The sequence below is a fragment of the Ambystoma mexicanum genome, chromosome 13 (assembly GCF_040938575.1).
Source record: "Ambystoma mexicanum isolate Mex_15411 chromosome 13, UKY_AmexF1_1, whole genome shotgun sequence".
NCBI lineage: Eukaryota > Metazoa > Chordata > Amphibia > Caudata > Ambystomatidae > Ambystoma > Ambystoma mexicanum.
In genome coordinates this window covers 407402512-407474600 of record NC_090938.1, presented here as the reverse complement: position 1 = coordinate 407474600, position 72089 = coordinate 407402512, and the positions used below count along the sequence as shown (strand labels likewise).

General features: G+C 46.9%; 1 protein-coding gene across 2 annotated transcripts; it reads left to right on the top strand.

The window, feature by feature from the left end:
* The first annotated feature begins 29918 nt into the window (after window positions 1-29918).
* On the top strand, window positions 29919-62600 carry PCK2 (phosphoenolpyruvate carboxykinase 2, mitochondrial). Of its 2 annotated transcripts, none has more exons than XM_069634010.1 (10): window positions 29919-30290; window positions 41924-42178; window positions 50060-50244; window positions 51135-51338; window positions 52007-52194; window positions 52429-52591; window positions 52805-53023; window positions 53954-54091; window positions 60896-60991; window positions 61810-62600. In XM_069634010.1, exons 1-10 carry the CDS (start codon window positions 30262-30264, stop codon window positions 62262-62264), a joined length of 1932 nt encoding a protein of 643 aa, XP_069490111.1. In that variant the 5' UTR covers window positions 29919-30261; the 3' UTR covers window positions 62265-62600. The 2 variants fall into 2 exon arrangements, with proteins under 2 accessions (XP_069490111.1, XP_069490113.1); XM_069634012.1 differs by lacking the exon at window positions 29919-30290 and adding an exon at window positions 36747-36985.
* The last annotated feature ends 9489 nt before the right edge of the window (window positions 62601-72089 follow it).

The following is a 72089-nucleotide window of genomic DNA, read 5'->3' as shown; positions in this document are numbered from 1 at the left end:
GTGGCTCGTGCTATCATCATTCTTTCATGGGTACGTGCCACCTCTATGTCCATGATTGTTTCAGTTTTGGATGCCATATGCTTGGCTTCCGTGTCCGCTTCATGATTTTCACGTGACACAAAATCTGCCCCCTTGGTATGAGCGGCGCATTTTACGACCGCTATGCCCACTGGGAGCTGTAGTGCTTTTATCAGCCTGTCCAATAAGGCTGCGAGCTGCACTGGCGTGTCATCTGCTCAGAGGTAGCCCCTCCTTTTCCAGCACACTAGTCCTGCGTGCACTGTAGACGTCACATAGGCGGAGTCACTGTACACTGTTACTTCCTGGTCTGCATGATTCTCAATGGGGAGTGTTAGGAAAGATTTCTTAATTGTGGGTAATTTTCCTTCCATGTGGCAACCCCTAAACTTTTTGTTGTTGTTTTCACCATGATCTAGACTTTGCCAGAGAAGTGCAGCCTTCTGCCGCACTCCTCCGGGCTTTCGCTCCATTCTTACGGGGACACTGACATGCCCTTAAGACAGTCAGTACCGGGAAACGTTGTTTTCTGTAGTTTCTTTATCATGTTGCAGCTTTCGCGCAACATGCCACAAGAGGGCACTGTAAGCTAAGTTACTGCTCTCTTGGGTCTCTAGTCTTCTACAGGCCCTAGATACTCTCTTTGGATTGTAAATGAACGGTGCAAGTGAATCACGGACGGGATTGGTGGCAGCGATCATTTCTTGTGTTTTTGAGCTCCTTTTGGCGTTTTAAGCGCGTTTCTCGCGCTTAGCCCAAAATGGTGGCCTGGCTCCCAAAATGGTCAGACCACGAGGCTCTTTGTCCTGTCCGCTGACCGTCTTGCCCCCTTCACCTCCCCCAGGTCGAGCCGACCCGGGGCCTTCCTTATTTGGGCATGTACTTTCCCGCAAAACACAGATGCTTTCGCGGGCTTCTACAGGCCTGGTGTGTGCCACCAGGATGGGGGCTGGGATGTCTGGTCCCAATACACATCCTGGGCGCCAGAGAGTCTAGGGTGGTGTGAATGCCTGGGACCCCCCTGGTGCGTGATAAGGTCCACAGATGGTGTGAGTGGTTTATGAGCGGATCTCCCATTGAGTCCCCTCCGTTTTGGCGCGACGGGAACCGTGGATAAGAGGGGGCTGGAAACACCACTACGATGTCGATCTCTTGAGTTCTCACAAACAAAGGAATACAGGAGCCAAGTATCCTGCAACCATGAAGCTGAACCGAGGAAACGCTGGTGACCCGCTGAAGGACTGCTCCTCTGCACTGCTGTCGCTTTGTGAAACCCTTTCTACCTCTGATCGAACGAGAAGGCCTGTACTGGTACTTCGACCCCTGGAATAGTGGGAACAACTATTCTCGGCATCTTCACCATCTCCTGCGCATAAGCCTTCGGAAGTGTCTCTGGGCCATCCAGCAGACTGACCAGCCTACCCAGGAGTCTTGCTCTGTAACCGCCGTCAGGTTGTGTTGTATTACGAGTCCTTGTCACTCTCACACGATTCGTACACTTGGCATTCCCAGGTCTGAAGTGAGTAGTGTACATTTGGCTGAAATACACACGGCCGCTCCGTTGCCCTGCTGTGGTAACAAACTGTGCAGGTTCACTGCGTTTGGGACGCCCTCAACTCAACTTCTGTTGCTGTGGAATCTACACGACGGCGAGACGTCCCCTGCTCCTATCTGAACCTGCCAGCACTGAAACTGATGCAGAGAAGCCTGGGTCTGCTTGCATCGGAGACTGGTGAGTAGCATCGCTAGGAACTGGTCGCCCTCCTGCAGGAGCCCATAGCTTTTCCCCACTGTGTCTAACAGCACGCCTTTCCGTACTCGCGCTCTGCTTCTGCCCACAGTGGAGGCTGCGCCTGAGTCGCGGAGCTCTGTTCATCTTCATTTGTTCACCGAACTAAACTGCCTGATTCCCTCGAAGAGACTCCCCTTTTTGCCCGTTAGCACCAGCGTGTGCAGGTACTTTTGAGCACAAGGCTCCACTCTTCGTAGGGCTTGGACTTCCTTTTAGTTAGGTGCCTCTGAAGGTGGACTGGGTCTAATTATTACTCGCACTACCTGTTTTCCTCCCCATCTAGGTGGTCTACACATTTCGTGCGTCTAACTCGTTAGACTCGTTTGTATTTGTATATATATTGTATTGTTTGGTATGTGTTGGTTTACTTGAGTTTTATTGTGATTTCTCGCTACGGTCAATGTTACAAAGGCCTTGTAATAAATGTGTATATATTTTTAATATAACACCTGCTTGGAGTAATTTGTAAGTGTCCTTGCTTTGTGTGCTCATTGCGGGCTTTCAGTCACCCTAACCCCTCTTGAGACCTAGTCTTGACCACCGCAATCGCTACCCTGATTGGTCTGGCTTGTCCAGAGGCTACCCTGTTCCAAGAAACTAGGCTGGCCTTCTGAACCTCTGCCCCTCCAGGACAGAGTTCAGAAATCCGTCTTAACAGGGAGTATCAATGCCACTAGCTCTGCAGCCTATGCCGAATAATGAGATGGGATTTGTGCACTGACAAGTACTTGGAACTCTCCATTCGTTATGTGTTTGATCACGGCCACGCCTGTATACCTTTGTCCGTCTTCTTGGTCAATTCCTGAAGACCCGTCAATAAAGACGATCTCTCCACATGCCAGGGCATTTTCTTTTATCCTGGGGATCTCATCATAGAATTCCTCATAGTTCGCACAGTCGTGCACAGGTTCGTCCTCGGTGACTGGCTCAGCTATGAACGTAGCAGGGTTCACAGTTTTGCACCGCACTATTTTGATCGATGGATTACAGATAATCACCTCATAGGCCGATGCTCTCTGAGAAGTCAGCGCGCCCTTTGGCTTCTCTAGTATGGCGAACAGTGAGTGCTCAACATATAATGTCAATATATAATATCATGGAGCACCCCATCACAATGGATGACGCCTTCTCGATGGCGAACGCGGCAGTAGCTAGATTTTGCTCGCAAGGGAAGTGGCCCTTCATGACTGGGTCCAGACTCCCGCTGTAATATGCTAGGGGCTTGTACCCCAACGAGGTTCGTTGTGCGAGCACTGCCGTCATAAAATTACCATCAGTATGAGAGAACAGATAGAATTCCTCCGCATAATTAGGAATCCTGAGAACTGGGGCCTTACAAATTGCCCCCTTAGTTCGGTAAACCCCTTCTCCATTTCTTCATTCCACTCAATTTCTTCTTGTGTTGCCTGGGCCTTTCTAAGGGCCTGTATCAAGGGCTTGGTATACGAGCTGTAGTCAAAGACACATGCTCGGACAAAATTGCACAGGCCTAAGAAGCTTTGCATTTGTTTTATCGCGCGCGGCTTGGCCGTGTTCATGATAGCTTCTGCCCTTTCTGGGGTTACCTTCTTCCCCTCATGTGAGATCGGTTACCCTATGTACAACACCTCCTGTTGGCAGTACTGCAACTTTTCCTTGTCAACGTTGTATCCCTTCTCAGCCAGTATAGTCAATAGCTGGACAGAATCGCGCCTGCATTGCTCTTCAGTGGTGCTGCAGATCAGAATGTCATCTACATACTGCAAAACAACACTGTCCACCACGATATTGCTTAGGTCCATTTGCAGGACCCTGTTGAAGATTAATGGGGACTCACAGTACCCCTGTGGCAACCTTGTACTTTTCAGGCGCATTTGTCTGAAAGTAAATGACGTCAGGTCTTGTGAGTCACGGTGCAATGGAATCGAGAAAAAAAGCATTTTTCAAATCGATCACCGTGAAATATTTTGCTTCAGTTGGTATATTGCATAGTATTGTGGATGGATTAGGAACTAGAGGGAACTCAGCTTCGACTATATCATTTAATGCTCGTAAATCCTGGATTAAACACCAGGACCCTCCCTTTGATTTCTTGACAGGATAAATTACTGGGTTGCAAGGTGATTCTGACGTCACTAAGATGCCCTGTTCCATCATGGCGGAAATTGTCTTTGCGATTCCTTCATCCTCTTCTTCATGGGGTATTGTCGTGCTCCCGGCAAAATAGCTCCTGGCTTCAGCTTAATCTTTACTTCACCTGCCCCTTTCAGGAGACCTACGTCATAGGGTGCTGTAGTCCAAACTGCAGCAGGCACCTGGGCCATATCGTTATCAAAGTACTCTGGGCGTATTGGTGCCAACATCATTTTCTGAGGCACCTCCCGTTTGATCATTTTGACCCAAAATATGAGACTCACTTCCACCCTTGTCTCTTCTAGGTCGTAGTGTTCTTCGAACATATCGTCATCGGTGACATCAGTCACTCGATACCCTTCTTCAATGGCAACGATTGCACACCATTGTCTGCCTTCATCGACATATCCTTCAACCAATACCACTCTCCCTCGCACTGCGGCAGATTGTATCATTAGGGGGAATACTTGTCCCTCCTCTTCGTGCATGGGTATTCTTGGTCTGAATAGAAATTCATCAGGGCTTCTCATAGTTCTGTCTGCAGGGCCCGGCAATCCCGCCATAAGCACTTGCATGCCATATGCGAAGACTTCTGGCTCCAGCGGTATAGCCCTCATGGCTGCACGTCCAGAATATGCTCTGATCATTTTGCACACGTTTGTGTAGTGCATTCCTGGGGTGGCGCACACTATACCATTCTCGGGAAACGAGATGGTCATGTTTAGTTTAGTCACCAGGTCCCGACCCAGAATATTTACTGGGGTCTGACGTGAATACAATAGAGGTACATTCATTTCACGCTCTCCCACTGAGACTGGGAGTGCATCTGTAAAGGGAACTCTACTATGAGCCGCAGTGAAACTCTGGGTATCTATGGCCTCGCCGGACAAGGAAAATGTGCCTTCTCGTATGCACGAACGCGTTGCACCCGTGTCAACTAGGAAGGAATATTCTTTACCCTCTATGGTGACATTCACCCTAGGTTCCCTATTAGGGTCTGGTGTCACTGATAGGATAGAACGCATCAGGGTCTCCCGTGAGCTGTCCTATTTTATATATAGGTTCGGTCCACTGTACACTTGTAGGTTCCCCCATTTCTAGGGTTAATTCCCCCTCCGGGATTATTGCCCTGAGCCATCTGCGGCAGTGCCTGCTGGGGTTGTCCTTGTGGCATACTCCCCATGTTCGGTGGTTGAACCACTTGCTGTGCACCTTGCTGCAAGCCTGCCGCCTGCTGCGCACTGTGTAATTTTGGGCACCGCCCTGTTGCGGAATGGCAGGTTGATTCGCCATGCCTGCCCCCATCCCTTGGTTATTTTGCCACATGACATGGCTTCTGCACATGCATGCCACATGTCCAGTCATTCCACACAGCCAACATACTGGCGGTGGTCGGGCCATCTGTCCATCTGGCATAGTTGGATTGCCCCTCTGTGTGTTCTGGATGCCACCTTGAACATTCTGAAACCCTCCTTGGTTACCTCGAAACCCTCCCTAATTACTCTGCCATCCTCTATTTACAAACCCTCTTGCCCTCGGGTAAAATCCCGTGCTACCTTGATTATTTTGCGAGGGGTTAGTCGCTTGCTGTATGCTTGGTTCGGCCCGGCTGGTGAGCATTGCTCCCTCGAGAGCATACTTCGAGAGCTTCCTTTGCACCAGCTTTGCTTCCTCCCCCCTTTGCGTTGCCTCCTTTTTGCGATTCTTTTCTTGCAGCAATCTGCAATAATGTGCAATTGTCAACTGGATTTCAGCGCATGGTTTAGCTTCTATTCCTACCAATTTCTTGAGCTGTTTTTGCACCGGTTCTGGTAACCCTTGGCACAATATATGATAGAATACAGGGATGGCTTTTGTCCAAGATTCATGCGTTTCGAGCACCCACGCGTCTTGAAAATTCTGGATATAAAGGAACGGATCCTCTGACTCTTTCATTTTTCTAGTCATTATCGCTCCCATATCAGACGTGTCTGGTTATAGCGTACGCAGCGCTTTCCACACTGCTGCTCTACAGTTATTAAATGGCACTCCATCATGGGAGGTGTCAGTTAGGGTTACCCTAGGGTAGCCTTCCATTTCCATACATCATCTGCTCTTTCACCCAGTATGGCAATTAGGAGGCCCTTAATGTCCCCTATAGCTCAGGTGACACCCCCGTCATTTTCTCGAACTCATGTATCCACTTTCCGGCTCCCGATGTCAGCATTGGAAGCTTATTTTTAAGGTTCTCTCGGTCCATGTGTGGCCATGGAATATATTGTGGTCTTGCTCCCCCCTTTTCTAGCAACGGGAATTGGAAAGCACAGTCCTCCTTCTCTTTCCTCATAGTTCTCCGGTCTACCGCCGGTGATATGTTCCCACCTTGCCGTCTGCCTGGCAATGCCCTTAACCTGTCTGCATAGGCAGGCGCCAACGCCCCCCTTTGACCGCGGGGCGTTTCTTCATGTCGGCTGGATTGTCCAGCGGACTTCGGTGTCCTACTTGCGGACCCACTAGCATCTGACCATCGTACCTCTCGGTCCCTTGGGAGCCGTATTTCGCACCGTCTCTCTTCGTCATATGCCACTTCCTGGACCGTTTCCCCACCGGAGTCAGACCCTGAATGCTCCCAGTTTACGCAACTTCTTGTATCTTCTTCGTTCTGCCCAATCGCTAGCCTTTCTAGGGACAGTCCCCTGCTCCCACTACTTCGAGTGACATCCTCATTGTCATGTAGAAGAGTGCTCTCTAAGCGCTCATCCTGCCTTCCCCCTTGGGAAATTAGTTCCAGCCCCATCTCATCATAAATTTTATCAATCGTTTCCCCGATGCTTCTGGTGTCGAAGTCATCTTCAATATTTGTCCCGCTTGTACTTGGTACTGCATCGCTTGCAGGAAAGAATTCTTCTATGTCTTCCCATTCTACAACAGGATTGGTTTTTTTAACTTCCCGTTGTAAATATTCTAAATCTCGTGCCCTCTATCTGTACTTACATTCCGCTTCCTCATCTCTTTCCTTTCGCTTCTTTGCTTCTTCTCTAGCCTTATCTACTTCCCTCATCCATTCATTTCTACGTTCTTTTGCCCTTCTACTTTCCTCGTCTTCCCGCTTCTTTACCTTCCTTTCTTGCACTCTCCTTTCTTCCTCTAACTTTAGCATATTCTGCCTGTACTTCTCATAGGCTGCGCATTCTGTGCGACTGAGTGGTATTCCTTGCTCTTTGCGATATAGTTGTTCTCGCATCAACCTATTCTTCTTTATTATCCTCTCGTCTCTCATATCCTTTTCTTTCTCCTTTTCCTTTCTCAGCACCTCATCAGACAATTCCCTCGGTCTTATGTCATCACTCCCTTTACCATCAAGTCTTAGCAATATCTGACCTCCCATCCACTCGTCCTTTTCGAATGCTAACTCGCTACTACCTTTCAGCTTCTTTCCCTCTCTCTCAAGAGATGTACTACTCTGTACCTGATCCTTCCCTTCATCAATGCATCTCTCCCTGTCCCTCGGGACTACGGAGGCAAGATTACTTTCCTGCCCTTTTTCTTTGATGTCGTCACCAGTGCATGCAGGCGACTCATATGCCGGGTTGCTGTATCCCGTGGCTGCCTTAAATTCTCTTAGTGGGTAAAGACCCTCTGACTTACTCCCTTCAATTACTGGTTCAGGTGGGGCAGGTGGCGAGGTAGGCGTCTCACCCCCCTCTGTACATACATTTAATATCCAATCTGCGGGTTGTTCTTCCACCTTCGTTTCTTCACACATTTTTCACAGTTCCAGCACAGCAAGACGTTTCTCTAGCTTTTTGCCGGAATATGTGGCATGTAGGAAGGTGGTCATGTGCTGTTAAACAGCCTTAGAGAGTGACCCGTTCTGGGGCCACAGCATAAACATCTTATTTGCGGTGCCCTTAACCCACTCCTGGCTATATTTCTCCAGCTTTGTTGCATGCTTGGGCAGTTGCTTGCATAAATGCGCAAGCGGGGTAAATTCCTCCATTCTTAATTCCGTCACCAATCAATAAATATACAGTTCTTTTACTCTTTTAATAGTATGAGCAAGCATCAAATATGCAAGCTCCAATCCAATCTTTTCCTGCCAAATTTTATACCAACAATTTACTCAAAACTCATCAATTCAGTGGCGATTCCCTCTCAGTTACAGAATCGCGTAAATCCAAAATGCATTTTAAACAATCACCAATACAATTATTTTACATTCGTCATACAACAGAACATATATGACAGACATTTGACAGACTAGACAGACACCAGCTGGTCATACGTATACCTGCCTTCTAATTAATACCCCGTCATGGGATTTGAACGAACCCCCTTTATGACGTCTTTAAACGTCATCTTAGCCTAAATTGTCCCCCCACTGTGGGTTCTGGGTTCACGTTCCTTCTGACCACTCTTGGAACAAGGCGAATCTTTACGTTTTTACTTCAGGTGCCCCCCTGATTTACGTTTCATTTCTTATGCTCGAGTCATTAACCCCTATATATATGTACAGTCTTCTCTACTTCTAACAATTTTATTGTTTCTCCACCACCCTCCGTTACCTTTCCCTTGCTGGCTCTAATGCCTACACGACATTTGCCAAAGTAACGAGTTTACTGTTTCACTCACCGATCTGTCATGCGCCGCCTCCCGTGGACGTTATGGTCCAGGGTGCGGCTTGGGGGCCGCCATTGCAGCGATCCCACCACTTTTCCGGACGTCGCTGTAGCGGTCTAGCGTTTCCTTCACTGTGAGCCGGGAAGCTTATCAGCCACGCCCCCCCGGCTCACAGTGCGCTGCAACCCGCTTGGTCAGCTCCCTGACTGCTTTCTTTCGGTTGCGGTTACGCTAGTTTCTTTCCTTTCTCCTCTCTCTCCTCTGCTGCCCCTCGGGCCGCTTCCAGTCTCCCCGTTTTACCGGTCCTCTTGTTTTCTTTTCCCTCTTCCTCCTGCTCCCTTGGTTCTCTCCGTTGTTGCTTCCCTATCTCCGGCTCCCTTTCTGTTCTTTCTCCGTGCTGTTGACTTCCACTGGCCGTCATTATCGGCTACCTTACGGTTCCTTCGGAGCCCACATTCCACCCGGAATCCTTACGACGGACCTCCGCCGCTGCTGTTCTGCCTCTGGGGTTTTTTGTGCCGACAGGCTTTTTTCCCAGATTGTCCCTCTTGGAAGAGGGGCCGCAGGTAGTGCTATTCACAGCAGTACACTGTGGCTTCCTTTCATGAGAAAGACACTTTCCCAGAAAAAAAAGAAAGGAGAAAGAAGGAGAAGGATTATTGCGCTAGAAGACCACAGATATCATCCATTCAAGACCAATCTTCAGGTGAGGAGGAGGAAAGGCGAGAAAGGTTAAGGGTGGAGATTGAACAGTCTCAGAGGGCTGACAGTTTGCAACGCCCAGTGGTCAGGATGGCGACCCCTGAACAATTGCAAGAGATGGTGGCCTCTGTTCAAAACCTCTCAGCAGAGGTTCGAATTTATCTATGCAAGTGCAAACCTTAAGGACTGAAAATAACATGTTAAAACAACTGGTTTCTAATCGTGAACCCAAACCAGTGGACTTGCCTCCCATGGCACTCCCATCAGGGAAATATGACTGGGCTTCAAAGAAGCTCAAGGAATTCTTGGAAGCTTGTAGCATCCATTTCGCCTTTATACCTCATACATTTCCCACCGGTCATACCCGGGTGGGATTCATGATTTCCAACATGTCGGGTAATGCCCTGGCCTGGGCCACTCCGATAGTGTTGGGAACTGATCCCATACTGCAAGACTACAAGGCTTTTGTAGGCCGACTGAAACAAGAGTTCGAGAGGCCTGAAATTTCGTTTTCTGCAGGCGAAGACCTGTTAGACATACGTCAAGGCCAGATGGATGTGCACACCTATCTTACCACATTCAAACGCTTAGCCACAGAAGCTGGTTGGCAGGAGCAGACCCAATATGTCATCTTCAGAAGAGGATTGCGGGAAGATATTAAAGATGAGTTAGCCCGATCACCCCGGCCTACATCCTTTCCGGAATTGACAACCTCAGCTTTACAAATTGAACATCGACTCTACGAACGCCGAATAGAAAGGCGACGGAATTGGAATCCTACCTTTCCCGCTCATATTCCTCCTCCTCCAGTTTCAGCATCGGCACGATCAGAAGAACCAATGCAGATCAGAACCACACATTCGTCTTTAACTCCAGAGGAAAGAAAGCGAAGAAGAGACTTGGGGTCATGAGCCTATTGTGGATCCGACCAACATCAAATAAAGTATTGCTCTGAGATTCCTTCACGACGAGCGGGAAACGAGAACCCTCGGTCCTAGGAGGGACGGGAATCCGAGGGGAAGTAACCAGTCCCTATGTGTCGTTATCAGTGGGTCCAGTGAATCCACAGGAAGATTCGAGGCTAATGGTACTTAAGGTACTATTGTTTATAGACCACCGCAAGATTGAAGCATTGGCCCTACTGGATTGTGGGGCCGCCGGCAACTTTGTGGACACCATCTGGGCCGATTCCGTCGGCTTACGACGCATGGACTGCAAGGAGGACCAGAAGGTCGAGGGGGTGGATGGTAGTCACCTCAGTTCAGGCCTTATTACGCAGACTACTGAGTTTCTTCAACTGTTCATACAACAACATTCAGAAACCATTCAGTTCGATATCATCCGTGCGGCCCATTTTCCACTCAATTTGGGCATTACCTGGCTGCACAAACACAATCCGCAGATTAATTGGTCCACCAACAGTATTACCTTTGAATCAGGGTTTTGTCGACAGACCTGTCTAAAGGACCTACGGTTTATGGAAGCCAAGGCCCATACCGTTCCTCAAGCCAGTACCGTGGGTGTCCACTCCTTTCCCATGGACTTCTCGGCTTTTGAAGATATCTTTGCAGAAAAAAACCCTTTGGAACTACCTCCTCACAGGCCAGAGGACTGCGCCATTGATCTTCTTCCTAATGCCCTAGTTCCTTTTGGTCAAATGTTCTCCCTATCACAGACAGAAAAGAAGGCCCTCAGGACTTATTTGGACGACAACTTGCAGAATGGTCTAATCCGGCCCTCCAAGTCCCCAGCAGGAGCTCCCTTGTTTTTCATACCAAAAAGGGATTCTCCTGAACTCAGACCATGTATCAATTATCGTGGTTTGAACAAAGTTACGATACGGGATCGCTACCCCATGCCCCTTATCTCTGACATAATAGAGGCTGTACAAGGAGCTACTATTTTTTCCAAATTAGATCTACGCAGTGCCTATCAGCTTTTACGCATACAATCAGGGGACGAATGGAAGACGGCGTTCCGTACTCCATTCGGGCTATTCGAATACCATGTTATGCCGTTTGGACTAGTCAACGCGCCGGCAGTGTTTCAGAGATTTATCGACCGGGTCTTCTCAGATCTTATGTTTGTTTCGGTTATAGTCTATCTGGACGATATACTTGTTTTCTCTAGAGATTCCGAAAAGCATCAGAAACACCTCACCGAAGTCTTCATACGTCTGAAGACACATAAGCTTTTGATAAAGAAGGAGAAATGTCTGTTCGGGGTCAGCACCGTGCCCTATCTGGGCTATGTACTCTCATCACAGGGGGTTCTGATGGATCAAAGAAAGGTGGACGCCATTCTAAGCTGGCACTCTCCCAGATCAGTCAAGGAAGTACAGAGGTTTCTGGGAGTAGCCAATTTCTATAGGCGTTTCATTCCCTCCTTTTCTGAGGTTGTGTTACCCATTACGCAGTTGCTAAAAAAGTCCTCGTTACCATTCTTTTGGAATGACCAAGCTGAAAGAAATTTCAAACACTTGAAGGAACTGTTTTGTCAAGCTCCCATTCTGCGGCACCCGGACCAGACAAAACCCTTTATCCTAGAGACTGACGCCTCTGCTGCCGCCGTAGGAGCAGTCCTACTCCATGAACATAACGGAAATGAACATCCCATAGCCTATCTCTCACGCACCCTCACTTCCAGTCAACAGAATTATTCGGTCACTGAGAGGGAACTCTTGGCCATGAAACTCGCGTGTGAGGAATGGTGACACCTGCTGCAGGGAAGTAACTGTCCGTTCACCATTCGAACAGACCACAAGAACGTACAAGTCCTTCAGTCTATGGACTGCGTCAATTCTCGCCAAGCCCGATGGGCCCATTTCTTTTCCCAGTATGATTTCCGCATTACGTACATCCCTGGAAGTCAGAATCTTCTTGCTGATGCACTATCTCGGAAGGGTGGATTGGAAGTATCCCATTTACCACCGACAGAAAGACTGTTTCCCAGAAATTGGGTTTTCCTCCATGTTACCAGTTTTCTCCAGCAGGTTAAAGAAGCTACGATTCTGGCTACCCCCAAGGAGAAGGTAGCTTTAATTGACAAAGAAGGACTTTTGTTTCAGGACCATCGGTTGTTTATTCCCCAGGTCCCCTTCAACGACAAGTCATTCAATGGTGTCATGATCACCAGACGGCCGGACATAGAGGTCTGGCTGGCACACTAGATCTTGTCAAAAGGTATTTCTACTGGCCCGGAATGCGGTCCGGAATCAGACATTATGTCCAATCCTGCAGGATCTACAACAGCAGTAAGAATCGCACAACCAAACCTTTGGGTTTTCTTGAACGGAGTGCGATACCCTTACGTCTGTGGAATCACATCTCCACTGATTTTGTGGTGGATCTACCAGTTTCTAGTGCTTGTACCTGCATCATGGTAACAGTGGATTATATGTCCAAGATGGCTCATTTCTCCCCTCTTCCCGGATTGCCCACGGCATCACAAATGGCAGAGGTATTTCTCAAGGATATTTTCCGTCTGCATGGTCTCCCCGACAAGATTACGTCAGATAGAGGCAGCCAATATGTCTCCAAATTTTGGACAGCCTTATGTCATCGGTTGGGCATTGAACGGGCATTGTCATCCGGTTTTCACCCTCAGACCAACGGGAAAACTGAGCGATTAAATGGCACTCTCGAACAATACTTACGCTGTTACATAAATCAGGAACAGGACAATTGGGTGTCTCTTCTTCCCACGGCAGAGTTTTCCTACAACAACACTCATCATCCCGCTTCTGAGCTCACTCCATTCTACTGTACCTATGGGTTTCATCCTCGCACTATTTTCCCTGTTCTATCCATTGAATCCAACCTACCCGCCGTAGAAGGCGTGTTGTCCAAGATTCAGGAGGCTCACAAGACTGCCCAGTCCAGTCTTTTGAACAGTCAAGCGGCAAATAAAGCTCAAGCAGATCGACACCGTCAGACGGTGCCGGAGTGGAAGGTGGGCACCGGGGTGTGGCTTTCCACGAAATATCTTCCCTGGTGGACTCGTCCATCCAAACTTTCCCCACGTTTCATTGGACCTTATCCTATAATGGCTAAGATCAACCCAGTGGATTTTCGCCTGAAATTGCCTCCCTGTTTGCACAGGGTCCATCCTGTCTTTCATTCCTCTCTTCTTAGGGAGGCTCCCTTGGGATCCTCTACCCGTTCGGTTCCACTGAGTCCACCGTCGCGGGAGGAAGCAGAGTTTGATGTATCTCAAATATGTGATTCTCGATACAGGCGAGGTCGCTTGGAATACTTGATACACTGGAAGGGATACTCGAGGGCGGAAGATTCATGGGAACCCTCTACCTTTGTTCATGCTCCTATGTTATTGTGGAAGTTTCACAGGGCTAACCCTGGAAAGCCGGGGGGTTGCAACATTGTAAGGGGGCATACTGTCATGCGCCGCCTCCCGTGGACGTTATGGTCCAGGGTGCGGCTTGGGGGCCGCCATTGCAGCGTCCCACCACGTTTTCGGACGTCGCTGTATCGGTCTAACGTTTCCTTCACTGCGATCCGGGAAGCTTATCAGCCATGCCCCCCCGGCTCACAGTGCGTTGCAACCCGCTTGGTCAGCTCCCTGATAGCTTTCTTTCGGTTGCGGTTACGCTAGTTTCTTTCCTTTTTCCTCTCTCTCCTCTGCCGCCCCTCGGGCCGCTTCCAGTCTCCCCGTTTTCCCGGTCCTCTTGTTTTCTTTTCCCTCTTCCTCCTGCTCCCTTGGTTCTCTCCGTTGTTGCCTCCCTATCTCCGGCTCCCTTTCGGTTCTTTCTCCGTGCTGTTGACTTCCACTGGCCGTCATTATCGGCTACCTTACGGTTCCTTCGTAGCCCACATTCCACCCGGAATACTTACGACGGACCTCCGCTGCTGTTGTTCTGCCTCTGGGGTTTTTTGTGCCGACAGGCTTCGACAGGCTTTTTCCCCAGATTGTCCCTCTCTGAAGAGGGGCCGCAGGTAGTGCTATTCACAGCAGTACACTGTGGCTTCCTTTTGTGAGAAAGACACTTTCCCAGAAAAAAAAGAAAGGAGAAAGAAGGAGAAGGATTATTGCGCTAGAAGACCACAGAAATCATCCATTCAAGACCAATCTTCAGGTGAGGAGGAGGAAAGGGGAGAAAGGTTAAGGGTGGAGATTGAACAGTCTCAGAGGGCTGACACGATCGCATCGTTTCCTCTCTGGAACTTCGGGATCACCGCCCCTTCCTCTTCCTGTTTTTAAGGTTTTCGTCCGATCCGCTGCCCGTGGGAATGAGAAGGGTTATGCTTGGAAAGGAGGGTTCCTTCAGACCCACTGCAGATTTTTTTTAAAATATTTACTCTATCATTGTCCACGGGAAGCTTCTCAGTCTTCTCAGCCGGAATGGCGAAAGGACTTGTGATCCTACCGAAGGCCCAGAGTTACTTCGTGCCTTCGGTCTAAGAGCGTCTTATGACGATATCAATCGATAATCTATAATCGATGGCCATAACCATCATCACGCTATCAAGGGTTCAGGAGGAGAGGAATTCGCTGACGGGCCCATTGGTCAGCACTCACCCTCTAGAACTTGTAAGACAAGATAGATGCACCATGTGAGGACAGGGGGTGCAGGATTCACTTACTCCGACACGACTCAATAACGAGGACTCAGTAGTTTGGAAAGGGAAGTCCATTTAATGATACATACATCAAACAGGGAAACAAATGGGAATCACCTGTAGTGCGATCACTGGTCTCGCTCCGACTTCCACAAACTTCAGTTGAACAACAATTTTTATAGGCACAAATCGTCATCATTGACGTCTAATTTCTATAAACTATCATCATGCAAAATAATTGGATAGGATGGTTGCTTCTATCTGGTCTCGTAACACTGTTTCCTGGCGTTGTAACATTGTCTCCTCTCTGTGCCTATTCCATTCAATTTCGTAGTTACTCGCACTGGCGTGTTATCTTCGATAGCTGCTCTTGTTCATTCTCGAATCTGTTCAGGCCCTTGTGTCATTTCCACTGGCCTTCCGTTAAGGCTTTTGGGCCTCTTCGTGGACCGTGTGTAGGTACTCCTCATTTCGTATCAGCGGCTGGTATGGCTGTCTGATAGGGTACCGTGCTGCCCATGGTTGTCTGGTTATGGGTGCTTCAGCCAGTATGGATCTTCTGATGTATACTGGGCAGAGTCCCACTGCAGCTCTTTGTAGGTTCATTTGCTCTTCATACGTCACATACCTTGGCGAGCGCGTTCCTGGTACCTCGAAATGAGGGGAAGGGGTGCCGTGTCTGGGACCTCCTTTACATGTACACCTATTGAATATACAAGTGAATAATAGTGGCACCCGGCTCCGATGGAATTCACATAAGTTGAACCAATACAAATATAACATTAGCAACATCTTTAGTTCTCCACTAACCGATGCATCAGACTGCTATGTTCAGATGATGCAAATTTTCAAGCAAGTTAACATGCCTGATTCAAGTATTAGATACAAGCATCGCCACCCATTTGACCCAGGAATCCAACAAGAAAAGGCTAACCTAAGATGAGCTGTCCGCAAGTTGATACATCAATCGACAGCTGCTAGGGAATTAATGAAAAAGCACTTGAAATTAACATATGCAAACTGGCTGAAAGGTCGAAGGATTTTGCAACATCAGAAAGATGGCGAGCTAATGTTAAAACAAATAATCAATAAAACTATTTTGGGTTTGTCTGAATGAAGCTACTTTAAAGACACAAGGAGCAGCATTAATTAGTGCCATATCCAATGAAGACTGGCAGGTGTATTTCAGAGACCTATACAGCTCCCCTTTTACAGATCTGACATGGAACTTTAATATGCCACCCATGTCTCACTCGTTCCCACTAGACCTCGAGGATATACTACACTGCATTAGGACCCTAAGTCGCTCACGAGCCATCGGCCCAGATGGTCTGCATAATGGGATGCTCAAGGATCATCCGCAAGAATGGGCATCCATTTTCCATCAACTCTTTAGGCACATATTTGTAGTAGGACAAATACCCAAATCCTGGAAGCAGTCAATAATACTTCTCATCTTTAAGAGAGGCAATAGGGCTGATCCAAAGGCCTATTGTCCTATTGCCCTACTGGACTGCACAGGCAAAATATTTGCTCGCCTAATCTTGAAACAATTTAATTTATGGCTGGACACAAATGGTCTTCATGACCCATTTCAAATGGGATTTCTCCCAGGACTAGGCACAGCAGTGAACTTAATTACCCTGAACAGTGTCATTCATCATGCGTTGCAGTGAAATCAGGCCCTTTACACGGCCTTTATTGATTTTCGCATGGCGTTTGATCCAGTACCATGTGAGTTATTATATAAAAAATGAATGGACAAAGGGTGCCCATGGTTTGTACTGAAATGGATCATTGATCTGCACACTGGCACTACTACCCAGGTCAGGTTAAATAACGAAGGCTTATTGTCAGATTCTATACAGACTGCTCGAGGTTTGAAACAGGGGTGTCTACTACCATCTGCTATGTTTATTTTTTTCATTTCGGATACAGGTTCTTATTTTGAATCTATCATAGCTGACCCCCACCAAAAATGAATGGTGTCCATGTTAAATTCCTCCTTTATGCGCACGACATGGTGCTATTTTCAAAGACCCCAAATGGCCTACGAATATTACTGGGTGCCCTGGATATATATATTCTAAGGAAAATTGTAAAACAATCAATATATCGAAAACAAAAGTCATTCAATTTGGCACTCCCAAACAGCGGCATGCAAGTCATCAATGGCCATTGCAATCGATGACTCTGACTTCAGTTTCATCGTATATATACTTGGGCACATACATAACCCACCAGCTGAGTCAAAATGCCAATGACCATCATGTTAAACAGAAAGTACTGACAGCTGTGTCTCAAGCCTGCCTGATTAAAGCCAAAAATTGAAGATTTTCATTAACACCTATTATTATCTACTACAAACAAAAATGTATCCCGACCATTAAATATGGAACCGAGGCTTTTGTGCGGAAACCATATGACTACTGGGCATCCATAGAGGGGTGATACTGGAAGAGTGTGTTAAATCTGCCATTATCCAAGCCTATATGTATACTTAGCCATGAATTGGGTTTGAGATCTCTTTATACCTTCTACTCTATCGGAAATGTGCAATGGCTTCTAACAACACTGGTTTATTAAGCATTGTCTCAAACTACCTTTTAACATCAACAGATGTTTTTCCAATGGCTTAGAGAAAGAAAGCGCAGAACATCATCAACGACATAGGTATTTCAGTAACCTTAGTGCTTGAAAATCCAAACAAAGCCAAAAAGCATTTATGGGAACACGATTGGATTCAAACAAGGAGCGTATGCTCCAAATATCGTACATTTATTGACAACCCTTTCGCATTGAAACGTTATGGTACAGCTGAAACTATTTAACTATGTTTCCCAACCCACATCAGAGAGATAATTTTCTGCGCTTTCGCTTAAACATCTGGCCAACACATGAGGTATTATTTAGACGCAGAATGTTACCAGCGAATGAGTTGCCATGTCCATTTTGTAAGACAATTGCTGAAACACTTAAACAACTATGCACAGAATGTACAGTATTGCTTCCCCAGCGAATCAAGCATTTCAAACCTCTTTTTCAGGGGTATTGCAATGTAACCAGTGCAGAATTGTGGGGGCTATGGTATAATTGCACAAGGAAATCGATTAGATATGCCATTCTAAATTTTCTATATGGTCTAGGTCTGTTAGAAAAAATAGTAATTCGGAGTAAGTTGTGATCTCTAGAATAAGAATTTCACTGTCAAACATGAACATTATAAATTCAATCTAGATGATGTACTTTTTATGATAATATGCAATATATTTTTAATTGAATTGTTTTTTTTATGAATTGTATATTGTTTTGTTTTTAATTTTTAATTTTGAATTATGTAAAAATGTATTTTTTTATTGTCTTTTTACCAGTTAAAAAATCAAGTTTACTTGATTAAAACAACTAATTAAAAAAAATGAAAGAATTATTAATGCCATGTTTTTTTTATTTTTTATTTACAGTATTCACCGAATGGATAAAAAAGCAAACTATATAACCTCACAGAAAGGCAATAAAAAGTTAAATAATGAAGGTTACATCTATTCAAGGGAAAAACAGAAGGGTCCCAAAATTATGTGGAAATGTGTTTTATATTCTACAGTAAAATGCCCTTGTCGAACCATTACTTACGGGGATAACATATAAAAACGATAGAGCACAGCCATGGGCCGGATGTTGTCAAAATAGAGGCAAAGGAGCACATCAATGCACTTAAAAAGATGGCGTTAACAACAGAGGCCAGTACAAGCAACGTGATAGCATGCACATGTTCAAAGGTTCCTTTTCATGCGGCTGGCCAGTTGCCATCTGTAGGATTACTGAAAAGCAGAATATGCATCCGACGAAAGGAAAGAGACAGTCTGCCCAAGCCACCCAAAGAATTCTGGGAAATAATGATTGCAGAAGAATTTAAAACAAGCATGAATGGTGACTCTTTCCTTATTCATGACAATGAAAAAAGTGATGGCTGAATTATGATTTTTGGCACTAAGGAAAATATTACTTTGCTGACATTAAGCAAAACATGGCATCCAGATGGAACATTCAAGACAAGTCCCAAATCTTTCAAGCAGGTGTACACTATACACGGATAAGTGAAAAACACAATAGGCTCATTACTATTTTATCTGCGGCCAGATAAAACTTTCAATGCTTACAAACAATTATTTCAGGTGATCAATAATAAAATAGGGGAAAATAATCCAGAAAAAGCAGTTATGGACTTTGAATTACAGGCAATAAAAGTGGTCAAATGTATCTTTCACAATATTGATATTCAGGGTTGTTTCTTCCACTTCAAACAATGCATGTGGAAGCAAATACAAAAGAGAAAGAGGGGTTGCTAAACACAGTATTCAGCAGATTCCGAGTTTGTCTTTAATATAAAATTACTGTGTGCTCTCACTTTTGTGCAAATAGACCATGTATGTGCATAATACGAACTTATCACAAATTCTGATTACTACCAATCATATGAAGAAAATATGAATGAAATATTGGATTATTTTGAAGTGACATGGACTGGCGTTTTAAACAAGAGGGCAACGAAGGACACCAAAATTGACCAAAAAATACTGGAACTGCTATGAAGCAGCACTGAATAGTGAAACAAAAACAAGGAGGAGTGGCACAATTCTTTCCAACATTTTATGGGAATTTGCCACCCTAATTTATGGAGATTCATCAAGACAATTTGAAAGGAGCAAGCTTGTCAGGAAAAAAGAATTGCGCAAACAATATCAGGCGAATATGAGCAGAAAAGTAAAAAAAAACCTACAGAGACACGACAGCAAGACTAAAAGAAATAGTGAGTCAGTTTGGCCAAATAACAGAAATGCAGTACTTGCAAGAACTTGCATTTAAAATATCAATATAAATGTAATTGGAAATCTAAGAAGTAATGAATGAATGAACAAACTTACCAAAAACAAGGCTTCCACTCTTGATGTTCGTCTCTCAGCCGCCTTTAACGTGCCTCAGAAAACCTTGCCGTTCAGTCAGCTCCCAGATGCTTGCAAAATAAGGTTGCTTGCCATTCAGTGTACACAGATAATTGATATTTTTATCAAGTTTCTCGCGGGGTCGCCATTAATCACAAACGTGGTTTATCTTTCAATCAGCCCGGGAATGAAGAGACTGTTAAAAACCGAATGAAAAACAGACTAATCGCATATGTAAATTAAATAAATAAACTTGTTTCTGTAGCGAATAAAAAATGTGTGTGTGATGCTTTTTTCGCTGCGACATTTTGTAATAGGATTTTTAATAAGGGGACATTATTACGTGATACCCTCCCGGACTTGGAATCCCCCTAGCGGTCCGCTAAGAGCCCTGACGAAAAAAGACCAACAGTGTGCATGGACATAGGACCATCAAAAAGCTTTCGCCATCCTAGCTCAACATTCTGGCAGTGACCATGACCTAAGGAAGATGGTGTATTATGCCAGCAAGTGCCTGACAGAAACAGAAGAACGATATTTGCAAGCAGAGAAAGAGAGACTTACTGTTGTGTGGGCATGTGAACACTTCCACCTATTCCTTTATGGCAAACCTTTCACCATTGTCACTGACCACCAGGCCCTAGTTACGATATATGGCAAGCCCAAATGCCAGCCCACATCACCCGGTGGGACCTACGCTTACAAGAATATCGATTCAACATCATTCATAAACCAGGTAAAGAGGCCATCCCGGCTGTTAGGAAAGATTTACATTTCATGTGTAATTTTCCCTCCAGTTGTGAACCCCCCAACTTTTTGCTGATGTCTGAACACCATACTCTAACTTTGCCAGAGGAGCACAGCCTTCTGCTGCACTACCTTGGGCTTTTCGCTCACTTTTAATGGGGATGCTGACATGCACGCCCTTAAAGACTGTCAGTAATGGGAGACTTTGTTTCCCTTAGTCCTTGTCCATGTTGCAACTTTTGTGCAACATGTAACAAGTGTACAATGTACCTTACAGTACAGTGCACTTGGGACTAGTCTAGATACTCTTGAAGGAATTTTTAGGAGAAGTGCAGATGAGCCTTGGACAGGGATGGTGGCAGCCTATCATTTCGCATATTTTTAACCCTTTCTTGCCATGTAAACCGCAGTTACCACGTTTGGCACAGTTAGGTGGCCTGGCTCCAAAATGGCCACGCCACGAAGTTCTTTGACCTGTCCTTTGGCCATCTTGCCCCTTCACCTTCCCCAGGTCGAGCCGACCCGGGTCAGTCCTTATTTGGGCATGCATTTTCCAGTGAAGCGCCAAGCTTTCGCGGGCTTCTGCATGCCTTGTGTGCGCGCCCCCAGGATGTAGGCTGGAACGTCTGGTTCCAATACACATCCTGGGTGCCAGAGAGTCTGGAGTGCTGTGAATGACTGGAACCACAGTGGTCCATGATTGGTCCATGTATGGTATGCCTGTATGTGAGCAGATCTCCCATTGGGTCCTCTTCGTTTTGGCGCGAAGGAGATCGGGATAAGAGAAGGCCCCAAACACCCATACCATGTCGATCTCTGGAGTTCTCACTGAACGAAGGATAGGATCGAAGTATCCTGAAACTAAGAAGCCGAGTTGAGGAACCGCTGGTGACTCGCTGGAACGTTTGGCACCCTGAGCCTGCTGTCACCCCGCTGGACCCCTCTGCATCTGATCGTCCTAGAAGGTTTGATAAGTCACTTCGACCCATTGGAATAGTGGGACCAACTATCTTAGCACCTTCATCTTAACCTGCAAGTAAGCCTTTTCGGAAGTGTCCCTGGTCTATCCAGAGGACTGACCAGCATGCACAGATGTTGGGCTCTGATACCGCTACCGTTTTGAGGAGGCCCTTTAAACTTGGCACATCGCAAGCTCTGTGTTCACAGCACTTTCACACTGAATTTCGTACACTTGGCATTCCCAGGTCTGGAGTAAAGTGAGTGCGCCCGAACCAGAGTTTACCCGGTTGCCATGTCACCCAGCTGTGGTGACGAACTTTGCAAGTTCTTTGCAGCTGTGGTCCTCTGTGCCCTGAGGCTTGCTACAGTGGAGCTGGCCTGATCTATCCACCAGAAGTGGAGAAATTGCCACTGTCCCGTAGGGGAATCAACGCTGTAACTTCGTCACTGAAAGCCTCAGAGCCGCGAGATTGCCACATTTGAACCTGCAACCAAAGTGGACTTGACTGCTGAAGTTTGTTCCGGAGTGCCACCATGCTCTGTGAGTTATCGCAACCCTAACGATGCCCCCTAGTGCATCCATCCATTTTTACGCACGAGTGGCCCCTCGGGGCCCCTCTCCTTTCCACTGCAAATGCGAACTAGCAAACTATTCCCAACTCTTGGAATTGACTCTGCCCTCAAGTGGAGGCCCTCCCCGAATAGTGTGAACCTATTCTTCATCACCTCACCCACCTTCCTGAGCTGGTACAGACCCTTGAAGAGACCTGGTTTGCCCATTTCAACTACCGTGTGCGCCAGAAGTGCAAGTACATTTGAGCAATAGGCTCCACTCTTCTTAGGGATTGGACTGCCTCTTAGTTAGGAGTGTGTTGGATGCAGAAGAGACTAAAGACTATTTGCACTGCCTGTTTCCTTCCCCTTTTAGGTTGTGGACCCATTTCATGCATTAACACTTTAGACCCAATTGGTCGTGTATATATGTATTTAGATAGGATTGTGTTGGCTTAAAAGTATTACTGTGATTTGATTTGTGTGTTGAAACTCAAAGGCCTTCAAATAAATGTATTTGTATTTTTAATATATATACACCTGACTTGGAGTGAATTGTAAGTGTCCTTTGCTCTGTGTGCTCATTGAGGTATTTCAGTCACCCTCACCCCTTCTGAGACCTAGTCTTGACCGCCGCCATAGCTACCTTTATTGGTCTGGCTTGTCCAGAAGGTTACCCTGTTCCAAGAAACTAGGCTACTCTTCTGAACCTCTGCCCACCAGGTCATAGTTCAGAAATCCGTCTTAACACCGGTGGACTTCCTGTCCTGACATCCTCTGTCATGGTCCCAGCTGTCGAACGATTGGGCGGACAGGTATGTTAATTATGTGGTACAGGTTGAAATACCACCACCGTTCTCTCTGGAAGAACTACATCGACAGACAGCGGAGGATCCAACTCTCGAGCTAGCAGCGCCCTGCATTTGAGATGGGAGATGGAGGGCTGCGGAACACACAGCAATGTCCAATCCAGCCATTGTCATCATGCAATGGAAGATGCTTAAGAGAGTGTTGGATGAGCTATACCTCAAACCATCAATTATAATACTGAAGGTGAAAGAATAGTGACACCAGCACCACTCCAAGAACGGGCAGTCGATGTACCACACAAAAGTCACTCTGAGAATGTGTCGACCAAGAGGCAGCTAAGGAAGAATGTGTGGGTCCCCAGCATCGAGTGCATGACCGAGAACGCGCTCTAATCATGTCACAGAGGCCTCAGCCTACAACCGCAAATGACCGGTGAAGATGCCACCGCCTGACCAGGTCTGGGAAGAAGTGGCCACCGACTTCTTTGGGCCCTTCCGATCATGCGTGTACATACTGGTAGCCATGGATGAGCACTCGCTTCCATGTGTTAAAAGCGCAGAAAGGATTGCTGTTCGCACAAAAAATCGCGGCAAAAAGGCTGTGATTTTGCCACCACAATCCATATAATGGATACAGAAGACACCCCTGCAACCCTCTGACCCATTAAGCCATTTAAGGGGAGCGGGGGACATCCCTGATCCCTTTAAAGGGTATAATGGGTACACCTTTACCATTTGCTGCAATTTTTTGATATACTACTTTTTTGCCACGATTTTATTACTGCACACCGAGCAATCCCTGTTCCCGGAAGTGGAAATCCTGCAATCCACCTGAGTCAGCAACGTGATCCCAACACTGGACAGGATGTTTTGATCATACAACATACCAAAAGTGGTTAAGTTGGACAATGGGCATCCGTTTACAAGTTCCAACTTCAAAGACTTTGCTCAGTATATGGGTTTTCACCAGAGGAAAGTCACTCCGCTATGGGCCCAGGCGAATGGCGCAGTTGAGAGGTTCATGGTCAATGTCAAAAGAGCAGTGAGAGTAGCAAACATCACGCACAAAGCACTGGAACAAGCACCATTCCACAAAACTCCACAGGAGCATGTCCCGCTAAACTGATGCTTGGCCTCCTAGTCCTAACAAGGCTCCCCCATGGCGCAGGCCATGGGAGAGTGAGGGAACTCGACCAAGAGATTAGAGCAAAGGACGAAGCTGCCAAAGCGAAGATGAGACAGTATTCCGACCACTGCCAAAAAGCCCAGACCTCCCAATTTCAGCTGGTTGAAAGTGTAATCGTAAAACAGACTGTTACGCATAGGGACATGCCGCCATTTGACCCACGACTTCTGGTAATAAAAGACATGTATGGATCCATGATCACTGTGGCACGTGGTGACAAATGGATAACATGAAACGCCTTGTTCTTCCGGAGAGTTAAGGAGGAACCTCAGGAAGAACTGGAGAAGAGAAGTGATTACAAGGAAGAAAGGTGAGAGAAGTACAGGGTCACTGGAGATGAGGAGGAATCGGCAATGGTAGGAGACATCGAGCACGGCGGCGAAAGGCCACAAGCAGATGGGCGACCATGCCGAACCATAAAAAGACCCAATGATCGATTGAAGAAATGGGTTAGGGCATTGTTATTTTGAGAGGGATGACGTCTTGCCATCATAGACACGTAATGTGGGGGCACAGGGAGCAACCACGGTCATGTGACCGTACAGGATGAGGGAGGGGCGTGAGGAAATAAATTGCAGTTAATGAAAGACGAAGCAACCATGTGGTCCTGTTTATTTATGCCGGGCAAATGGGCATGGGGGCCCACGCGCTACAAGACAGAACAGTGTGTATCCCTCAAGGTGGCTGGAGGGAGACCATTGAGGAGGACAAGAGAGGGGTCAGGGAACAGGGGGGGCTGCTGCTAGTTGGTACCTGTGCCAGTGGGGGATATGTTTACCTTAAAAAACAAGACCCGCCACTAATATTCACATGGCTGCAAAAAGTCTGGTCGCAAATGACTATGGAAAAGCTCACACATCGTCTACAGGGCTCGAATGAGTTATTCATGAAGGAATGGGGGGGGGTGTTCTGGATTACCTACAATCGGACTACAGGGAACAATGGTGCCCGCACAACATCAGAATCGAGGGGGGTTTAAGGAGGGGGGTTACCAAGGGGATGTTAATTTGTTATATTGTACTATGTTACATGGTAAAACAATAAAAACATGTTATAGAAAAAAAATAATAAGGGATGTTACCTGTGCAGCTACTTCTTGTCTTCTTTGCTTGGAGTGTGGAAAAACACAAAAGATTGATGGTAAAATGTAGAAATTAGTGTGATGTTATTGAGGGTAATATCATAGGAGACTCTTTGATACTGGTTTTATTATTATATTTGCATTTTTTTAAAGATGTGACTATCGTGTTTCCTTTTTTGGGGACTTTTGTGGGATTTGATTAAATCGAAATGAAGTTTTATTGATTGAATAAAGATGCTATTTTCCGTACTCTATTATCTCAATAACACCAGTCTGTGGCCTGAAATGTGGGACACCAATAGACCAACGGCTGCATCGCCGCTCCGCTCAATCAAACGAGACGCCCGGGCCCGGCCCCTCCCAAACCAACCAGAGTGCAAGCCCTTCGGCCTGTTACATCATATCAGGGACAGGGCGTGTTCAGCGAAACGGGCGGAGAGTGGGCGGGGGAGAGGCCGGTCCATGGCCAGCCAATTGAAACCATGACCCTGAGGGGCTGGATCTGGAAGGCGTGGCCAGAGTTCAGCATGTGGCTGGCCGCGCAGCCAGTTCCATCCAGCATTGCCCCAGACGTGCGCAGCGTGGGGGGCTCGCCACGTGATAACTGGGTACAGATGTTGAATGAACGAAGAGCCCTGTTCTCGGAAGGGGGTAATTGGATCTATTGTGGAAAAGGGTCCAGCCTTTCTGCGTTAAACATTTGGGTTTCTGCGTGCGTCTATAGACAAGGATAAGAATGGGGTTCGGCGGCCCTCCGACAAAAATTGAGGGAGGGGATGGTCTGTTATTTCTGAAAATCGGGAGTGGGGGGCTTTTCTTTGTGAAATAATGTTATCAGTGCGTTTCTTTATGAAGGGGGGTATGTGGACGGAGAGGAGAGATTCTCTTAAGGAAGTGTGTTGTGGGTGCATAGTCCCTCAATTTACAAATAAAGAGTTAGGGAACCCCTCTTTTCCATATGAAGTTAGGCTATCTGAAGGATTGATAAGGGTAGCCCCCTCCCTCAGGAGTCAAGTCCTAAAAATTAAAGTGGGAGGCTCATCAACAAATGCAACGGGATGTGACGTCACCGGAAATGAGCCGATCAAGGTAAAATATGCACATTTGCTTAAATTTGCTTTGCATAACCACCCAAATTGCACAGGACAAATGGCATTTTCCTTTCATAAAAACAGCACACACATAAAACGAAGAGAGGATATTTTCTTCTAATAGTGTTTTAACGTTAAAAGATGTGCATGTTTCAAGAGCCAATAAAAATGTTTCCCTGAGACGTGCAGTACCAAATTGGGACAATGTATCTTTAGATGCAGTGATAATAATTTATTTAATGTGTTACAGTTTATTTAATAAACTTAACAAATAACATACAACAACAATTAGATGCTATTCTTCATCAGCTTATATAGTGCAGTGGTGAAGTGTCCGACCTACAAATCAGACTGTGGTTCGATCCCCGAGGTCCGCTTTAATGCATACATTAAAAGAGGACATTCAATGTTTCTCATTTTAGCTGGGGGTAGGGGACTGAGTCCACCCTCTGAAAAAAAGTGGGTGGACTCTGTCCCCCGCAAGTACCCTCGACGTGAGCCCTCCCCCTCCGGAAAGCATGGTCTGAATCTTGCAGCACTTCCAATAAAGAGTAGTAAACAGTCCATGCACCTCTCCCACTCCTCCCATGACATCGTAGATGGTTCCCCCGACTTCCATGGCACGGGTCCATGTTTTTTATATCTATTAAGTTTGGCAGAGGGTCCCTAGTTTTCTACCTTTAAATGTTGGCAGGGGGGTGGGAGTCCCCTTTTATCCCTTCTGGAAGTTGATAGGGTTCCTCCGGATCCTGCCCCTGTCCTGAATGTTGACAGGGTACCAGGAGGTGCCAGTTATAGCCTAGGCAGGATGCTGGGACTTGCTGTTTTTCTCATCGTGATGGATGGCAATGGATACTAGCTCCCCACCCCCTACTTTGAAGAATGACCATGGGGGTGCCGTAGGGCCCTGCTTTCCTCCTATGGAGCATGGGGCAAAGTATGTCTGCTTTTCCCTCCATAGTGGATTTCAGGGGTCCCTGTTTTACTCCCTATGGTGTGAGACGGGCACACATACCAACATTATGCATTTCATTCGGGAGGCGATACTCCAGTCCTAGTTTCAACTTTGCATTCTAAGACTTCTAGAGTCAGTGGGCAGGAGCGCTGCTCCTCTACTTTTTTAAATAAAGTTTTAATGGTCCTATACTTTTATTTTAAAAAGAAGCCATTCCTGAATGGTTTCTGTAGTGTGTCCCAATGAGGGACGGCCTGGCATGGGTTGCGCACCACGCTGCGCAGTAAAGAATGAGACGGAGCTGGGAGTGCTCTACACTCATCTTTATGCTTTCATTTCACAACACATACTGACTAGCCCATCCCGCACCCCGTCACTTCGATCCCCGCCTTCGGTCCCACCCCATCCCGCTCCTCTACCCCAGAACACAATTGTCAACGTGACAGTTTCGTTTTAAAATAAAAGTGTAGGAAGAGGTTGAAACTTGCACTTTCAAGGCACATCACTGAGCTTTCCCGTAAACAGCAGGCGCATGAGTTTGGGGGTTTGTATTGTGGATGGGACGGAGGTGGCAATAGGGTTTGCGGGCAGTGAGGGCAGCCCAGTAGGGAAAATAATTCCACTACTTCTTTTCGTACACTTTGACCAGTGCTTCTAGTCCTGGATTCCCTCATTATAAAACCAGGACTACTAGTCCCAGAATGCAAATTGATATGCAGGGGTTCCCCTATGGCAGATGACCAGTCTCCATGTGTTCTCCTTATGGTGGATACCTGAGGATCCCTGCTTTCCGACCACTAGGAAGGATGGCACAGGATCCCTGTTTCCACTTAAGGAAGAGTACAACTGTCTCTACCTTTCCCTCCCTTAGTGATGGGAGATGACCTGCTTTCCTCTCTGTGAAAGGTTGGCAGGATGTCTCTTAACATCCCCCTGAAAGGAGGAAAGTCTCTGCTTTTCCTACTGTGAAGGTTGACAAGAGTCGCAGTGTTTCCCCCTATGAATCTCAGGCCAGGATTAGTGGGGCGAGTGGTGAAATGCAAGAGAGCTTTGCTGTTGTATTTACGCATGCAGACTGGACGTACTGAGCTCCGAGTGCAGGTTTGTTCCTAGGTGTTCGGTATATAGAGCACAGATGCAATTGTGTCCGGAAGGCAGCCGTGTGGTTCTGTAGTGCTTGAATGTAGAGGCAATGGCTCTGGTATGCAAGTTGGCTGTAGAGGTGTAGTGTGCTGGTGTTTGATGTCTGTTGGGAGGTTTTTTTCTTCTGTGTCTTACTGGGCACGTGTACTATGTAGTGGAACATAGAATGTGTATGTAAAGGAGCCAGAGACCTTGATGGACAGGTTGGCGAGGGGCACATACAGGGGTGGACTGAAGAGGCTGTGGAAATAATTACAGGGAACCAAATGAGGCCCTGGAAGTAATGTTGTACATAGCTTTATTTGGTATAGAAACCATTGATACAAACCTAGAAATAATGTTCAAAGTGTCCCCATATTACACATTTTCAGCAAGCCCAACCCTTTTCCTATGGGAAATTGTGGAAATACCACACACAAAAGAGGCCCAGGCTGCAGAGGCCTAACAGGAAATCTCCAGAGTTCCCTATAGGTCAGTCCATGCCTGGGCTCCCATTCCCCTTCCTTAGTATGTTGGCTGGCAGACTGAGAGCCATCACAAACCTTATGCTACCTTGCTCAGGTGCTGTGCTCAGTGCCCAGCTGAGACGTTTGCCTGCCAGGACAGTCAACAGGGTTTGTCAGGCGCCAGAATACAGGGTCATGTCTCCAAGAAGTATACCCATGTATCTGCCACGAGCCTCAAACTCCCCTCACACAGTCAAAAGCCAAAATGAATACCCACCTGCCACCTCTAGTGTTGAGGCGGTGCCAGAACTTTGGTTTCGGAGTATGGAGCGTTGCTTCTTTCCCTAAGAAGACTTGCAGAATACCTGCTTGTCTAGAGAATGTGATGGACAGGCTCGGACTGGCATATAGGGCAATAGGTCAATGCCGGAACGAAAAACACAAATGCTAGTGTGGGGCATTTTTTGGGTCAAAGTGGGCCACTTTTTTGGCCCAGATGGGCCAGTTTGATAAGTTACGCCACCATGTGGCTAGAAGTTTGGACCAGTGTTACTGAATATTCTTTAAAATGCACAATTAGCATCACATTTCATCAACTTCCGCCCCCAGCCCTCCCCCCTTGGGTATTACTCAGTCTGTCACAAAAGGAATGAATTGCCATTTGCAACTGAGCCACTTTTTCATTGGTGCCCGAGACAATGTTATGTCCCAGTCTGACCCTGGTGATGGACTGGGGCGGATTTTCTATTTTGGGGAGGGGGCATGGGTCCCTGCTTTTGCAGTTAATTGTTGGGATGGGGAGCTTTTTGCAGTAAAATCTTTGGGCGAGGGGGACTGGGTAGAATCTGGAGTAGAAGAGAGCCGTTCCTAAGAAGGAATGGATGGTGCCCGTTTTACTCTATGATAGGTGTGTCTTCCTTTGTGGTGGAGTGACAGGATCTAGCGCCGGTAACAGGATCTAGCACCGGTGTTTTAGGGTACCTTCACTCCAGATATCTAAAGTTACCCGATGCACGTTTTAGGTTCGTTCACCCCTTAACTTTTCTCTTCATGCTGGTGGTAGTAATCCCGAAATAATAAAAAAAAAAACTACAAATCCCAGAATGACCAGTGAGTGACGTAACTACAACAAAAGGACTGCGGGGACACTGCACACCCCATATCGGACATTTTTGAGAGGTTGATGTCCCACCCCCGCCTCGAGACGTTCGTGTTCTCTTTCTACGTCCGGCCCCTGTGCTTCCTCCAGATGGAGAGTTCTCCCTGGAAGCCCGGGCTCCACCCTTTCCTCCTCCCCCTGTCCAGCCCCCGGGCCCGGCCCACACCGGTAAATACTGGACTCTGCTTCCCTCTCAAAACTCCCCTCCGATGCCCTGACTGTCACCTGGGCTTCCCAGGTCTCTCGTCCCCTTCCTCGGCATCCTGCTTCCTGTCCCTTCCTTAGACCCCAGTCTCCTGCTGCGACCTCCACACGCGCTCTCCCTCCGGCTCGCTGGCGGGCACTGTCGGCAGAGGGGTGGGTACACGGGGACGGTAACCAAGGCTTTGCAACATGCCCACGTTCTACGCACGGATTTTGGGGTGAGTTGCGCTACACTTTCTTCTGGTATCAGGGGCAGGGTTGTTGTGTGTGTGTGTGTGGGTGCACGGGAAGCATAACCCTCGAGTGGCCCATTGCCAGGCGTTAGTAACTAAGGACGCAACGTTCGATTTACGTTCTGGGACCTTCATTTAGAATTAAAACCGCAAGTACCAAAATACAAATAAATAAAACCTGACTGGTTTAGCTACTAACCCCTGAATCGAAACAATCTGTATAGCCACGGGGCGGTGGGGGGTTGGGTGAAGTCGTGACTGTCTGGCCAGTGTTAGAGGGCGTGCTGCTCCCAAACAGGCTGTAAAGCATGCGCTCTGGTATCTTGCAATGCAATGGCTTCTGGGGTGATGCGTGAAAGTATGGGTAACTGTGTTGGGTAGTGCGAAGGCCCCACGGGACGGTAAGGACGTGGCAGGTAAGTAAAACATACTCCAGATCGTCCAGGAGATGTTTATCGCATTCTGAGGGTATATTTCTTTACAATATGGGTTTGTAATCTCTAATTCAAAAGGAAAACCACAAGTCCCAGAATGCAGATGAAAACCGGGACTGGATGAGCAAATTGCAGGTTATTTGACATGTAATGCAGAAGCACTGAGATGACTTTTATCACAGTAGGAGTGAGGGCCAGTGATTTGATGGGGACAGGGTATGAAATGGCCGGAATAAGACGGAAGTGGATGTTGGCATAGGGTGTCATGCTGTTGTGCCCCGAGGCCCAAACCCTGGCGCTAGGCTGACCAAGCAATACTCACGTTTTTCCATTTTGAGCAGGACCGCAGGATTTATGTGGAAAGCTACGACGGCCCCTTGGGTGGCTTTCGCGTGCCCTGGTAATCTTCAGGTATGTATTAAGCATGTGAGGGCCCCTTCAGGTGTTATGTTATTTGGCATTTATATAGCGCTCTATATATCATTAGTATGATCTCAAAGCGCTGGTCGGTTGAACGCCCTCGGGGACTGTAGTCCAGGTCAGTTGAAAGAGTACAGTGTCGAAGGGTGCTTGGGTGCACCAGTTATTTGTGAAGCTGATGTAATTGTTTGATGGTAGCTGCATTCTAGCATTAGGTGTGGTGGTCTTGGTATCAGTTCAATGTGTGCAGTCTGGCGGATGAACACCAAGATTGGGTTCTGGCTGCGTTAGGCCTGTGGGACGCTTATGTGTACAGCTAGGCCCTCTTTTGTGGGGTATAGCTGCGTTTTATTAGAATGTCGAGTTGTTCATGGAATAGTATTTGTATGTGAGCAGCTAGGCCGAATTGATTGAGGGCTCTACTTGTATGATGGTGTAGAGTAGAGAGTAAGCATAGTGATATACAATGGTTCATCCACACAGTGTCCAAAGACAATGGGAGTGAACAAGGGGAAAATGCAGGGACACTCCCACAGGCAATGAACAGCAAGGATGTGAAGACCTGCCACTGCCTTGGTCTAGCGAGACCCGGACAGTGCAAGTGCCAAGACAGACAGGAGGAACGGTACACGAGGTATGGGGGGTGGGGGACAAGCGACATTGCGGGGGACCAGGGATTGGGGTACGCAGCAACAGCATAGAGGTGGATGGCTGCATAGAGAGACATCACAGGGACCAGATGAGTAGTGGGTGCACAAATGTGTAATTCTGTGTCGGGCCGGGCAGAATTATCTAACACTTTTATTCCAGATTGCACACGGTATGAGGGTCCTCCATATCGGAAAGTGTGAGGAGACAGAAGAGACTGGGTTGCTAGAGTGCATGCAGGTCAGAATGTTATCACTGTTCGGGGAGCTGGGGGGGTGGGGGACATCGAATGTGTGTTGGTCCTTGAGGTTGCTGCCGGAAGATGAGACCACCCTGTGCCGTGTATGCGTGCCTGGGGCCCTGCTGGGATATAGCCAAATGGCCCAGGAGAGACCCGTGCGGTCCCTCTGTTGATATGGGAGGGTGCGAGGCTGCCTCGTGATAGTGTTGGCCATCCGGCCCTCTGGGTTGGTATCTGTGGACTGTTGAGTTGATGCTGTGGACGGCGTTTGTGTCCCTGGGCGGACAGCAGAAGAACTGACGGCTCACAGGGGTGTGTTGAAATATGAGGTGTTTCTTGGCATATGAAGTTCCTGCTGGAAATTGCAAACGACTCCAGAGTACCTACGGCGGTGGCGGGACTCGCAGTGGCCATTTGTAGGTGATGCCAAGAAGTGCATGTCCAGCAGTGGCTGTGGAAATGGGCGCCCGATGGACGCTGCTCATTCTGAACTGCGACAACACACAGGCGCCGAACTGACTGTAGACACGTCATCGAGACACACACCCTTCTTGGTAGGTTCAAGTATCTGTCGAGCCACTGAGTAAACAAACACACGACAGAGTTGCAGGCAGCAGGCCTTTAACACCAAACTTGGTTAGACTTGTTTTTAAAGGTCACAGACCGAATCCCAGAAACGCACAAGCGCGTGTGGTGAAATGTAGCTCGAGCAGACGTGTCGGAAAGCTCAGTAGAATTATCTCGCAGGTTGGGATAACATCCTCTTTTTTCACTAGGGAGTTGGTATAACCTGTTCTATGGGTTTAAACTGCCTTCCAGAGTGAGACTGACCGAGCTGCTGGAAAACAGTTGTGGGCTCCTTCCAAAAGGAAAGCGGTACCCAAGCACTTTAAATGTTAAATTTAGAAAAGCCTGAAATGCACCCCGATGTACTTTTTTAATAAACTTTGTGTTCTATTATTTTGTGTTGTGTTATCTTGTATTTGTATAGTGCCTCCTGCTAAATGGTGTGCCGTCAAAGCGCTCCGGCATAACATATTATTTTGTAGATCATTGAGGAGCTCATGCTGGCCTCCGGTGGCCTCTGAGTGGCCATGTGATATGCACAGGACATCACATCGGTCTCTACTACTGGGACGACTTTCTGATCCATGCCTCTTCATCGTGTTCCTGTGCACTCCCTACTGGGTAAATTCAGTTGGTTGCTGAACCTCTGGAAATCTTGGCTGGTCCCTTCCCAGGAAACTGAATTTATCAGGGGACTCGTCATCACCCAGCATGGGAGAGTATCCCAGTGAGCGTTTGGAACAAATTCTGTAGTCTGTTGACCAAAGATGAAATCTCGGTGCACCAATTGTGGCGGATGTGGCAGTGTCGATCTATATGGGATCAGCACAAAAGACCTGGAATGCTGAATGTACTGTCCCAGTGGGATGTTGCCTGAATGCACTACTGCAGGAAGACCAAGGTGCCCCCTAGCTTACACCTCATAGAGCGTCTTGGTGGTTCATGGACAGCCACCTTCTAGGGGGCAGGAGGGGCGGTTGGGTTCTCCCGGATCCTCTCCTGCCCCTGATCCTTGAGCAAAAACAAAGCGGTGATGGCTGGAAGGTTTAGAATGAATCTTAACCACTGGCATTGCTCTGGGCAACCCTCCAGACCACCGTTCTTTGCCTGCCGCGCCATTACAGAAGGGGAAAGACCATATGCAAATCAGGCTGGGCCCCACCCCAAAAGGGGCAGTCCAGCCCGAACTGCTAAGTCACATCCCTTCTGCACGAGACCTCAAGCATCCCCAAACATGTTTCACCGTTGTTGGGGCTCATCAGTGAGGAGTAGCTTGGGTCTCTAGGCCCAGCAGGCACGGGACCCACGTCTGGGCATACCTGTCCCACTTGGGGTGACAAAGCAAAAACAAAGAGGTGATGGCTGGAAGGTTTAGAATGAATCTTAACCACTGGCATTGCTCTGGGCAACCCACCAGACCACCGTTCTTTGCCACTCTGGGTTCCTTCTCCTTCCAGGACAAATAAGCAATTGATTTGGGGAAGAAGTCCTCTAACAAGAGACAGCTTTCAGCCATCTGAAGGGTTCTGCTTGTTGTGGCTCCACAGCTCAGGCAGGGGGTGGTCATGGTTCACACAGACAATTAAGTGGCCAGTGGACACGCTATCTTCGGGTGGGGGCCCACAAGATTGCTGGGCAGAAATCAACCTTCTCTCTTGTAGCCCCCAATATCCTGGGAGTGGAATGTTGGAGCAGACACCCTGAGTATTTCCCTATAATCTGAAATATTCCTGAAGAGCGATTGTGATCTGCAACAAGTTCAGGGTTCCCATGGTGGACCTGTTTGCCTCCACCCAGAATGCTCTTCCGATGTACATGTCAAGAGTTTAGGATCCTCTTAGCAGAAAGTCCTTTCTCTTTGCCTCTTCTCACTTCCCTCTCATTCCGAGGGACTTTCTCCTTTCAAAGAGGGTGAGGTTTGGTTGATTCTAGTGGCTCCATTCTGGCTGGGGAAACCCTGGTTCCTGCTTTTTCACTGCTCTCTGGTGTCCTGCGCCCTCCACATGGATCAATCCAATCCCTGGTGAGGTGACCTGCTCTTTCAGCTTCCACCCTTTCTCGCACTCCGTTAACAGCCTGGTCTCTGAACGGTGAGGGCTAGATAAAGCCTTTCCCCTGATCTTACTCTGTCAGTACATGATTGCAGGTACCTTGTCTACCCCTTAGGGCTTATGCTAGGCACTTGCGTTCCTTTATCAGCCGATTGTTTAGTCCCACCTTGATGCCCCTTCCTGTGTTTCGGGTGTTAGATTTTCTCTAACTGGGGCCAGCAAGAGCATTCAGGGCTTCCTGGGTTACCATTAACCCACACCAACCCGTGAGGACTTAGCTTCATCTGTTCTTCCAGGTATAGGAATTTCTCCCTCTGGTTCTTAAGGTCATCTCTGCCCCTCCCTTTGAGTTGCTGGAGATGTCAAGTAGCCTTCTTTAAGTGCCTAGTGGCCGTGGCTTCCACCCACAGGGGAGGGGGGGATTTATTTATTGGTCACTTATTAGGCGCTTATACAGAAAGCAAATACTGTTTCAAAGCACCCACAGGGCAACCAGGAGGGGACAGGGGATGATAGAAAATGTAATTACAACAATAATAAATAAGTTAGTTAAACCAAAGATGGTGGGGAGGGGATGACGAACCTACTATGCCTTGTGAGTGTTAAAAACAATTGGGGACCTTTGTTGCTTACAAACCTTATTTATGGTTTGTGCCAGAGGGTCCGGTGTTCCGAACTGCTCCCCTCAAGAGTCAAATGTTGTTTCAGGTTTTCATCTGATCAATGACTTGGTCCTTCTCGCACTCCTTTCATTTCGTCTGCTGAAAAACAGCAACCCAAATGGGCGGATCAGGAGAGTCGTCAGTTTGGGGTACAAGGTTTCTGGTCTGCCCCTACCCTACCTGTTGGTTCTGTTCAGGGCAGACCTATTTGTATTATGCCCACTTTCTGGGTGGATGGACTTCAAGCATGTAACAGTAGGGCACCTCAGCAGGGATATCACATGGGCGTCTCCTGTGATCTTTATTATATAAACTGTATGTTGGTATTGCAAGGCAGTCCTTCAGGTCTGTGGTTCTGCTTAGCATCAACGTGTAATGTACTCCTTACATTTGGTTTGTTTGCTTGCAGTTGGGTAGTTGACAATTACCCTGTTCCACCCGCTTCCCCACATATTACTGGGTATATCCTCGTCCAGTAAGGAGAGGTCGAGGAGGTGATGTTCAGATTACTTACCAGTAATCCATTTACTCTGGAGTCCTTATCTTCCTTGTCCCAGGCATAATTCCACTCCTGCCCTCCCAAGTAGGGGCACTTGCTGGTGGCTCCCAGGACCCCCCTTGTTAATCTGCATATTTAAGTAACTTTGGGTCTCACCCTAAGTTACTAGGGGAATCCAGACGTGGACCCCTTGCTCACTATTCTTAGAGAGGCACAGATCCACCCTACTGATGAGGTCCAACCAGACCGAAACACGTGTCTGGGGTTTCTGTTGGTACTCTTGTTCAGAGGAGAATTGCCTAGCATTTCGGTGCTGGACTGCCCCAGGGCAGGACAAAGACTGATATGTCTAGGATATTTCTTCTTTGTGAAAGATAGTGAGCTAAAGACTCTGGGTAAGTTTCTCGTAACCAGGACTAATGTCTGGCAGAGGGACTCCCAGGACCCCCCTTGTTAATCTACATGCTGGAGTGCAGGCAGAAAGATGATTGGCTGGGCGGGGGAGAAGGGGGTGCATGTCCTCCTCCTCCCGTATAAGGAGAGTTCTCAGGGGTCACTACAGGTAATGTAGATTTCCAGGGAATTAAAAGTAGGTAGTTGCCTGACAAGCGATACCTGATTAAGTACTGGGACGAGGAAGGGAAGGGCCGACGAGTGGCCGGTACATAATCTTAAAGGGGAGCAGACTGGATAATGTTTCTCTGTGGGATGGTGTACTTGGGGTCAGTCTCACATTCATGATAATGTTTCATCCCTGTGTGGCCCTTGAGCCACTGACGCGGATATGTAGCCTTATTGCGACGTATGGGGCGCGTTGTCGGTGCACCGTGGAAGGTGACGTCATGCGGCGTTGCTGACGCCCGATCTCTATGGTCACGTCAGGGTGCCGTGGTGACCTCGACGTCCGTCTCTGCTCATGAAAGCCTTGGCGCTGCGGCGCGCGAAACAGCGACTCGTGGCGAGGGGAGACTCTCGGGAGAGAAGAGCATGAAGAGGGCGGGCCTCCTGAAGCGGGAAGGCTGGAGGAGGGCCTGGAGGGGACCGAGGACTGGAAGTGGGAGGGCCGGGGATGACAAGCTGGGCGAGGGAGGGTTAGGGGCTGGGCCTCCACGTGTCAGTACCCTGTGTACGTGCTGCCCAGCTTGGCTCCACATCTGGGTGAGAGGTCATGGGCGAAATACCTTCATAAGGGGGGGATGGTATAGGTGCATTCCGGGGCTGCCACAAGAGCGGGTTTACAATAGGAAGCAGATGTTTAGAACTACGCGTACTGCTCTGGACCACCCCCAAATGTGGCTTTATCCAGTCCATCCCCCCGCCCCCCCTTTCCTCTCCCGCCTTAACGTCTCGGTATCTTCCATACTTCTCCCGAATCACTTGTTTACGGCTCTGACACCTTACTTCCTCCTTGTGACGTGACTGGTTCTCCCTGCCTGACCCCACCGCGCCCCCTCCCCCGCACACCATCAGGTACGTGTAACTCGTTGTGCTACGACAGGGAACTGACGGGACACCCTGGGTCTACTCACAATTTCCCAATAAGACCAAAGGGTAAGCAAGCAGTATACTCCCTTTACCCACTCTTTGCTCTCGATAGCTAAAGGACCAGTTTGGGCGGGGAGGGACGGACGCCCGGTAGGATGCAGATGACCACCCCCTCGCCTTACGTACTTCAAAGACCCACAATGTCTAAGGGAGTTTAGGGCTATGCGGTGTGTGCAAAAAATGTCTGGTAACTCCCAATTGTTTCCAAATATGCACACGTGCCTTTTACACCCGAATGAAATGGGAAGATATGCATACACATTTATATCTTATGTAGCTACAAACGCACAAGTGTACACGTGTAACACTCTTGCTCATCTTCAGTGTTTCGGCCCCACCCCCTGACTGCACACCTATTAATCTGGCCATACCTCCAATCTGCACATATATATGTGCTCGCACACTTTCACGCAGTGTTACAAACTGCCCGCACAACTGGATCCCTGAGTGCAGACAGCCTCCGGGTGCACAAGTATTCCCGAACACGGCCTAAGCATCGAAGTTGCAGGGAGATAATTAGTTATTGCCTGTAGTATATTCGAGCATGGCTAGTGTTGGGGAGAATTGTCAGTTCTGTACTAATTCCCTTCAACCTTAGAGACCCCCAGCTCCTTGTGTGTTGTGCTATTATTATTTTTAATTTTGTTGTTGTTTAAACTCTTGAGTCAGTGGGGCTTTTTTCTCACTCGTGTTTTGTTTTTTTCCTTGATTTGGAGTTTGTTTTCACTGTTTTTGGAGTCTGTCCAACTCCATAAGCATCTGCTTTTTGTATAGTGACACACAGCACCCTCAGTGCAGTGTCACCGAAAACGTCTTTGGATTTCTCTTGAGGTTTAAATACATTTTCTTGGGTCAACTACTGTTCCCAAGAATAGTAAGGTGAAATCGATCTTACTTACCTTTTTCCTTTGTAGGACTAGCACAGACCATCGTATGTGGAGTGCTGGGGGTTACATAGTAGCCCCTTATCCTACTTTATCATGTAGCATTTTTGTTACCCTCACTACTCTTAAATGGCTGGCAGTGGTTTCATTTTTACTACCAGTGTGCTTTTTTACCGCAGGCTGAACCCGCTGCAGTACAGCACCCATGGGTATCAATTTTGTCAAAAGGGCCCCGTCTTCTTTTTCGCCGTGTTCTGTTTGAGCAGTCTTTCTTGGTGTTTACTCTGTGCGCTGAGACAGATTTGAGCCCTTTTTGTGTTCTGCCTTTGGCAGGCTTTAGCCCCTGACTGGGCTCAGGAACCAGGGCCTGATTGGCTGTAGCAAGACTGAATAAAGCTGGACCACTTTTCTTCTAACCAGAGGTTCTGTGTGTGCTTCGGGGTACTTGCCTTCTTCCCTTAAGTCGTGCTGACTCACTTGAGATTTGCACTTGCTTAACTTTCTTAGTTGATTTCAACTCCCCTTTTGCACAGGCCTAACAGCTTGTGTGTCTTCAATGATTTCATTGAACTATCTGACTTTGTGAAAGACTTTCTCCAAGAAGTGCATCAGTACTATAGACTTTGTCCAAATGACTTTGTCTGTCCCAGCTCCCTAAAGGCACCTTTCTGAATCAATTTACTTTGGCATTGCTTGTCCTTCCATTGGTTGTAGCTTGTTGAATACTGTTTTATGCGGCAGAAGGCTTATCTAGATCTCATTGGAGGATTCAGTTGTCCTCCCATTATAAGAAACTGTTCTAACCTTTATATGTCCCCTTAACTTTTACTTCCTGAAATTCGGAATCTGAAAAGTATACTGGTGTGATATATTAATGCAATACTATCCTTGTTATTGAAATCGCTTCAGGATGTGGGAGAATGTATTGTCATCTACAAAGAGTATTCACTAGCATAACTTAAAGTTTGCTTGAACATTTACAAATAATTGCCTTTTTAAATAATGTTGCGTTAAAACTGATGTTAGATTATTATTTTTAACTGAAACCTTGAGTGTAAGTGTTACTTGTATTGACTGATTTCATCTGTACAGCTCACATTTACCCCTCTTGAGATAGGCCTGGCTGCTCAGTCACACTACCAACTTGTGTAGTACAGATCTATACCAAAAGGTGGGTTACCTAATGCTGAGCAGATAAGTCTTGTGTAGTCGCACACAATGTGACTCCACCAATTCTTACCTACAGCTAGCATTTGCTGGGAGCGATTTAATTTCTTTCTGCATTATATATGAACCCGGTTAGCTTGACACTGGGATACCAGGAGCGAACTTTGACATGTATATATTAATTGAAAAAACCCTTGTTAAGGTGATCAAATTTAATACAACAAACCCTTAAAATATAGCACTCATTTGAAGCGAGTCCACCATAACTTTGTGCCCCCTGTTGGGCCACGTTTGACCACGGTGATGGCTACACAGAAGTTAATATTTTATTATATTATACTTCCTTTGGGGCCCACTAGGCATGACCTTCGGCCATGGCAACTGTACATGTTGCACCGATACATTTCTCTGAGCCCCACCAGCTATGGCCTTTGGAATAAGATCCATTAACCCGTCCCTAAGTAGATGTGATCACTCTAGGTGTAACATTTCCTTTTTATCCACTCGGGATTCCCCCAATAATGGCAATGAACTACACATGGCTGCGGTATTCCCCCTGATAATCTGACTTTAGAAATTCAAAAACCTCCCAGTCCACCAAGTGTCCCCCCACCCCCCTACTAGTTCCATGGTCCCCTTCCTTCGCCACAGCTGCTTTTTCCCTTCCTGGACCTATTACCACCTTTTTGACTTTTCTATTCATGTGACACATTTTCTATTCCAAGTGCGTCTTCCTTTATAGCCGTGGGAATCTCTCGAGATCCCCTGGATAATCCAAAAACATTTGACTGTAACTGTTCCTCCATACCAGCCCCAGCTCTCCAATTTCACATGGCATCCTCTTCCCCCTCAGCATCGACATTTGCCTCTGAAAATATGACTGATCTTTGAATTGTCATATGTATCTGTTTTGAATTTATCTGTATGAAAATCCTAAAGTGATTTGGGTTACCTGTTGGCAACAGGCTGGTTTGAACTAAAGTTGTATTGAGTTTCCATAGGCCCGGGGACTATACCCCTTTGCACCAGAAATGCCATTAGAAACCCGTCACACTGTGTTAAGAGGTATCTATATTGGGACACGCTAGTAGAAGTTGAAACAGTAGTGCCCCTTCCTTATATCCTCTTTTCCCCCTCCCCACATCTAGCCTAATGCAACTGCCTACTTTTCCCTCCTCCACATTAGAGCAATTTTCGTTTTCGCATTACCCCTGAAATTGCTTGCATCGAGCAACAAAAAGACCAGATTTTCATTTCTGAAAAGGGTCTGTGCAAAGCACCATGGGAGATTGAGCTATATTTTTGTGAACAGGGGCCTCCCTTCCCCATCACACATTTTTAAAAACTCCTGGACGGAATAACCCCAATCCTGTCCCAAGTCAATGCTTCGTGCCCAAGTTTTCTCATTTGGGCCACACTGCAGTTTTTGTGCGTCAGCGTTACCACGTTTGGGCTTTTTCCACTATGGGAAAAAGAATGGGAGTAGGCTGAAAGCGGCGTTTTAGTTGTTGCTTTCATTTTTTAAGAAGTCTTTGTCAAAGTTTCTTGGGGGGCCGTGACAAACGTTGGAAAATATCAGCCATATCTGTCCTGCAAGTGAAAAGTTATTAGCAATAGATTTTTTGGGGGGGATTTCCTATGATTCAAGGCAATCACCTTAACACCGCTCTATAAAATATATAGAATTAGGACACCTCTAAGATATTTAAAGCAAAATGGGTGCTGTATCTGGACACCAACCACATCATCTTCTAGGTCCCAGCTCCTCAGTGATACCTTCCAGAACCAACAATTGTCACAAACTGGTACAGCATGTCGTTTGCTGCATTCATCAACCCTTACAATAGCCCACTGTTGTACATCCTTTATCAATTGATAAAGCACCAGATGGGGACAGGTCTGAGCAATGTATGCTACAAAGAATCCGAAAAATCTGGCAGCTACACATTTACATCATATGTAGCTACAAGTGTAAACATGTAACACTGTTGCACGCTAATCAGTGATTCAGCGCCCCCTCCTTCGCGGCATGCCTATTAATTCTGGCAAACTCACTCTCAACTTGCATATATGCATGTGCTCCAACACAATTGTTTGCAGTGTTCCAAACCGTGCGCGCACACATGGATCCATAAGTGCACACAGCCTCCGGATGCACAAGATTCCCCTTCGAGCCCCCGTCAGTTCTACAGCTCTTTATTATCCCCTATCTCTTCCTTCTTTCCCTGACAGTCCCACATCTCTTCCCATCCTCCCTTCTCTTCTCTGCCTTCTACCACTATACGCATTTGTATATGGCCATGCATAGCCTCCATTTCTTTTCTTTTCTCCACCCCTTTGTGCCCCTGTCAAAGCTGCACTGGTTTCGCTCTCCTACATCCTCCTGTCCATCCCTACCAATGCCTATACTCCTTGCACCCGACCAATCCTGCATCATCACCCTCTAGCCATCCGTCATATGGCTCTCTCACTCACTATGTAATCTTTTCTCTCTTTTTAGGGTTTGTTCCCATTCATTGAAGCAATGGGTGGCTGCTCAGAAGACCCCATGTCGCTCAGTCCATGCCCTGCGAGTCCTCAATGGGGACATGGACCGGCTATCGGGCAGAGTGCGGGAGTTTGTGGTGAGCAGCGCCAACCTCTGCCAACCTGAAAGCATTCACATCTGCGATGGCACACCAGAGGAGGAGCGCAGCGTGCTGGCACTGCTGGAGAAGGACGGCATGGTCAAGCGGCTGGGAAAATACGAGAACTGGTGAGTACATGCATTCTTCAGGGGGGCACTGATAACAGGATGGTCACTGAGAAAGTGGGTGTTGTGTGGGCACAAAGTTTGCACTGTGGGGTGACATGCAGCAAAGAAAGGCAGGATGGTATCATTAAAGGGCAGAGACTATAGAAAAACGAACTGGTGTGAGCAGGCACTTCAAAGGCCGACCTATGCAGAAACTACAAGGGTGAGCACTGCTACATTATGACGGCATGGTGAGGACACATGGCCGTTATAAGAACTGTTAAAAATGGGTGCACACCGAGTGGAAATAACAAGGAGGCACTCTGCAATATCCTTTTCTTCGAAGTGTTGTGGGCAATGCTTCTGACCACTGTAAGAAAGCACTTCCTCCATCTGGGCAGGGCTAGTAGGCCCTTCTCTTCTGCACTGAGAAAGTCACTCCATGAGGACAAGAGCAGCATCTGTCAAGCCCTTCTGCTCGCGCTCCTAAAACCAAGATGGCCACACGATAAGATCTTCAAAAAAACGGAGTCCTAATATGCCTACAGCATCCATAGACCAACTGGGAGGCTTATGCCCACTGTTAGGAGGCAGCAGCCATCTCTCCAGCCCCACCTCTGCTTAAGACTCTTCTTTCCAATGAACACTGAGGGTCCCATCCTCCTTCTGGGCATATTCACAAGAGCCTTACCTTCTCAACCGTGGAAATGTTCCATCTTCACAACTGCGCTATGAGTTATGCCCTTTTTTTCATCATGAACGCTGAGAAGAGTAGACCCTGTCCGCTAGTAGAATTTTCTAACGCTGGACGGGCTGAGGTCGCCCTTTTTCCTCCTTCTGCTGGCCACTTTTCAGCTTGACCTCTCCTTCTCATGGGCACTTGAGATAGACGGCCCCTCCTCAGCGTTTTGAAGAGGTCCGTATTATTTACTTGGCACCACACGCAGGGCCTCTTGCTCACTTTAGCGCAGTGAGTATTGCAACAATGTCATGGATTTTTCTGATTTTGAGCACTGTTGGTCATAAAGCTATGCTACGCAGAGGCTACGATTTTCCATTTGAATCGCGGTCAGCTACACTAAATGTAAATGTTTGTTTTCTGAACCAATCCCCTACCAGTGCATCGATAACAAAGTTGGAACTGTTCTCGTCAAAAGAAGACCAACGTATAGAAAGAAATCCCCAGTTGGCTCAACACTGGATTTAACTTAATCCCTGTCCTGTATGGAGGCATGTTTGTTTTAGGGAATAGTCCAAGGACAGTGTTGCAGGAATCGATGCATTTATTTATTTGCACTGTCCTGATGTTGGTTCAAAAGCCCATCCTCCTAGTCCTTGGGCAAGGTTTAATATACTTAAACGTATGGCTCTTATCGTAAAGACTGGTCTGCTTGGCAACACTGTTCTAGTTGCTTCTTTTCCCTTATGTGTTTGATATTTATCCATTTAGATTCTCATTTCTGTCGCGTTACAATAAGCGAACGCAGTGCAAAAAAGGATGTCTAAAAAACGGGATCGAACTCATGAAATTGATACCCTAACCAAAGAATATCAGAAGACCAATATTTTCTTTTTGTGAATTTCCACAATGAAATATGCTCTGATTTGAAAAAGGCAAATGCCGAAACACGTGTCATCAGTAAGGGCACACTGATCTTTTTCATTAAATATCGGTGATGAAAATCCACTTGGCGCAGGTCTAAGTGTGTATATTTTTTAAAGGTTTAATATACACTAGTACTTGAGTTCAGCTTCTCGAGCCCCGCATGCACAGCAAAAAACGTCATCTGATATATACACGCTGCATCGTTCTGCACCATACTAATCTTTGTGTTTGAGACAGATTGGAGGTTTTCAGTCGAGACCCCAAACACCACTATCTCTCTTAAACCAGCAGACCATTTTCCACCAAGGGCCTCCTCATGCTAGTGTCTATTATAACTGAAATGCATTCATAGATATGGTAAACGACTAGAGATGCCGACTTTTAGTAAAAAATAAATGTCAATGGGACACCTCCACAACGACACTGATGGGTTGGAGGGAGATCTTTTGGCTCAGTCCAAAAGAATGAGAAGGGTGGTAGGACATAGGGAGGGTACATACAACTACCACCTGCTGGAATATCCAAAGCAATGGACTTGACAGAAGACGTTTAGGTGAATGCCATCGGTTTAAAAGTCAGTGAGATCAATATCTGGTAGAGAAATTCCAGAGGACCCCCACACGTGGGTGCCACAGAGTGCCGTTGATGTTTCTTCCACCAATAAGCAATTGGGAGATGTTGGCAGAAGATGGCCCCATCACTAGAGTTCCAAAAGGAGATGATGGAAGTAGGGCACTTGCCATCCCGGGATGAAGAAACTGTTGCCCTGATCCCTGGAGGTGAAGTGGCGCCCACTTCTGGGTCTGGTGATGCAGGTGCAGTTAGAAGCTTTTTGGCCTATGGCGCTTTCGAGCAGGAGAGGTAATGCAGTTTGCCCCACTGGATCATGTGGAAAGAGTAGTCTAGTCGTCGCTGTCTGGTCTTCTGGAGAGACAGAGCTTCGCTGTTGAATTTGAAGTGTCCAAGAGTGGCGCTGCAGAGATTCTGTCATTTCTCGAACCTCAGGCCTCCGGCGTGCAGTTTGGGAGCTCCAACAGGCCATGGGAGCTGCTTTATTTCCCCTCAGTAGGTAGTGGGTGAACGAGGCACCCAACCCCCTCAAACAAAGTGGTGGTGCATCATCACACTCAGGAAGGGCTCAGACACCAAGGAAGGGAATAGACACTATCCCAGAGGCGCATCAGCATATGCCGGTCAGAACTGGTGACTGACTACAGGGATCAGGCCCAACTAATCGCATGTGTGTTTTTGCTGCATTTCCTGAACTGTTACACATTGGGAGGGCAGACTCCCATTCCCCCCCAACCCTCCGAGTACCACAAAAATCAATTCAGAAGGCACCCCACCCCTTCCTACTCATTAAAGAAAACGCTGCAAAAAATGCAGCAATATGGCCAATTGTGGTGAAACTGCTGTTATCGAATAGGCCGGTATCGACCACATGGAATACAGGATTACTGCGGCCGCCGCCGCCTCCTCCCACACACAGACAAGCGAAGACCATCTCCATGTATCCGACCCTGCTGTCCCCTATGACTTGAAGCAAATAACGTAAGCACGCAGCCCTTCCAGGTGCTTCAAGTACACCAGTAGTGAAAAGTACAAAGCCTGTGTCTGCAGGTCCACCACACATACGTGGCATGTGAATGTCTGCGCTTCAGTGCCCCCTTAAACCATATGGCTTTGGCTCAAGTGTTCTGTTGGTGGCTAAGAACAGAACCTATTTCCATTGCCTCGAAGGATGGAATCTTGTCTCCACGTCTGGGCTCCTATATAGCCTTTCATGCATGTTTGGCCACGGATGGCACTTTAATGGCAGACGTGATGGACAACCCAAGAGTCTCAAACTTTCCCAGGAGGGCATGAGTCTGCGCACATTAGCTGGCTGTGTTTGACACTGCAGCTCTGGGGCAAAGGGATACCCAGATATTCAAAATCTGAGGCTAACTACACTGGCCTGTTTCCCATGAGCTGATTTCCTTTGTCCCCTCTCTACCACATACCATAGGTGGTATTGACTTGCGTTTTTATTTTTGGGCAATTTTAAGAGCCTACAAAGTCTCTGATCTAAGCTCACAGGTGCGACAATTGGACCCTTGAGTGGTGCAAGGGCCAGGTTCTATGAACCCATGTTGATGGGCGCTCCATCAGGATTCCAGGCAAACATCACTGCAGGGTACAACCTGTATTTGTTAACAAGGACCCATTGATCTAGCCTTTCCCATAATGGTGCTAAGTGGCCATATTGGTCACAATGGCAGACAAACGTGTGAGCTCGGTGGCCACAAACCAAACCTAAGGACATTTGTGTGATACCACTCTGTAGAAAATTGTGGGTGGACACCATGGCAAATCAAAGTAGCTGCTGGTAAGTGTGTTTGATGTTTTCACCAATCCCTTTACTTTTTTTTTTCCTGTATAGTATGAAGCTGTGCCACAATGAAGTGCTACTATCAATGGGGCGACCTCCATGCTAGACAGGTTTCTTAGCAAGGTTAAGCAATCCCCAGGCCTAACAGGAAGTAACTTTGTCATTGTAAACTTTGAGGCTACTTTGCTGCTTCCGAGGGGTGCAGAGGGTGAGGGTAGGTGCCACAAAGCCCTGTAACCGAACATAACTGAGATCCCGTCGCTCAAACTGCAGGGAGGGAGCACTGTGAGAGGTCGATATATACGGAGACACAAATGTAGTGTGTTGAAGCCTTTGAACTGCAAACTGTTTCTCTAAAACAGACCGCATTCAGCGTTGGGACAATTGTTGCAACCAGGATTGTTCATCTGGTGACAAAGTCCTGAGGGCTGACTTTGAAAAACCCAGCCATCTTACTTGCCTACCCCTTCTCTGAGCGTTTTCGAGTGCAACAGAACTCTTCACGACTACCTCAGCATGTGATGCTTCAATTTAGTGGAGCTATGATCAGTTTCTGACTGGCATCATTGGCTACTGAAGAGCTAAGTTTTCCTATCACCTAATACCGAGATAGCTGCTAAAGAGGATGGAGGGTCTTCAACCCCCACACTATCAGAAGTCCCGCCAATATGGATCTGGCTGCTGCCTATCCAGCATCGGTGTCCAGAGACTGCGCCATCTCCCTAGTACATCCATGAACAATTTAATGCCAATGGCGTATACTTCCACCAACTGTGGCAGTTGGCCCTTGTCAATTTGGTCAACTGCTTTTCCTCTTGAACAATTTGCTTTCCTGATTGCGTGTGACTGTTCACCTCAGTTTGCACCAAAGGGACCGAGGGAGGGTCTCGCACCTGAGTTTACCCTTTATGTTGACACATTAGAAGACTCGGGCTGGTCTATTACATCGGGGGTATTTTTATAAAAGTTTTTTGTTTTCCGTTCTAGCTTCGCCCTCTTACTGATGTTTGGTGTGCAGTTCTTAGTTTCTTGAAGGGTTAATGGATACATGCACAGACTCTGCCGGTATTTGAGTACGGATCGGAACCTGAGAAGGACCGGCCGTATGGGATCCTGACTTAACAATACAAGATTCCAGAGCATGCAAATTACTCCATGCTATCCCAGGAAGCCATCCATTAACCCTTCCTGACCGCATGGATTGACATCTCTGGGGAACCTTACAATTGGGTGGGATCTCCTGTCTCAATCCACCTTACACCAGCTACCTTTTTTGACACATCATATCATGAGTGTCTGCCCAGCCCTGATGAAAGTGGTTTTAACTTAATGGTGCCACTGAAACCGGTAGGCTTTTTGGCTTTTTTCTTTACCAAACAACCCAGAAGAGTAAAACATTTTAAAACTCAGTGTTTTGGTCTACGATTCTCCAAAACAACACGACAACCACTCAAACCTTGCACTGAATTCTGAAAAGGTAACAAGAAAGACCAGTTCATAGAAGACACGGGAAAGCTGAATAAAAAGACTTTGGTATCATCCACTGTTCACCCCAGCCCAGCATAGAATTACCTCTGTTCCCTGCGTCTCGTTCAATACCCAGGGACAGTTCAAATATGACCACCTCACTTGTTTACACGTCTTTGCTTTTCACGTTAGACCTCTTTGCTGGATCTTAGTTAATGCCTGCCAAAGATGGCCTCAAGAACATACCAACTCCTGAAGACGGACAGTGCTAGAGTTTTTATTAAAAAGGCTTCAGAAGGAGCTCTCCATCTTGCCCCCACACCTGCACTGTTCTCTCCCTATCCCAGGTGTCGCTGTATCCCAAGATGGTCACTAGAGATCAGTGTCCCCTGCTATATAGTAGCTGGCTGGTTGTTCTGGCCTGAAGGCTAACGCATTATCTAGCTATCTCCCTCTGGAACTTTCTATGTGTATCCTATCAAGTGATCTCTCAAAATATCGAGTCTTTACAATTGGAATACATGCCTTCCAATTGCACAGGTCCCACTGCCTTCCTTTTCATCCCCTTGTATTTCTTGCCCTGATTCTCCGTCTCCTTTTTCTACCTACTTCCCTCCCTGCTCTTTCTTGCCCTTCCACCTTCTCCCCCTCTTCTGTCCCTCTGAGGTTCTCTCTAATCTCTTCTTCCACTACTCCCTCCTCACAACACTCTACCCCTCTTCTACAGTCAATCATTTCGCTCAGTCTTACTTACTCCACTCTCTAACTCAATCTCTCCACTATCCATGCACTCTCATACCCATGGTGGCACATGTAAGATTCAGTGTCTTTCAAAGGACTCGTTCATGCAATCTGTCAGTCCCCCAGCGCTTTACTGCGGCGACCTTCAAAAACCACGTTTCCACTCAAGTAAATAGCGTGGATCTTCTTGACTGCTGGCTTGCAGTGCAAATCGCTCCACTGTCCTGTTCATTGCTGGATCTCTCCCTTTTTTAAGTTGCTCACCCGTTGTTTCACCTTCGTGACTTCTAGGTAGTGTAGTCCTACGGGAGAGGGAAACACTGGCATTGTGTGCAACAGGAATAGGGTAAACCGTGGTACTTGTCACAATTTAACCAGCCGTAGTGGGACAGAGACTAGGGTCCTCCCTACTCCCACCCCTTGATCTTGGGAAGGACTGACTGGCAAATACCCTGGTAGGCCTCCTGCCTGGTTTGAGAGGGGTCTGCATCCTCTTGACAGTCGGGTTACTGATCCTGTCACATGCCTTACTGTGCGTTTACTCCTTTTTTTTATGCTAGTGTGTGGACCTTCTTCCCTAAGTGCATCCCAATTGGGCTGGTTGACTCCGAAACCCCAACACCTCTGGTGAAATTAGTCTTAAGCGTGGCCTGTCTTTTAATAGGTAAGCCAATGGTGAGTCAAGGTGACTTTTAACATGTTTGTATGATACTACTGGATTAGGGCATTGTGGGTTTCTATCTAGATCAGTTAAGCCTGCGACCAATCTGTCATGGCCCACCAGGCCGTTGCGTGGAGGGATATTGACTGAATGCTAGGTTATCGAATCATCGGAACAGATGTGGGGCATAAGTCCCAAAAATTAAAGTGGAGACTCATCAACAAACAATGGGATGTGACGTCGCCAGAAAATAGCCTATCAAGGTGAAATATGCACATTTCATTAAATTGCCATTGCATAACCACCCAAATTGAACAGTACTAATGGCGTTTGCCTTTCATAAAATCAACGCACACACAAAACCAAGACCAGATATTTTCTTCTAATAGTGTTTTTGAACACAAAGGTGTGTGTTTTAAATTCCAAGAACCAATACAAATGTTTTCCCTGGGACTTGCAGTACCGAAACGGGATATTTCACCTTTAGTTGTCATTTTTCATCACGTTATATAGTGCAGTGGTGAAGTATCAGGCCTACAAACCTGACGACTGTGGTTTGATTCCCCGAGGTCGGCTTTAATTCTTAAATTCAAAGAGGACATCCAATGTTTCTCTTTTAGATTTGGGGGGGGGGGGTGAGTCCATCCTCCGAATAAAGTGGGTGGACTCTGTCCCGCCCGCGTGTACCCTCGGCTTGAGCCCTGGGGTACTCTTCCTTCCATGGAGCACTCTGCCATAATTGTTTTTCTGTAAGCTGGCTGATCCAGACACCCTCCCCGCAACACTGTTCTTGGACAATTTTCACACCTAGCCACAGATTGTTTTTACCAATGGGGGGGTAATGTATGTGGTGGATGGCATTGTGCCTTGGAAGGATAGCTTAGGGGCAACGTGCTCGCCTTGGAAACAAGACGAGACGGAGCAACACAGGTTCAAATCCCGGGTCCGCGCTTAGAAACCTCTGGGTATTAAGCGCGTTATAAATTACCTATCGTATCAATAGTTGAGAGTACCCCCCATTAGTGATATGTCTTTGATCTTTTAACTGTCTTACAGCTGGCTGGCCAGGACGGACCCCAAAGATGTAGCCCGAGTGGAGTCAAAGACTGTGATCGTTACAAACCAGAAGCGTGATACTATTCCCATTCCTGCCAATGGTGCCAAGGGCCAGCTGGGCAACTGGATGTCTCCCGATGACTTTGAGCGGGCAGCTGGTGCACGGTTTCCTGGGTGCATGAAAGGTGCGTGGCTTCTATGCCTAATTGACATGTTCCAATCCCCTTTTTGTATCTTTCTCCCCACTCCGAAACTGTTAGTACCCCATAAGCAGGGATGCGGGGGACGCTTCCCTCGTGCACTGTCCTATTGGAAGCCCTGTCAAGGGTTGTACACTTGGCAGTGCGCCCGGGTCTCTTTAGCTCTAGGATGCCCATGAAATGTATCCGTCCCTGCCCCATGGCCCTCCCAGATGGCCTATCTACAGATGAGGCAGGGCAGTGATCTGCATTCTGAGGCTCTGCATATATTTTGGTATGAGACTTCCAAGATGCCTCACCATTTACTATGCTGACTAGTTCTGTTGGAATTTGTAGGCCAAAATATTTTGATCTACAGGTTGCAGACCCTCTTGGAGGGAATGAAATGCACGCCTGGCGCCCTTCTCACTTTATTCCCTAACATGGATCTAATCCCTAACAATGATCTAATCCTCCCTGTTTCTGTTCACTAACTCTCCCGATTTTCATTTCACATTTTCACTCTTGTCATCACGCTCTCAACCCACTTTCCTCTATTCTATTCCCGTCTCCACCATACCCTTCCTCCTCCTTCTCAAAATTCTTGTACAGAATGTTGAAGAAGGCGTCAAGTGCTCTACAAAAAACCTATCTGTCTGCCTTTGTTTCCCCATCATCTTAATGATCCTTTAGTAGTCTTTCAACCATGTCTGTTTTTTGCTATCCCTGCTTGTCCCATTGTAATGCTCTCCCTGATTTGGTAAAGAAAAAAACCTCGATCTATTAATAACACCCCTCCTCCCCCACCTCGAGCTTTACTGCACGCTCACACATTTTATGCCCTTTCCATTATGGTAATGCTCTCACTCCCTCTTCCCTAACCGTTTTCTCCACAGGTCGCACGATGTACGTGATTCCCTACAGTATGGGTCCCATTGGGTCCCCCCTCTCTAAGATCGGGGTCCAGGTCACAGACTCACCATATGTCGTGGCCAGTATGAAAATAATGACCAGGATGGGGTCCCGTGTGTTGGAGACCCTAGGGGACGAGGAGTTTGTGAAGTGTCTACATTCCTTGGGGCGACCCCTGCCACTGAAAGGTGAGTGCCCCCAGTCAGATAGCTTCTAACTTGAAGAGTGTCTCATGATTGAGGGGAGGGGAGAGACTGAGTTGGTGTGGCCCCTTGGTGGAGATATGGAGGTAACTCTGTTGCTAAGACTATAAGATAGGGTGGGGTATATCATGCCAGGGGTCCCGGTTGCTTTAGGGAAGCTGTAGAGTATCCTGTGGTTGGGGTGGGAAAGCGTTGCCTGGCTGGGGTTGTGTGGTTTGCCTGTGGGAGGCCAGGGGGTTGGGAGTATCCTGTAGCTGTATTGGGATGAGTGTTCACCTCACTGGGATGGGAGTGGGGGGAGGTCCCAGTTCTGACTGTGGGTAGGAAGTGTCCTTTGGCAGGCTTGGTGCGTGGAAATGGATGAGGAGCGGGTATGCCAAGACTTGTCACTTGATGCAGCTTGTGACTGATGGGTAGGAATATTGCATGGTGGTGGTGGTGGGGTGCAGGTAGCTCCAGATTCTGGGGCTGGAGTCGAATATGACTGGGGAGTGGACCTCACATTAGAGTGCATTATGGAAGACAAATTATCTTTTTTATGCAGCCGAGTAGATGGCCATGGCTTTGCCCCACTTGCAGTTGTAGGCTCCTTGTGAATTTGCAGCACAATAGCGATGACATTGACGTAATGCACTGCCTCTTTTTTGTTACAGCTCCACTGACCAATCGATGGCCCTGTAACCCTGAAAACACACTAATTGCCCACGTACCAGATCGCAGGGAGATCCTATCCTTTGGCAGTGGTTATGGTGGCAACTCGCTACTGGGCAAAAAGTGCTTTGCACTGCGGATTGCATCCCGTATTGCCAAGGATGAGGGGTGGTTGGCTGAGCATATGCTGGTGAGTGGAAGAAAGTATAGAGGGAGAAAGGGCTGTGTGAAATTTGAGTAAGGAAGTTTGCATGGGCGAAGGATGGTTGGCCAAGCAGACTGGTGGAAGAAAAATATTTAGCGAGGCGAGTGGAATCCAAAGGTGGAGTGAAAAAGGAAGCAAGTATTCCCTTTGTCGGCGTGTTCCCTTTTGTCCATGTCAAATAACTAACCTATTCCTCTGTATTCACCCCCCCCCTCCCAGATTTTGGGGATTACAAACCCACAGGGACGAAAGAAGTACATTGCGGCTGCCTTCCCCAGTGCCTGTGGCAAGACCAACTTGGCCATGATGAGCCCCTCATTGCCTGGCTGGAAGGTGGAGTGTGTTGGTGATGACATTGCATGGATGAAGTTCGACGCTGAAGGTTATTGCCAGTCCAGCTCTTAATTCCACATGTGATTTGATCTTGTCTTCTATATCCTAATGCCACTTTTGATGGATACTCTTCTATCTTCTGACTATGCTCTTTCTCTCTTCTGACCATGCTTTAGTCACCTTTTTGACTCTTCATTCTTTCTCTCCCCAATGCCTCAGCCTTAACCCTAATATCTTCTGTCGTATTTTCTTTTCTTAACAGGGCGCCTTCGAGCTATCAACCCTGAAAATGGCTTCTTTGGTGTGGCACCTGGCACTTCCACAAAGACCAACCCCAACGCTATGAGAACCATGAAAAAGAACACAATTTTCACCAATGTAGCTGAGACCAGTGATGGTGGCGTCTACTGGGAGGGAATTGATGAGGCACTGCCCCCTGGGGTCACTGTGACATCCTGGCTTGGCAAACCATGGAAGCAGGGTGAGTACCTTTCTGGGGGGTGTGCAGAATTGGGGACCCGATGTATTGTGTAAACTGCCAATAAAATCCACCCCGATCACCATGGCAGCATCAACAGTCCACTTTATTTCTATACGCCTGTAAACAAGCAGACAGAGAAGCTGGAAGAGTATCCCTGTCCCAGGAATATGGCCCCCAATCACAATGTTTTATTTTTAATGGGGTTAGATACTTTTAAACACTGAACAACCTCCAACTTTGAGGGGCACAGCTAGCAGTACCTGGAGATGTAGCACTGCCCCAACCAGCAGCGGATTGCTCCATCTTAAGTCATGAGTCACAGTCTGGTAACTGATGCCCCTGTTCTCCGGCAAGAACAAGTCTCTCCTTCACGTTAGACGTTTCACTTGGCTGCCGTCACTGAGCGTGCTTACGTCCTGAGCAGATGCCAACATCACAGCTGCATTGGCTTTGATTCTTCCCAACCAATTATGGCACCTCATGGTCTGGCCTTGTGTCATCATTAATCATGGCTGCAGTTTGGTTCTTCTCAGTACAGCTGCACACTCGGTGCTCGTGAGATCATGCAGTTATTGACTGTATGACTGTAATATTGTTGATAATATGTCTCAAAATTTAGTGTCCTTTTGAAGCCTGCGGAATAACGCCCACACCCTGGTCCATCAAATCCAAACTGGGAGCACCCAAAACCCTATATCAATGTGCTATGTTCAAGAGCACCCAACATTAAGTCTGGCACAAGATCATAACTTGTTGCAAATCCAAGTATTTTGCTTCATGTTGTAACAGATGGGGGAGGGAAATTTTATTAATTGCAAGGTAACTCAATGAGTGGGACGTTGAAGCCTCCAATACAACCCCTCGTTAAAAGCTTGAAAGCTTAGTGTCTTCGCTGCATTTAACCACCACTCTATCCTTCTATGTTTCCAGGTGACAAGGAGCCTTGTGCCCACCCAAACTCTCGCTTTTGTGCCCCCGCCGGCCAATGTCCTATCATGGATGAGGCCTGGGAGTCTCGAGAAGGGGTGCCCATCGAAGCCATCATCTTTGGAGGACGGAGACCTAAAGGTGGGTGTAAAACAAACTCAACTGTTGGGGAGTGGGAATTAACTCCTGAGCCAGGTTGCAGATTGCCAGACAATGCAGGGAACCGACACCTCGAGGGATTGCATATTTTCACTGTTGCCTCTGTGGCCTTGATTTGTACCATTCATCAACCTTCTTTTTTTTTTTTTTTTTTTTTTTTTTTTTTTTTTATATAAATGATGGGCATTTCACCTTCACCCCAGCGCCTATGATTTATCAATGTTTATTTACTGCCATCATACTTTAACTTCCATTTATACCTCTCCGACCTGGAGTGTGATACCATCAGTCATGCTTTGGACAGTTTTTAGGTAACTGGAGGGTTGGTCTACATTCAAAGTAAGTCCAATCTTCTAAACGATTCAGCTGAGACGGTCCGAGACAAAGCTGAGGCAAATGGTCAAACTAGTTGCCGTTGCTCTCGGGTAGCAGGCCGTGGACAAAGCTCTTCAGAAGATGAGCAGCATGCATAATTAAATGAGCACTACAATTGTGAAGAAACAACCATCAGTACACTGGTTATGCCACTGAGATGGAAATAAGCGATGATCATGTATGTATGGATTGTAAAATTAGAGAAGTTAAACTTCTTGAGAGCTTAACACTTGTAATCGGTAGACCGAACAAAGGGGCATGAATGCAGGTATAGATGGTCCATGGGAGGAAATATCGAAATGTTAACTGGATCCAACCACAGATAACCTGGCATCGAAGACCATACCTATGTTTTGATCGTCAATGAAATATGGTTGACTGGGTTCACGCCCAGCAAATCTCAATGGCACCTCATGCTCTTGACCAAGCTCAAAGACTACCAATTTTGCAATGAAGAGTGTGCCCAAGGACTGACCAACTATGCTCTAGTTAACCCTTTGGACAGCAGATTGGGTCCTGTTGCTGCTTCACCAAGATGGAGGCAGAAATTCCAAATAGTTCACTGCCATTGCGACCAAGGCAGACTGGGCTTGTGTGTAAGAGCCACTGCAGAGTAGAAAGTGGAGCTTAGCATACTCAACTGCAACAACCCTTTGATCCCCAGTATCTCAGCTTCGCTTATGTACAACTAGATCTCGTCTGGCGCACTTGGTTCCCCATTTGGTAGCTTGGATGAGGAAAAGACCTAGCACTGGTTGATGAAATGAGCTGCGTAGGAACACCCAAATAAAAACATTTAGGTGAAAAAGGATCGAAGGTCCAGACGGATGGAATAGAGGTTTTCTTTTTTTTTGGATTAATGATTGAAATTGACCTAATGGCAGGTATTGTAGTGAAATAATACCTCTCAAAGCACTGGACATCCTCCACTGACTAAGGGGGTTGGCATTGTTTTAAAAAATATATATTTTAGCAAAACACAGTTCTTTAACTTTTTTGCAGGAAATCAAATAACGTGGCTTCAAATAGATAGCTAGCGAGGACCCAATTCAAATGAAGGGACATTGAACCAAAGAACATCTTTTCCAGCAGTTACTCTACTACGTAAATGGGGAGATTTTTGTAATGTAGCGCGTGACCAAGACGATAATGGGTGATTCATCTTGTAGGTAAATTGGGGTCTTGCTGCACCTGTGCCTTGCGCGAAACCTTGAAATGGGTGCTCCCTCCACAGGGAAGAAGTGACAATATCTTCAGCATTCAGATCCTTCATACGAAGACCTCCAATCCCTAGAACAGCAGCATTTATGAATCCTTTAATGGACTGCTTAGCTAATCCACAAAACCAACAGTGGTCAAGCTTGGAAAACTCAGCTGACGCCAATCCAACAGGACGCATTGGGGAATATGAGAGAAATGAGGAATTAACGCAGTGGAAGAACTAGAAGGACCAAGCAGAGGTGAAGCTGAAAGAAAGGGAAAGATCAAAGGAAGAGTAATAAAGGGAGAGGAGCAGAGGGACGGCGATGGAGACCAAGTAACAGGCCTGTGTGGTGGAGCATTTGGGAAAAGGAGGAAGAAGGCAAGAAGAGAAGGGAGAAGAAAGTGGGACGGGCGGTGAAACTGGTATAGGTGCTGGAGTAAGTGGAAAAGGGGATTGATACAACGAAGGAAAGAAACCTAGTGGAAAAAATCTGTTGGAGGAGGCAAGAGAAAGATGAGGGGATGGAACCTCAAACTGCCCAACAAAAGGAAGAGTAACTCCCGAGTAGGAGAATATTGTGTGATATCAGAAACAGGTAAAGTGAAGAAAGGACTGCGAGGAGCCTGAAATGTGCTTGAGACGGCGGCGGGTGGAAAATATGAGCAGGAAGGAAGTAGACCAGGAAGGGAGCATAGCCATTAAAGGCGAGTAAGTAAAAGAATCTTGGTACATGCTGTTGATCACAAAGGTACGGTTTTGTCACAAGGGGAACTTGTCTAAAAGGATACTATTCCCGGCACTCACCCAGAGAAACGTGGGCTGTTGGGCCATGATGGACTACCAAGTTGAAGGGTCCGGACAACCGCACGTCCAGGGGGACACAAGCACGTAAGGAGACTGAAAAGGGCGTGCGTGTGGACACATCTTTGTCAACTCTGAGCATCCAGGCAATGCACACCAAGGTGAAGTGCATTAGGACCTAATGAAGTGCTGTTATATCCAGGAGGGTAAGCATGTTTAAAACCAGGCCTAACCTCAAAGCAATCTTCGATCGGGAAGAACCAAGATGACATCCTGGCAACACCAGATGAGCTGAGGGAATTCCCCTCTTCAAGTTTCTGGTGACGCCACCAAACTATGCACGACGGCGGCCACCATGAAAGACACTGCATCCTTGTTCCATTGAGAATAAGATCATTGACTTTGAACACCTACTGGATGTTTGCATGGGATTCTAGCTCGCCAATTAGTAACGAACAACACTTTGGTCTAAACTTTTACAACGCAAAAAAATATCAGACCTTTATTTTGGCCCCCACAGCCCCCCCCCCTCTCTTCATTACTAATACCACCCCCACATATATAAAAAACAAATGGCCATAATCACTGCATTTTTTTTTATTTTTTTTATTTTGTATATTTTTTTTATCCCCCGGTTGGATGTGATTTCGAAATCCTAACAAATGAAATATCACTTTATTTTCTTTACTTAATGAGGGGGGCATGAGCCTACCCCCTGAACGCCCCCGTTTCCCCAAGCTTGTAACGGAACCCCTACACATTTTAACCCTTAACCTACAACCCCCTTTTATTTATTTACATTTTTTTAAAAATATTTTTTTTTTGTTTTCGTTAACATCACTGCATGCCGGCCTCATCTGGAGACCTGGCAACCTGTAGCATTTTGCAACACCACTGAGAACCAGAATGCCCCCTAAAAACGCATGCAAAATCTGTGTTAAATTTTAGACGCTGAGCATGATCGCTAAGACTGCCTTTCTTTGGTGTAGTAGCTCTGATTTCTCCTGCCATCTCATACATTATTTAAAAATACACCAATAACGAATTCGTCACAGACCAGGTAAACCTCGTCTATCACAACTGCAACACTTCCAAAATAAAATCTGAGACTCCCCGTCTTTCCCAAACTAAAGGAACTCCGTTCTCTTATGCCATAATCTAAAACCCATCATACAATGATGACCTACCCCCACCCACCTTATCCATCATCTAAGTGCCCACAGCAGCCAATCTCCACGTACAGCTGAGGATTATTCACTCCTCATACGTGGGCACATTTCCCTGTCTCCTCCTGAAACTGACCAAAAACAGACTGACAAACTTGCATCATTTACCCCACCCCTTACACGCACAATAATGGAGTATATTATGGCTATTGGAACACAAAGTAATATTCTAGCCTTTGCTGCAGTACTGAGCTTGGTGTTGACAAACTCTGGGTCATATTGAAGGGCGACTCTTGCCTTTTGGTGTTCTTACACTCTTGGCAGCATTTGGCATGGATGTGTACTACAAACCCAGCTCTCCATCTCAACAACTGTGATAAACCTCAGACACAGTGCTCCACTAGTTTGCTTTTTCTGAAACCAACGGGCAGTTAAACGTCCAAATTGAGTTGTCTAGATTCACTCCATGTCAACGGCAGGGACTGCAAATTTGCAGTATATTTCTTTTGAATCACCTTTACACTGTCTCTGCGGTTCTACTGTATAGATTAGGGATCATCCTTACAACATTTGTCTCTACCTCCAAGGTGTCATCGGTCAATGTCCTACATCGCTTGATATTGTCTTGACACCGTCTACACCTGACGTCTGCAGTTTAACCCACTGTATATCGTCCGAAGAGTGAGATTGGCGAGATCGCCTGCTTCAGTGGAAGCAAACTGCAGCGCTCAGGGACAGCTATGCACCTGGAAGTCTTCTCTGTTCTCCTATTGACCAGTTGATGAGCTCCTGCATTGATCCTGATCCCCCTTCAAATACTATCTTAAGAAGACAGCCCAGATGGCATAGTACCCACTCAACCTCGCAGCAATGCCTGCTCTTTCCTCTGCAACAATAAGGGGGTCGGGACAGTTTCTGTATTTCTGGCCCTCCGATCTACACCCGCACCACCCGTGAATGAGATGTCTCTCGTGAATCTGATGTTTCATCAACGGTCAGCATAAATGCTACCATTATCCCTTTAAGCATCTCCAGGGGCTCTTCCTTCAAGCCTGCAAATAGTTAAAACCCCAGTGTATCATTAGCAAAGCCTTTGTGTCAAACTACTTGAACGAAAAATATTGTTTGATCTGTGTTTGCGTATCCTGAGCTATATTAGCCAAAAAGCACACTAGGGTTGTGTAGGGCGTTAAGTGGTCCAGGGCTCAATGACATTTGTTACCCAGCAGTCTCCAAAAAACTGCTTCTGAACTGGGTCACTGCTGGGACTCGTTAAGAATCTACAGCATTTTCTTGCCTGCATACTTGTACTCTAAAAAATGTGCGGTAGTTGAGAACTAATTGCAGGTGCCGAGCGATCCAAATGGATTACTCACATGCTGAGAGGAATGCTTTCCTCCGCTGACGCAGGATAGCCCAAGCATAGCATTCAAGGGTAGTGGCTGTCCAAATGCATGTATAAAATGTTTCTGGTATGCAGACATATTTCACTTAGGGCGACTGTTGTAACAAAATGGCACCAAGCCCAGTGAACAACTTGCTCGGAAGGATTTCTTGCTTTAATCCCTATTGTAGACCTATTTATCAAAATCTGTGGTTATTCTTTTGTTCCCAAAATGCACTATGATGTTATGCAAAGCAGCCAGCAAACCCACCTTATAACACTTATACCCAGAGGTTTCTAAGCGCGGACCTGGGTATGAACCCATGTTGTCTTGCTTCCAAGGCGAGCACGTTGACCCTGAGCTATCTTGTTTTTCCCCCTTCCCCTTTTCTTTTAGGTGATTTATTTACAGAATGAGTTGACTTGTTACTCGATTAAGTGAGACGGGATATACTTACAAACCCGTCGGAGACCGATGTGCAGCCTGAATGCAAACTAGTCCACCAGAGTGACCCAAGGAACATATTAAGTGTCTGGTGATCAGTTTATTTGAGGGAGGTTGACCATGCCTAGCTGCCTACTTCCCCCTCCCTGTGTGAGCCACATCCAGCAACCTTCAGGCCACGCCCTTTGAATAGAGCCCCGTTCTCCCACCCCATTTGTTTATCCCACTTAAAGCACTAAGCATGTGTTTAGAAGCCCGCAATTATAGGGTACCCCCCTATAGGTTTCAGTACATCCTCTCTGGTTCTGTAAGAATCTAAAACATTACAATTATTACAATATGGGGCCAGCCATGACCGCAACAAAGTTATTCTAAATACATGAGATGTTACCATTTTCAAGGACTTCAGAACAGATGTACTTGCTAGAGTTTTTTAAATGTTAAAAAAAAACAACTCCTGGATAAAATCCAACAAAAATAAACCCGCTTTTGATGAAGAAAGAATTGCAATTTTTTTAAAAAAAATCCATACACCACTAGTTTGTTGTTCGTTGTTTTTTTAAGCATATTATAAGAAGAACCCAAGTCTTGGTGGCTAGAGGTCCTGGGGGATGTTAATAAGGCAGTTCATACTCGCAGCTCCAAATCCTGTTACTAACCCAAAAAGCCAACTAAGAGAAGGCCTGACACAAGCTTTTTGCATTCGATGCCTCCACACAATGGATCTGTCTGCCTGTCCATCTGAGACTCGTTTTACCTCAGACTTTCAGGAAACTAGATCACTTTCTTCCCTCCAGTCTCTCCTCAATCCCTACCTACTACTTCCCTGCCTAAACCACATTGCGCTAATCTGTAATCTCCTGTTCCGTTGTGATTGTCCTGGTTATGAAGAATGTACATGTTTCATCGTTGTCTGTGCTCAAAATGTAGGTCTCTGCTATGTAAATCGCTCTGTTGTCCTCTGAGTCCACGTCTCTGTACAAATACCTCCAATCCAAGACACAAATGGCCTTTAATGCTTTCCTGAAATTCCCACACCTTTCATACAAAAAAAACTATTGTGAAAATACAAGCGCCCAACTCCTGGAGGCTGAGGCTCCTGTAAAACGCGAGACCACTCCATAGCGTCAATTTGATTAGCAGCGTCTGTCTCTAAACGCACCTATTTACGTTAAAACGTCACTGTTGGGTGGACCTACGTTACTCCTGGTAAAAAGGCACATGTGTCCACATTGAACCCAGTGTTGTGGGGCAGTCGAGTTTAGGCTTGCAGGAAAAGCCTTTTTAAAGGGCACGGGCCTATGCTGGTTTTATTCTCTCCTCAACACTTTGGTCGAAAATGTCTGATGGAATTTTTCTCTGTGCCACAGTTCTCGATATTATTGTGACCCACTGCCATTTGTCTCTTTAGGAGTGCCTTTGGTGTACGAGTCCTTCAACTGGCGCCATGGTGTCTTTGTGGGCGCTGCCATGCGATCGGAGTCCACAGCAGCAGCAGAGCACCAAGGTGAGGGGTGGAGGGAAGCCTGAACAAGGTAGTCTGTGGAAGGTGTCCCAGGCACACCAAACGCAGTGAACGAATGCAGAATAAGAACCTGGCCATTGTCTTCTAAAAAGAAGATGGTGTAGTACTGTACCATGCCAAGATGCCATGTGTTCGACTCTGCCCAGCATGGTAAATGAGAGGAGCTTGTGAGGGCTACCCAAGGAGTTTTGAGAGTACTGCCCATCATGGCATCTGTGAGCTGTGTCTGAGAGGACCGTAGGGGTAATGTGTGGGGGTTTACATTTTTTGCAATGTGGGCAACCCTTCAATGTAATGTAAGATGTTGTAATTCACATCCATTCTGGTGAGAGACCCCATCCAGAATAGCAGCTGTGGGACATGTTGAAGCATAAAACATGTCTTCTGTAAGAGAAGTGGAGGCCAGCTTACTGGCACGTCTAAAAGGTTGGGTTGCTAAGCCATACAATTGTTCCTCTGGCACATGGGAAACCCAATAGGACACATGAAAGGTTTGGAAACCCTACTCTTCCCAGGCATGGACTTTCTTCCGCTGTGTAGTGGAGCTCTGCCGTACAGATGTGAGAGGAGCAAGTGGTATACCCACCCACAAGGCATGCAATGTGTTTTGGGAGCCTGACCAGCTTATTGTATGAAAATGGCATGGATGTAGCGCCCCCTAACGGGAGCTTTGTGAAAGACGTGGTGCTATATCCAACATAGCATTTGTAAGTGCTGTTGGAACCCCATGCTGATTGGGGTGTGAACTAAGATCAGGCTGTGTAGCCATTAACCATCTTGGCTTCTCTCTCCTCTCCCAGGGAAGGTCATCATGCACGACCCCTTTGCCATGCGCCCCTTCTTCGGGTACAACTTTGGCCACTACTTGTCACACTGGCTGAGCATGCAGGACCGACCAGGTGTCCGGCTACCTAAAATCTTCCATGTCAACTGGTTCAGGAAGGACTCTGAAAACAACTTCTTATGGCCTGGCTTTGGTGAGAATGCCCGGGTGTTGGACTGGATCTTCCGCCGTGTTGATGATGAGCCGAGCGCCCGACTCACGCCAGTTGGGTATGTGCCAACAGTGGGGGCTTTGGACTTGCAAGGGCTGCCCCGGATCGACACTGACGAGCTCTTCTCGCTACCCAAGGGATTCTGGGAGCAGGAGGTGGGTGAGGTGAGGCATTACCTGACTGAGCAGGTGAACCAGGACCTACCAGGTGAAGTAGTGAGCGAGCTGGAGGCTCTGGAGGAACGGGTGAAGAAGATGTGAGTGCTGTAACGAAAAAGACACAGACCTCCACTGCCTATCTGTCCGACCAGCAAGGGAGTGATGGTCTGCACCCATACACGTGGAAGACTGTGAAATTCCATTGTTTACATGATTTCTTCAGGACTAAAATCAGATGGTTCTATTCAGGGAGGACATGTTCCATGGACCAAAGAGGACTTTCCAGGGTGGGAATGGGATCGGGTTGGTGTCGTTTGTGTTTTTTTTTTTTTTTTTTTTTTTTTGTCTTCTGTTTTTTTTTTTTATGGAAACGAATTTTGGTGGGCAATGGGTTGAGTTTTCTTTACATGATGAGAATTAAAAAAATTACTGGCTGATCTTTTATTTGTTGATACCTTTTATGTTTGGAAGGTAAACCAGATTGGTTATTCAGGCCTGGCTTTACAAGACGTCGCAACTTTTCCTGCCCCAATATAGACACCCAATTCAGAAATTGATTCTCTCAAGTTGACCTCTGGCCTTCTTTCTACATATTGTGCTCACTTCTGTAATGCTTTTTGCCCCATCAGATGTGAGACGTTTAGTGGTATATTTTTGTATATTCCCAGATGCCCGTTAACCTTTCAGCTCAGATTTGTTGCCCTATCTTGCACCAGGAATCTACCCATGTGGGAAATGTTGTTCGGTTTGTCATAGAATTGTTTTCGTACTGACCTCTATGGAATTATTATTTTCTATTAATTTCCATTTCATGGCACACTGTTTCTCAGTTTTTTACAGAAGAAAATGAACGTAAACATTTAATAGAAATGGATATGAAGTTGGGGCCACTCTGGCCCCTCCTTGGGTGGGGGAGCGCCCTCCCTTCACCCTCTTGTGAGGTAAAACACCTTGGTCGTCTTCGACTCCCTCTCACACTTTCTCCTCTCACAAAACGGACCTTGCTAACATTCTGCTCCACCTCCTGAGGCATTCTCACTTTTCCCCAGAAGCTCAGTCACCAGAGCTCTGGTTCTAGAGCTGTATTACTGCAACAGCCTCTTCATCAATATGCCTCTTGTCTCCCTCCGCCCTCTTCACCTAATCCAGACTAGGGCTGCAAGACTTTATCCTTGGCCTCCAGCCCAGGATCTCTCCAGCCGTAAAATCTCTCCACTGGCTCCAGGTTGCTGCAGTGATCAAATTCAAGACCCTCTACATCAGCCACAAGGTTTTCTGGGGCTTGGGACCCCACCACATTGAACTTTCTCTCACTAAATACCTCCCTGCTGGAGTCCTTCCATCCTCTAGTTCCAACTCTCGGCAGATCACCACATGGGAGGGGGGTTAGATCTTTCTGCGCCAGGTGCCTTTCTCTGGAATAGTCTTCCTGCCCCTCAGACTTTAGCCAGATCTCCTAAGTTCCTGACTTGCAATACTTTCCTTTACTCCTCCTCCCTTACCTGCCCTCTCCCTTGCTAATGTCCCCCTGCCACTGTGGCTGGTTGCCTGTTCCCTTATGTGCCTTACTGAAGCCAGGCCCTCTTCGTCCAGTCTATTCCAGCCCCTGCCCTCGGGCACCCTCCCCGAATAGCCTGAATCTGGTCCACCCACTCCTTGCACTAGTTGACCCTTAACCCTGGTTTCCTCTGGCCCCTGCCTGCCTCTATCTCATCCTCGCCGTTTTTTTTTATTTTTTTATTTACCGCCTCCCCTCCCCCACTCCGCTGCTTGCACTTACTGTCACTGCGCTTGCGCACGGTCGGAATGTCACATGTCCTAATAGGACAGTTTTACTGTTATTTTTTTATCCTCTCTCATGGCTACCCGCCCCCACCCCCATCATTTTGTGGCGCCTTGAAACACTTGTGTATAGGCGCTTTTACAAATTTACTATAAACGAATGCAAAGATAATTTAACTGGTGCTGCCCACACCATTTTATTTTTAAAAATGCGCGACATGAGCCTTCCCTATTTGTGGTAGCGTGTCTGTTCTGCTTTGGAGGGTAGGAGCGTTCAGTCAGTGAAATGTATCTCTTTAATGTCATGGGATTGCCCATCCAGACCCCAACCACTTACCCCACTCTAGGTTGGTGTGCAGCGTATTTTCTTTAAAATGTAGAATGTTTTCCTAAGCGCTTGGTGCAGTGGTTGCCTGAGCACTTCAAAATCCTATCTAGTATCCTGCTGCAAATGGTGCTCATCTGTACCAAAGGTTTATTACTTGGCTTGTTAGTGACTGTGACAGAAGCTAACGCCTCCTACAAGCCGGACCCATGCAGGCAAGATCATAAAGGACCCCTGCTCCAGAAGATGTTCCTGAATTGGGCTTGAATGGAAGAGGAATTTCTCTGGTTGATGCCAACTCACTCGCTTCGGTTTTGGTCTCAGTACTTTTGGTGTTTAGGTTTCCAGGGAAACCCCCATCTGTCTGACGTTGAACAAACCAACTTTGGTGTATACCTCTTAGCAAGACCTAATGGACAGCTGGACGTTTGAATAAATGCACTTTCTATGTTTGGCCCAAGCGCTGAGTGGTTATTTTCAGATTTCGAATGTAAACGGTTGTATGTGGTTTCAATTACTACCGTTTTATTGTTCACCTTTTCTTCATGCATATTTTATGTGATCCCATTTGTATCCACCTTGTATATAGTTAGTGTTTTGTCGTGAATGTCACATGGCCACGTGCACCTTGTTGGCATCCCTCTTTAGTTATACCAATGTGCTCCATGCTGCATATCGGCACTGTCCTCCTGACCTCTGGAAACACTCCGGTGTAGAGCCAGCATACAACGAACTGTGATGTGCAGGGACCCGGCCCACCCTTCTTCCACTATATTTCCTTAGTTGAAGAAATAGGTTGATGCGTCAACTCTTTCTCCACATAAATCCTGGTTTCTGAGCTAGGATTTCAGATCCCTCCAGAGTAGGTAGGTTGTTGATGCGCGTAGTCTTCAGTTTTGGAGTTCAAACTGACACCAAGATCTCCCTTTTGAGCTGGGGTAGTTCCTATAATATGTAACTGATAAAAAAAGCCTGTGTGTTGTCCCTGTTACTGTGATGTGATCATGAACCAGAAGAGGCTATGTACTCCTATCAGGTCATACAATAAGCTGGTCAGGTCCCTGTCAGAGGCTGTTGGTTCTACATGCTCCTGCCTTTTCAGCAGACTAGCTCTGTTCCTATAGCATCCCTATCTGAGGGAATAGCAAAGAGGGTTCATCCCCTGCTGAGGCGGATTGGCTTTTGTCAATGCCAACCGTCCTTGTTACTGTGCCAGAGGACTGGAGGCAGGCACATTGATGGCAAGATGGTACTAGCAAGGGGATCGCCCCACGCTCGGTTTAGCTCCTCAAGGCGGCATGGTAAGCCGTGCTTCGCTGTGAAGACCCTGTCCACTTGAGCCTTTCCCACAGCAAGGTGTTTGCATAATCTTGATAAGCACGTTGTCCTGGAACTTAAACTGCTTTGTGTACCAAAGTCTGGAGGCAAACGCCACCCCTGCCCCCCCACCTTCCTCTCATTCACTTTGCTGGCTGAACCTGTGAAGGGGTCTTGTTTCAGAACTAGGCACCCATATCGGTAATAATTTAAACTAATTTTATGCAATTACTTAGAACCGGCAAAGTCTGGTTGTACTGACCTTCAATCTTGCTTCATCTGTGAAACTTTGCTTAATAAGTAACTTGATTACATGTAATCGTGTATTGCTGGTATCCTCCATTTAAGCTTTTGAACTGGATTCATTTTATCATGCTTTTTTATTAGTAAGCCTTGAGGTTGGCCCACATTCCGAACAGGAAGACCAGGGATACCTTTTGGGGGTCTATTGATTTGCCTCATCCAGTGCCCTTACCCACACGAGGCTATATCAAGGATCAAACTTATGTACTTTGAGGCACTAGTGAATTTGGAGTTGCTGGGTTGTTCCCTGTATCATGTTTAATTATCGATGTCCAACTTATACTCATCTGCCAAATTAGCACACAATAATCTCTTTCGAGATGTTAACGTCCCCTAGTCTCACGCCGACAACCACACTCAAAGCATGCTTTTTGCACTGACTTGAGCCATGTATCGTAAAACAAATTATGCTCCCCCCCCCCACCACGCACAGCAAAGACAACACCATACACTTTGTCTTTACATCATACCCACCACCATCTCCTGCACTAACCCTATGCCACTCAACTGGTCTGACCACACCACCATCACACTGTAGACAGCCCTCAAACGTCAGGCTAAACGTCCCCTCACTCAGCGGCGCTCATAATCTTCCCTGTCAATAGAAGCAAACTTTAAATGAATGCAGTTATTATAAAAAGATGTAAGGCTTACTTAATTAGAGGCTCCTGCAGCTTGCTCTCATGACACACACGCTGCAAGCAGCAACCTGCAGATCATCAGCTGTAGCGAGTGTCGACTCCGTGGTGGCGGATGATGGATGGATCATCTAGAGTGCCCCAGCTACGGGCTTGGCAACAGCAAGGAAGGGCCAAGGCTGGCACCACAACAGGCGCACAAAGACCGGGGCAGCACCGCAGCCCGCAATGAGTCCACAGCCATGGACTCACTCAGTGAGTTGGCAGGTAGAGCGGGGGCACCGGCGTGGATGTCAGGCTGGCAGCTAGCTCCAAGTGGCAGGCAGCTGCAGCAACTCTTGCTGGTGCGACTGATTGGCAGAGGCAAGCACAGGAGTCTTAGTTTGGTGATGCTGGCTCAGGGCAGGCTGGCAAAGTGACTGACTACTGTGGACTGTGCCCGTGACAGTCTCCTAGTCAGGGAGCCCAAATTCCCACCAATACTGTGTCCCGCCCGTGCTTCCACCCAATTGGCTACGAGCAGCAGTGTTTTGTAGCCGATTGGGTGGGAGCTGCAGCAACTCTGGGCCTGTGGCGGAAAAACCCAGAGACTCCACGCTCTTCCCAAGAGACCCAGAGAAGAGGGTAAAAACCCCTGAGGGTAGGCAGGTATGACCCTGATGGCCTGATCAACTACTGGCCCGTTCTGAACCTCTTCTCAGTCTGGGTTGTGCCCCAAGTGTAGCATTGAGACGCATGGATGACGCCCTCCAAATCATGCATAATGGACTCCTGCCTCCTCATCCTCTTTGACCTCTCGGCTGCGTAAAACATTGCCGACCGCCACATCCTCTTCCTCCTCACCAACAGAATGGGATTCACTAGCACTGTTCACAATTGGTTTACCTCCATACCTTTCCAGGAGAAAACGGGTTGTCTATAAACTCGTTTCATTCAGTCTGTCTCATGTGGACTCCTTCCTCCAACACTTAATCCCCTCTTGCCCCCCCACTCTACCCCATCCTCGCACCAATCCTTGTGAACTTTTAAATGGAGCCTCTGGGCACACTCCTCAAAGATTCCGATAAAACCATCCACCAATATGCAGACAATTCTAAGTTATACATGAGTGTAAAGCGCACAGGACATAGTCCTTCTGCGATTACCTAGTCATCGTCCAGACCTAGATGTCTTCTGCACACCTCAAAGTTAACTCATCCAAGATAGAATTCATCTGCATCGGTCCCCCTGCTTAACAATAATTTGTCTAACAATGGCTCAATAATAAGCACCTATAAGGATTTGATCTGCACCGCTTGGCTTCAGCTAAATCTTTAGGCTTTGCCATTGACAGCAGTGTACCCTTCCAGAAACACACGGCCAAGAAAGCCCAAATGGCCTGGCTCCAAATAGTCACCCTTTGCAAAAGCAAATCCTTTGTCCCACAGCAGGATTTATGGACCGTAGTGCAGGCCTATGTGGTTTCACACACTGATGGGCTGGGGTGTTGCTAGGTCTGGAAAAGATCTGGGGCTACTCTAATGTCGGGACTGTAGTGACTCTGTGCTAGCTAGCCTTTAGGTTGTTGCCCCTGAACTTCTGTCCGAGGCTACAACCAAATGACCCGGGGCTATAGCCTCCACAGCCACCCCCTAACAACGCCTCTGCTGATGGGAGAAATTCCCTCCTAGCTGCTAATTTTACTCCCCTAAAAGCTGTCCACCACGTGGCAGCACATTTCATGAGTGTTCCGAACTTTGGCCAAACCACCCACGCCCTACGCTAACTACAGTGGCTTCCTCTGCAGGCCTGGATACCCTTCAAGACTGCATGCTACAAAGCAGTCACGAGTAGCACACCAGTGTACCTGGCGGCTAAGCTCCACATAACTGGTGGCACATGCTTATCGTGCAGCAAGTCAACCAACGGGCACAATCACAATTTGTCAGAGAATCCTCTTGTCATGCACCCACCCTCTGGCACTCCTGGTATCTGCTTGGAATGCCCCCACAATTCATCTCTCAAAACGTGTTTTTTTTTTTTCTTTTCTTTTTTTTAACCTCACCTGTCCAATGTCAAATCCCAAGGGATGCAAAGACCTTGGCAACTGCAACTTGTACTGCGCGGCTGTTAAAAGATACCAATTACTGGCTACCTGCTTTCGGTACAGCGCTCACGCTAGGTCTGTGCTTTAAACAGTAAAATAAATAAAAATGCGTCTGACGGGCAAAGGCCTCTGTTGGTCACAAGTATGAGGTTCCCATAGGAAGCTGCTTTCCTTAAGAAAATGATCTCCACTGAACGTTTAGAAAACTTAACCACGAGTTGCTGCACACATCGGTAGTGTCCTGGCCCAAGTCTGCATGGAAATCCCCTTCAATAGATGGTGTGTAATGGCCATTCAACTGGAGGTTGTACAGTGAAATTAAATGCCACCTTTTCCTGCAGAACTACCCCCTCAGGAATGTCTTGGTGTCATACTTCATGCAGAAGAAAAAGTTACTTGCCCATGGTAACGTTCTTTCAACTGGATGTTCCTCCCACGTATTCCTCATTTTTGATATTTCCTAATATCCAGCTTGCTGCCTCAGAATTTTATTTTTTTATCAGTAGAGGGCACTGTGCTTTGATTACTGGTCAAGTTGATGTCCCTCGGGGGCCTCTGTCTTGATGTCATCACAGGTATAAGTAGCTTGCGCAGTGCCTGTTCAGTTCCGTTTTGAAGAACGAAGTACTATCTTAGGCGGTTACCCCCTTGAGAGAGCGCAGACTGAAACCGCAAGGGAAGTGTACTGCGGAGTAGGTTGGCAGGGGCGATAAGGAATATGTGGGAGGAACATCCAGTTGAAAGAACGTTACCATGGGTAAGTAACTTATTCTTCAAATGGATTGTGTCCTCCCACATATTCCTTATCTTTGAAACACTCCCAAAGCAGTTACATTATTCGGAGGAGGGAGTAAAATTGTAGTGAATCAAGAATGCAGAGTGCAATACTGCCTTTCCAAAAAACAGATTCTTGGCTAGTAGAGGAATTCAGACTATAGTATTTTCGTAAAGGTGTGCGCAGACGACCATGTGGCAGATGCACAAATATCCTTTAGTGGAACTCCCCTCTGCAAAGCAGAAGAAGTTGTGATACCCCTGGTCAAGTGAGCCCTTAGATGATCTAGGGGAGTCTTTACCGGCCATTTTGTAGCATTCTGAAATTGTTACAATAATCTATCTAGAGATGGTTTGTTTGGTGATGGCTAGACCCAGTTAATGCCCTGTATAGCCCACAAACAACTGATCGTGCTGTCTCGGTGCGCACTTAGGGTTGAGTCTGTGAAGCCTTGCTTCCTCTTTCCCCGGGTGTGGCGGAGATAGTTATTTTCTAAGTGATGTGAAATTCAGAAACCACCTTGGGGAGGAAGGTAGGCTTCACTTTCAATACCACTCTGTCAAAACGGTATGAGGAGGCTTGCAGGATAAAGCCTGTAGCTCACTCACCCTTCGGGCAGATGTCATGGCTACTGAGAAAACTGTGTTCAAGGTAAGAAGTCTTAACGGGCAAGAATGGAGAGGCTCAAAAGGAGCGCCCATTAGAAAATTTAAAACCAAGTTGAGATCCCGCAGTGGGACATCAAAGGGATTCGGAGTATAAACATTAGTTAATCCTTTTAAGAATTGACTTACTAGAGGAATCTTCCTCTGCAGTGAGCTTGAAGATGGAAAGCGCTGCTAGATTCATCGTACCAATCTGTAGTCCCAGATTTGCCAAGTGCAAAAGAAAAGATAACCCCATCGCTGTATTGCATGAGAAAGGGTCAACATTCTTATCTCTACACCAGCTGCAGAACTTGTTCCAACAGCAGACGTATAAAGATTTGCGAAAGCAAAAGCTCCCAATCCTTGTATCTTAGCCTCTTGGAAACCATGCATGAAGACTGAGAGTCCTGATATCCGGATGGAGAATCTCCCTTTCTCCCTTTCTCCCTTTCTCCCTTTCTCCCTTTCTCCCTTTCTCTCTCTCTCTCTCGGCAGTTCATCTAGCCCTTATGTATCCAACATTACACTGTGTACTAACTTATAATTCCTCAAATTTGCCTTGGAAAAACAACCCATTTATTACACCACTTTGGTACCTAGCTGCATCCTCCCTTTTGCCGAACTGTGATCTATCCAACGGACTGACCTACATTTGTGTACCAACATCCATTCCACTTGGGAGACACTAATTTAAACCTAGTTTTAACTTTGCATTTTGAGACTTGTAGTCGTGGGTTTAGGATAGAGAGGTTTAGGACTAGAAGGCCCAGAATAAAACGTTACAACCACGACTGGCTTGGTCGCTCTCAAATGTAATGGATAATTTTTGCATGAACTGGCATGCAATCCAAAAGCATTTCCTCCCCACGCCCCCACAGCATCTCTCCCTCCCTGTTTGTCGCATCTACTTTCCACGTTCTCGTCCTTTCATCTTACCCTCATGTTTTTCCTACAGCAGACTGAGGTCTGAAACCCCTGAGGGGAGCACGGTGCACCTCTGAAATTACCACGGTGGGGATTTGCCATACTATAAAAGCAAATTATGCAAAAAGACTGCAATCATTGTACGTGTAAAACCGGCATTACAAAACTCTTGTCCTCACGCATAAATGCATCCATGACCTGGCACCCCCACCTTACTTGGTACTAAGAATAGTGAAGACTACCTCAGCCAGTCCCAACAGGACGACCTATGCTAATGGGATCTCCATGCCTAAAACCTGAAGAGTCTGTGCAGGTGGCACAAGCGTCCCCCTCGTTGGCTGCTTCTCTTTGGAATGCCCTACCATCCCACATTAGGCTGATTGACTCGCACCTAGCCTTCCGCAAAGCAATCAAAACCAGGCTATTTGTCGGACTATGGAGCAGCCTGTACCTTATTCCTTACTACTGTGAGCCTGCCTGTTTAAGTGAGCTGCAACACCTGGTACTGAATCTGCCTGATATTGTCCTGTATATGAATGTCTGTAACTAACTATTGGATTGTGTAACCAAGGAACTGTTTGCTGGGCTGCTCTCTAGGTAACCCTTAATCAAGCCTACTTACAATCACATGCAATAGCGCCTCGATGCCTCTAGCGCACTCAACAAATAAATTACCCAGACATCCCTTTTCCTCGTCCCAGTACTTTCATCATGAAGGCTACCTGCCTTGCCACAGAGATGTCACCAAATCCATTTCACCTATTTGCACTGTCCCCTGTGACGAAGGTGCTCACATACCATGTTTACTCCTTTTTAAAAAATAAAAATCTCTGCCCCTTTTTTGCACAGACTACCAGATTGGTATTGAGTGAAAAAAGAGTATTTTTTTGCTGTTTGTTTTGTTAACCAAAAAAAAGCGATTTAGAATAACACTGTGACCACATCAAGCGGTCTTTCTAAATCTAACTGTCTTGCCCCTGTCGCACACGAGTGTGACAGGCACAGGCTAGATGAGCATGGGAAGATGGAAGTTGGATCTAAGGTGAGTGTGCGACTGTATGTTATTGTGTGGAAGGGGCTGTAGGGAAGATGTGTGTGGGTTTGGGTAGATTTATGTGTTGGGGTAGCAT

Excerpts from the sequence above, each read along its gene's own strand:
- PCK2 (XM_069634010.1), top strand. The coding sequence starts at position 30,262 with ATGCCCACGTTCTACGCACGGATTTTGGG. Across the intron at positions 51,339-52,006 it reads GCGACCCCTGCCACTGAAAG|CTCCACTGACCAATCGATGG; the intron begins GTGAGTGCCCCC and ends TTTTTGTTACAG. Across the intron at positions 60,992-61,809 it reads AGCAGCAGCAGAGCACCAAG|GGAAGGTCATCATGCACGAC; the intron begins GTGAGGGGTGGA and ends CTCCTCTCCCAG.